Below are 71934 nucleotides of genomic sequence, written 5' to 3'. Positions count from 1 at the left end.
ATTTTTTTTCATACCTACGCATACCAGCAACTATATAGAAAAAACATGACATGCAAGGCTTAGGAGTAGGTCTGGTTTTGGATCAAAATCTGATCCAGAACCGGACCTTGATGGGTCAGCTGAGTGTGCAGTCAGTCCCATATATATATATATATAACTATCGTGGTATAAAACTCATGAGTCATACTATGAAACTTTGGGAGAGGGTGATTGAGTCTAGGTTGAGGAAGGTTGTCATGATATCGGAGAATCAATTTGGTTTTATGCCTGGAAGATCAACTATGGAAGCTATACATCTTCTTAGACAACTTATTGAAAGATATAGAGAGAGGAACAAAGATTTGCATATGGTTTTTATTGATTTAGAGAAGGCATACGATAGAGTACCTAGGGACGTTATCTGGTGGACAATGATGAAGAAAGGTGTTTCTCTCAAGTACATTAGTATAATTAAAGATATGTATGAAGGAGTAGTAACCAATGTCCGCACTTGTGGAGGGGTGACAACCAATTTTCCGATAACGGTTGGGTTACATCAAGGATCTGCTTTAAGCCCTTTCCTATTTGCGATAGTGATGGATGAGCTTACGAGATCAATTCAAGAAAATGTACCGTGGTGTATGTTGTTTGCTGATGATATTGTTTTGATTGATGAGTCTAGAGCTGGGGTTAATGCTAAGTTAGAATTATGGAGACAGACATTGGAAGCTAGAGGTTTTAAGTTGAGTAAGAGTAAGACTGAATATATGGAATGTCGGTTTAGTAAGCAACGAAGTAGTGATGGGAGTGTAGTGAAGCTTGGTGAGCAAGATATACCGGTGAATGATTATTTCAAATATTTGGGATCCATCATTCAAAAGTATGGAGAAATTGATGGAGATGTAAATCATAGGATAAAGGTTGGGTGGATGAAATGGAAAAGTGCTACTGGAGTGCTGTGCGATCGTAGAATGCCATTGCAGTTGAAGGGAAAGTTTTATAGGACGACTATTAGACCCGCTTTACTATATGGTACGGAATGTTGGGCTGCCAAGCGACATCATATTCAAAAAATGAGTGTAGCTGAGATGCGGATGCTTAGATGGATGTGTGGAAATACAATAAAAGATAAGATTCGGAACGAAGAGATACGTAAGAAGGTAGGTGTTGCACCCATTGAAAATAAGATGCGAGAGAATCGTTTACGGTGGTTTGGACATATTCGGCGAAGGCCTAATGATGCTCCAGTTAGAAGGTTGGAGAAATGGGAAAATATATTAGTTAAAAGAGGTCGGGGTAGGCCTAGGAAGACTTGGATGGAGATGATAGGAAAGGATATGAATGCTTTGAACCTCACCGAGGACATGGCGTTGGATAGAAATGATTGGAGGAAAAGGATTCATGTGGAAGACCCAAAATGAATTTCTTTTTTGGTTCATATCGCTGACCCCAATTGTTTTGGGATGAAGGCGTAGTAGTTGTTGTTGTTGTATATATATATATATATATATGTTGGGCCTGTGGCAAGCCTGGTTTGGATCAATCGGCTGGGACGAATTGTCCTAGTTCTATCCAGAATTATTTTTTGTTGTTTTGTTTTGACAGGGACCTGATGCTTCGGGAAGCTACAAGGGCTATACGACTGCTTGACAGTTTGTACTTTGGACAGAATGGCTCCACTTTTGGGTTTGTTTTTATTTTCTCATTGTTCTCAGACTCTATGATTTTAATAAATGAAGTTAATTTGGTTTCGTTGATGATAGTGTAAGATCTTTTGTGGTTGTGGATGTGTTATGACTAGAGGTGGCAAAATCTGACACGACCCGCCAACCCGCTTCTTAGTCAGGTTCGGGTTTGGCGTGAACGGGTTCGTGTCGTAAACAGGTTGACCCTCCTAACCCGTTTATTAAACAGGTCGGGTTCGTGTTAGGGGTATGCCAACCCGCCAACCCGGTTGACCCGTTTAATAAACGGGTTAGGCGGGCGGGTCAACCCGTTTACCCGAACCTGACCCGCCTTCCAACCCGTTTACCTGAACCCGACCCGTCAACCCGTTTACCTGACCCGAGCTGTTTATTAAACGGGTTAACTGTGTCGTGTCGGGTTACCTATTTAATAAATGGGTCGGGTTCGTGTTTGCTACAGCCGACCCGTTTAATAAACGGGTCGGGTTCGTGTTGAGGTATGCTGACCCGCCGACACGACCCGATTGCCACCCCTAGTTATGACTGTAAGACCCCGGGTCTCTGGGATTGTTTCTGCACTAGTTTAAAAAAAAACATTAACGGGGATGAGTTGGGGTTGTTACACACTTGCGGATTTGAACCAACTAACTCAGCAACTCACTTCGAGTGGAGTCCCAACCGAGCGGGGATTTGAATTCCGCTCATTTTTCACCCAAACTCGGTTGGCACTCGGTGTCAACCGCTTTGTTCCAGCACACTCGGCCAAGTTCTGTGTGAATTATAAATTGCTAGGTATGTGATAATCATTATGAGTGGTGTCATGCATTCGTGTGTCATACAATCCTCTCGTATGGTTTTGGCAGGTTCAGGTGCATAAAAAACAAAAAATAAAAAGAATTGAAGGAAAAGTCGCAAGTCATTTAGTCATGGGCTGAAGGCTGAATTTTGGCTGACCTGGTGTGGCAAGAAACTATCTAATACACGCCCAAGTATTACTTTTGGAACTAGGATAGCAACGCGTGAATGGCAAAAATTCACCATGTAAAATATGTATTTATTTGTTTTATACTCTCTTTTTTTTAATATTTTAAAAGTACTTTTTATATTTTAGGAAATTTTATTTTTAAAATATATAAAAAATTAAAAAATCCAAGTTAACTCGCCAAGTCACCCCAAGTTATGAGTTAGACACCAAACGATTTTTTTCCGAATCACTGAGTGGGCCAACTATGCAATAAACCACCTAATGTTCAAATGATTGAAAACATCTAATACATAATTCAGAAGAAACAACACCAAACCTGCATGACTTGTCTCTCGTAGTCACGAAGTTGCTGAGCATATGTCATTTCTTTGTTAGATACTCTGAAGACATATGTAGAAATCCATCCAACAGTCAAACCCAGAACAATCACCAACTGAACAACATTGCCTGCTTGTAAAGGGTTTACTCCAAAAAACTGAGACATCAATAAAATAAACTTAATGAGGGACAGATGAAATGGCCATTATTGACTAAATGACCTAATGATTTAAAAGAGGATTATCAACACACACACACACAAACCCCAATTAATGTTATTCAGAAAATAGTTACAACTAGAACTAGTTTTGCACATGATCACCTCCAATCCACTTTTCAAAGCAACACCAGCAATCGTGACGCCAAGACCTATCAGCAACACATCTTTCCTAGTGTATCCAAAAGGTGTCTGCTCACCAAAACAAAAAATAATTAGTCAATGTATCAACAGTAATATGAATGAAATTTGAAAATTGCTTAGGCAATGTTATTGACAGTAATATGAATGCATTTAAATAGTTTCATGAACATCCACAATAATGATTGAAAAAAAAAAAGTTACAGCATTACAGGGGGAAAATTTAAAAAAAAAAAAGAGCAAAGCAAAAAAGCCTAGTTGAGAACAAAGGATAACTAAGCAGACATATAAAATTTCAAGAAAAATTTAATATTTCCAAGAAATATCAGATTTCTCTTCTATTTTAAATTTTTTTTCTGCAAAGATATCTACCCTTTAGCAGATGCTACAATAGAACAAAGACCAAAGCAACAGCTTTAGATGAGGTGTCCAAACTTAAGAAAGCAAGGTCCATGTTCCAATAGAACAAAGATCAAAGCAACAGCTTCAGATGATGTGACCAAACTTAAGAAAGCAAGGTCCATGGATGTTCCAATAGAACAAAGATCAAAGCAACAGCTTCAGATGAGGTGACCCCAACAAAATATGCATGCAAACCATAAGAAAATGGCGGTGCATCATATTTGGAAAACCAGAAATATAAATAGTGTGACAAAAGAGACCCCTCACACTTATTGCATGTTTACCGTTGTTTGATCAGAAGGATCTTTAGCATCTTCCTGTGTAGTGTCTGATGATTGTGGGTCAGTGTTTCCAGATGTCTTGGTGAATATTTTCCAGGATTTAACATCAGGAGTACCTTTGCTTGAGAAAGCTACAAAGCATGAACTTTTACAAGCTGATGATATACATCGTCTGCCTGCAATTGAATATAATATTGAATACAGGATGTATGTGCTAAGCATGTCAACTAGTTCATCACTATCAGATGCAGGTATGAAAGATATACTCCAGGACAAATGTAAACTGCATTTAAATAGCAATAAAGTTGAGCTTTTCAAAGTTTGCTTTGAGTCTCAATCTCACATTTAATTCAACAGCAGAAAAAATGGCTGCTAGAGATCTTACACATTTTTGTGCATATTCATGCAAAAAAATTTGAAAAAGTGATAATTTTCTATATAATTTGTAATATATTTTCTTTTACTGGCTTGTCTTTCATTTTGATTTTATCTCTTAATGAGACACATACATGCATACACACACTGATACATAGCATGCACAAATACTGTTGTTAATATCCACTTATCATGTCAAAAACTGTTCCAATATATTACCTAGCAGAGCTCCACCGATGCATCTGTCACTGAGATTGACTTCTCAAGAAGCAGTAACACATGCTTGTCAAACTTGGCGATAGATTCACAGCCTTAATAAAATATTTGTTAACTCTTAAGGCAATAATTGAAAGAGATGCTTACAATTCTAGTTTTTTTTTTTTTACGAAAACCACAAATTGTTCACCTCATTATCCTCATTATTTCATTATGAATCTTCAGCTTATATATTTTTGCATACTTAAATTGATTAGCTCATGTTAGTAATTGACTGAATGATATCCAATACAGTAATTTTTCTCCTTTTCTATGACATGGATTTAGGCCAGATTAGGCTGAGAACATAATCATGGAGATTGTTCCCTTCTTTTTATTAAGTCTTTTCTGCATGTCTGCGTGGGTGAAAGCCCAGTGAAAGAGTTGTATGTAGCCCTATTTATGCAGGGACAGAGACCACAAAGAAGGAAAGAGGAAAATACCATTTAGAAGAAAAATAAAAGACATTACTATGATATGCAAGTTCAAATTTAAAAGGTGTGAATTATACGAATCAATTTGCCGTCCACAATTCTCCACGATGCTGATTTTGTTTACCTTCTTGGGTTTTCAATATATGAAGCAAGCCACAAGATCCATTATTCGATTTGCATATTTGTTGATCCAAAAAGTATGGGCTCATAAAAATTATCTGTCACCCATACAGTCTAATTCCAAGTTTCTTGATGCACTGTTACTCCTACACTCTAATAGATGGCATCAAGCTTCCCTTTTTTCTGATAGTGAGAGAATTTTATCCCGATTCATCCAGCCTAAAAACCATCATTAGGGGCCTTATCATTTCATAATAGCAACAATTCTCTTTAGAATTGCATTTTTTTTTTCAAAAAAAAAAAAATCTCTTTAGAATTGCAAACTCTGATCTTCAGGACGATTCGTTCTTATGTCAGCGTGCGCTCGAGTTGGGTATTCAAATTGATTTCATTAGCTTCACATCTTGAGCTCAAGATTGTCTAATAAGAAATGAGCTCAAGATTAACATAGCCATACTAATGATCATCCGCTACTACCCACCTCCCATTTCTAGCTAGTTCCCTCTTCTCTCTCACTAAACACAAGTGTTTTCAGGCCTCAATAAGCATAAAAAAAACACCAAACTGTCTGTAACAACATGATTGACAACAAGAAAAGGAGTATCAGGAAACAACAAGAGTCTTCAACAATACATTCAAAGACTTGAATAGAAAATCACCATTGGGGAAAAGAGACGATGGGTCGATGCTTCTTCCTGCACAGAACCGGCGGCAAGGATGTGAAGAGGAGGAAACTTGAAGAGATAAGCCCAGAACTGCAGCCATGAGGGAGTGAAGATCAAGTTCTACGCATGAAGTGTTTTAGTTGCTTCCAAATTTAGCCACCTCGTTTCTTTGGTTGTGCTCGATCGGTGCTGTTGTGGGAAGCTGGAGCTCGTTCTATCTAGCCATCCCTGGCCTCATCTCTCTCCGGATATTTTCGCGAGAAAGGTGATGCTGACGAAAGTAAGAAATGTTATCCTTGATTAGAAAGTGAGTTTATAAATCAAGTCCTTGCAGTTGGTTGGCCACCGCCACCAAGGTTTCCCTTCTAAAACGTATTTCAACGCTATACAAGGAGCTCTCCCCTTCGTACAGAGAGCTCCATGAGGTGTTGGAACCTGACCTCCCATTTACAGCTTATATGACAATAAGTTGGTGGCGAGACCCATGGGGGCTAAGCTTACCCACCAAAGGGTTTTGGGGCAGCCTAGGCCATTAGGCGGGCGGTCAAGGTAACATTTGTTAGGTGTAAGAAGAAAGGGAGAGAGAATTCAAAGTAGAAACTGGGCTGTTTTGGAAAAGGTGGTTTTGATGAGGTGGAATAGTCTCATATTGCTTGTGCTTGAGTTTTCTGTGGGCTTTATAAGCCACTTGTGAACTCATATACTTATTCCTGAGAACAAGAGAGTGGGATGACCACCACACACAGACGTGCACGGCTGCTCGCCGTGTCGTGCCAGTCTGGGTCATATCCATTCAAGTCAAAGTACATTTTTACCCAACGTTTCTGTGGATTTCCGTAACGGATCTCGATCTTTCGAAGTCCGTTAACGGATCACGTCTCCTCAGAATCCGTAACGGGTGTAAGGGCTGAGACAAACGCATTTCTGAAGCTCTGCGATTTTCTTTTTTCCCTGTTGCTCTCTCTCTCTCTTTCCTGAGTTATCCCGAAAGGGGTGTTCTGCAACATTTGGTTCGTGGAGGTTGTTTTCGAAGGACGATCCGTCGGAGTGCACCGTTCGGTTCGTCGTGGCTATTGTATCCTAGAGGAAGGACGTCGGACTCTGCTTTGCACTGTATGTGGGGGTGAATCTTCTCTAAGGGGAGTACTTTCGTACGCCTTAGCATGTTGCATAATCTAAACATGTTTCTGTTGTTTTCTTTATGTTCTTTGCATATGTTTGTTCGTATGATGTTGTCTGGATTTTGGTTGTTTGCAGAAACCGACATGCCTGCACCCTGTTATTGTTTTTGTCGTCTGTTAATCATGTTGTATAAACTGTTGTATTTCTTGAATTATATCATGTTTTATACCATGATGACGATTGTGAAACTGTGTGATCCGAAAAATGATCCAACAGTCTTAGAGAAGATTCTAAGCATGTCGACCTCTTCCGCTTTTATACCAAAAGTGGACATGTCCGGTATGCCGTAAAGTTTGCCGGTCATAATTTCAAGCGTTGGCAACAACGCATGAAGATCTAGTTCACTACGATAGGGCTGCTGTCGGTTCTGGAAATCGACTGCCCTTCAGTTTCTGATATTGGCCCTGACCCTGCAGCAGTCCAGTGGAAAGAAAAGGACAGTATATGTCGTTGTTGCATATTGTTGGCTCTGTCCAACACTTTGTTCGATGTGTATTGTTCCTCGTCTACCACTGCTAAGGGTCTATGGGATCAACTTGACAAGAAGTATAATACCGAAGACCAAGGTCTTGAAAAGTACTCTGTTGCCAAGTTTCTGAAATATCAGATGGTAGAAGGCAAGTCGGTCACTGAGCAGGCACACGAGTTTCTGCTATTGCTCCATAGTTTGGTTGAGGCTGAAATGAAACTTCCTGAGAAGTTTCAAGTTATAACCACCGTGGAGAAATTTCCTAAGTCTTGGGTAGACTTTGGTATGTCTCTCAAGCACCGTAGAGGGAAGATTTCCTTAGATGATCTTATGGTAGCCATTGCTATTGAAGAGGAGCATAGGAGCCAGAAACAGATCATGATGCCAACTGAACCGCCTAAGGTGAACATGATGACCAGATCTTTTAAGGGCAAGGGACAAAAATCGAAATCTGCAATGAAAAACCAGTTTAAACCTAAGGCCAAAATCCAGAAAAAGGCAAAAAATAAACCGTGCTGGAACTGTGGGCAGATTGGGCACTGGGCTAAGGAATGTCCTTCCAAGAAGGCCAAAGCTCATGGGACCACAAACAGAACGCCTCAAGTCAACATGGTGACTGAGGTCGTTGGGACCAGTGCTGGGTATGTTTCTGTTAACCTGCAAAGCTATCACGTTTATGAGCCAACAGAGTGGCTGGTTGACACTGGGGCTAATGTGCATGTTTGTGTTGATAAGTCTATCTTTGTCTCATACCAGGTTGCTGCAGGCAGATCCGTGACTATGGGCAATTCAACGGTTGCAAAGGTGTTAGGGATTGGACGCGTGGATCTGAAGTTTCTTTCAGAACGAGTTCTATCTTTACACAGAGTGCACCATGTGCCTGTAGTTAGAAGAAACATTCTAAGTGATTCATGTCTTGTTAGAGAGGGTTATGAATTTAACTTTAAATGTAATAAAGTTGTTATTTTACATTCTGGAACTTTTATTGGCAAGGGGTATTTAGATGATGGTTTGTTTAAACTTCGTGTTGAACATGTTTGCAGTGATAAATTAGAAAATGATGTTTCATTTGATTCATTGTCTAATGTTGTATATAACATAGAATCATCTGACTTATGGCATAATAGATTAGGTCATGTGAATTTCAATTCTGTGAAACGCATGATGAACTTGAAAATGATTCATGAGCATTCCATTGATAAAACTAAAAAATGTGAAATTTGTGTGCAAGCAAAACAATGTAGGAAACCATTCCATACAATTGTTAGAGATTCTGAAATATTGGATCTGGTGCATACAGATATCTGTGAGTTTAATGAAGTGTTAACTAGAAATCATAAAAAGTATTTTAGCACTTTTATAGATGATAGCACTAAATACTGTTATGTGTAGATGAAGCTTTTGATAAGTTTCTTATTTTTAAGAATGAAGCAGAAACACAAACTGGTAGAAAACTTAAAAGATTGAGGTCTGATAGAGGAGAAGAATATACCTCTAATAAACTCGATGAATATTGCAAGTCTGTTGGAATAGTTCATGAGTTTACTGCTCCATATTCTCTTCAATCCAATGGGATTACAGAAAGGAAGAATAGAACCCTAACTGACATGATAAATACTCTACTTGGGAGTTCTGGATTACCTACCTATATGTGGGGGGATGCTCTGAATACAACTTGTCATATTCTGAATAGAGTACCTCAAAAGCATAAGGATAGTAGCCCTTTTGAACTCTGAAGAAATAGGAAAGCTAACTTGAAATACCTTAAAGTGTGGAGGTGCCTTGCTAAGGTACTTGTCCTAGAACACAATAGGAAGAAGTTGGGTCCTAAAACAGTAGATGTTGTTTTTTTGGGTTATGTAGAGAACAACTATGCCTACAAGTTCTTAGTAATTAAGTCTGAGATATCTGGCATATATGTTAACTCTATTGTTGAGCTTCGAGAAGCTACATTCTTTGAGGATGTATTTCCCATGAAAGTTTGTGTACCTCAAAATTTGTCTTCTTTAGATATACCTTCAATTCTGGTTCCATTCCCGAACATGTGGAAAAGATGACAGATGTGAGGGTAGAACCATCTTGTTCCCATCCTAGACCCATTGAGTTTGAGGAAGTGGTTGAACCTAGAAGGAGCAAGAGACCAAGGATTACCAAGGATTTGGAAAGTGACTTTATCACTTACCTTATCGAAGATGATCCTCCCACTTTCTGAGATGCAATGGCTTCACCTGAAGCAAAGCATTGGAAAAATGCCATCAAGAGTGAAATGGACTCCATTATCTCTAATGGCACTTGGGAACTGGTTGACCTCCCTCGTGGTAGTTCCACAATTGGGTGCAAATGGATCTTTAAGAAGAAGTTGAAACCAGATGGATCCATTGACAAGTACAAGGCGAGACTGGTTGTCAAGGGGTTCAAACAAAAGGAGGGAATAGACTATTTTGATACATATTCTCTAGTTACCCGGATGACCACTATTAGAGTGCTTATTGCACTGGCTTCCATTTATGATCTCTCGGTCCATCAAATGAATGTGAAGACCACTTTCTTACATGGCGATCTTGAAGAAGGGATCTATATGGATCAACCTAAGGGTTATATGGCTCCTGGTAATGAAGATAAAATTTGTAGACTTGTTAAGTCATTAAATGGACTAAAACAAGCCCATAAACAATGGCATGAAAAGTTTGATAATATTATTTTATCATTTGGCTTTGTTGTCAATGAATCTGATAAGTGTGTTTATTATAAAGTTAAAAGTGATGGTTGTATTATTTTATGCCTGTATGTAGATGATATTCTATTGTTTGGTTCAAATATGGGAATTGTGAATGAGACAAAGTCGTTTCTTAGTAGTAAGTTTGATATGAAGGATATGGGTATTGCAAATGTGATCTTAGGCTTAAAGCTGACTCGTTCAGTTGAAGGGTTAACAATTTCTCAATCTCACTTTGTTGAGAAAGTACTTGTGAAATTTGGCTATAACCAAGGGAGATCTGTAGCAACTCCATATGACCCTTTTATCCCTCTTCATAAAAATATGATGGGAGTTCTTGTTTCTCAATTGAGGTATTCCCAGATTATTGGAAGTTTGATGTATCTTGCAAATTGCACGAGACTAGATATTTCGTTCTCTGTGACAAAATTAAGTAGATACACAAGTTGTCCAAATCGCACTCATTGGAAGGCATTGGACATGGTACTTAGATACCTGAAAGGAACTATTTCCTTGAGTTTGCATTACAAGAGATTCCCTGTAGTTCTTGAGGGATATAGTGATGCGAGCTAGATAGCCATGAACTCTGGAAGTTATGGCGTGACAGGGTATGTATTTACCTTGGGTGGCGGCGCAGTCGCCTGGAGATCAGTAAAGCAGACAATCTTGTCTAGGTCTACTTTTGATGTTGAACTATGTGCTTTAGATGTCACAGGATTGGAAGCTGAATGGCTAAAGGGACTTCTTGAGGAACTTCCTTTAATGTGCAAGCCAATTCCTGTGATATCTGTGCATTGTGACAATATGGTCACTATTGCAAAAATTAAAAGCACAAAATATAACCAAAAGCAGATAAGACATATCCAAGTCAGAATAAAATCTGTAAGGGAACTGGTGTCTCAGTTAGTGGTTGTTGTGGATTATGTTGGATCCAAAGAGAACACAACTGATCCATTAACGAAAGGACTAGATAAGTCTTTAGTCCTGAAATCCAGAGAGGAGATGAGACTGAAACCCATCAGTATGTCATCTGCAGTAGAAACCCAACCTATCTGAGTGGAGATCCCACAAAGTAGGTTCAATGTGGTAATAACAAGCTGTAGGGTGAACTGGATAGCACCTTATTAAATATGATACTTTGTATCTGTGTTTGTTCCCCTGTTTACTCTAAAAAAGTGTTGCAGCTGCAAGTTAAGGAAGAGTTAAAACTCTGAATGGGTTCAAAGCCTTCTAGGCGAGATGTTAGCAGTGCATCTTTGGAGAAGCCCACCTATGTGAGTGTGACTGTGTAGCCGCAGTTTAAGGAATTGGGTTATTCCTGAAGTCACTCATGAAACAGGATTTGGGCGCATGACCTTTAACGCGCCGCCCTTAAAGATTACAACCAGAACCTTTATCATGTTGTTGCTAATGGACACTCCTACACCAAAGGTTCAAGTTCAAGACTTCAGTTCACTTCGTTCCTGTGGGGGGTAAAGTTAGTCAACTAAGGTAGTGGTTCAAACCGGAAGGTACCATTGCTGAAAGCATGATATGTCCTGTTGCAGATTGTCTCATCTTGCATCTTGGTTTCCTCCCGTTTCATTCTTTGAATTTGTGGGGAATGTTAGGTGTAAGAAGGAAGGGAGAGAATTCAAAGGAGAAACTGGGCTGTTTTGAAAAAGGTGGTCTTGATGAGGTGGAATAGTCCCATATTGCTTGTGCTTGAGTTTTCTGTGGGCTTTATAAGCCACTTGTGAACTCATACATTTGTTCTTGAGAACAAGAGAGTGGGATGACCACCACATACATGCGCGCGCGCGCGCCCGCCCACCGTGCCGTGTCGTGTCAAGCCGGGCCGGTCCGGGCCATATCCAATCTAGACAAAGTACCTTTTTACCCAACATTTCTGTGGATTTCCGTAACGGATCTCGATCTTTCGAAGTCCGTTAACGGATTATGTCTCCTTAGAATTCGTAACGGGTGTAAGGATTGGGACAGACGCATTTCTGAAGCTCTGCGATTTTCTCTTTTCCCTGTTGCTCTCTCTCTCTCTTTCCTGAGTTATCCCGAAAGGGGTGTTCTGCAACATTTGGTTCGTGGAGGTTGTTTTCGAAGGACGATCTGCCGGAGTGCACCGTTCGGTTCATCGTGGCTATTGTATCCTGGGGGAAGGACGTGGGACCCTGATTTGCACTGTATGTGAGGGCGAATCTTCTCTAAGGAAAGTACTTTCGTACGCCTTAGCCTGTTACATAATCTAAACATGTTTCTGTTGTTTTTTTTATGTTCTTTGCATATGTTTAATCGTAGAAAAAAGAGAGAAAGTGATGGGAAGGGCGAGAAAATCTATTAGAAAGTGAAAAGAAAAGAAATTGCAAAGCGAGTAGAAAGCATGTTCCTATTATACGTTTGTGATGTGAGCTTTTCCATGCTTTCCCTTTTCAGTGTAGAGCATTCTGCTTTCAAAGCGCGCTCCTCCATTACATAAAGTGCTTCCGGCAACTGTGGCCCACGTTATAACGTATGCAGTAAATGATTTCTTGGGCCAAATGTGAGTTGGATTAAAAGATTATTGCAGCAACGATATTGAAATTTTCTTTCATTGCTCCATGTGTGGACTGGCAGCATAACAGTGTTGGGAGCTTCAAAAGGAACTTGCACAGCTTCAAAAGGCAGCATAACATAGTGGGATCAGTGTTGGGTTCTGTTCCGGCTCAACCTATCCATTCATAACGTAAGGACAACTTTGTGGGGCAGGCGAATGCCCCAGCTTTCACAGTCAGCATTATGAAACCTTCTAGGCCGAGCCGCCAAAGTAGGGGCAACAATGGTCTAATAACGATATCAGGTCTAAACGCTGGATTTGAATCAGGGTCCAGACCCGATAATGGACCTTTGTTTTGGTCCATATCCAACATTCAAGTCAAAAAACAAAACCTGACCACAATAACTAGCATTCATTTCATTCAAGAAGACAAAAAACAACGGTTTAAACTTTAAATCTCGTTTACAACGATTAGTTGCTGTACAAAAAAAATACACACACATGAGTAACGTCCGTAGGCAAAGAAAAAAATATATATTGCCTTAAAGGACAGACACCAGTGCTACGCGACACTGATGGAAAACCTCACACAAAGTCTGCACACCCATGTGAAAGTTAGCTTAAAGATTCAAACACATTAGCATCCTCTCATCCATTGCCACAGGGGATGAAGCTTCTTCCACCATCTGCAACAATAAAATTAGAACTTTAGAAATCAATGTACACACGCAAGGATGATAAGGGATGGGAAGATTATTTTCAGACAACAGTAAGTGATGAAAAAGCACTTACAAATTGGATACCATTAACAGGTGAACTTTTCTTTATATATATATATATATATATATATATATATATATATATATATATATATATATATATGCACTTTTTTGCAAATCCAACCATATAGATGTGTTTGGCATGGCTAGGAATCAACTGTTGGATCATGTATTTTCAACCAAAAAATATGATTTTTGAATGCTCAAATATTTATGAAGAGTATGAGCGGTTGCTTTTAATCTCCAGAAAGGAGAAACACAATGGTGAAGGAACTTGCAATATGATCATATGTCACAGCATTTGTGTGTGAATTCTGATCAAGTTGGCCACGGTGAGAGCATGTGCAATCTGATCATAATGCCGATTATGTTGGATGTTTGCATTTTTACCATATAGGTGAGAGGGCGGCTCCTCCACATCCTTCAATATAGGATTATTTGTCATTCGTTTTTGAAAAAAAAATGTATCGAACTAGTTGCTTGGCTTTTTTTACTATGCTATGAATTATTTCACCTACTTTTGCTATGCTTTGAATCATTTCACCTAGTATTATTTAAATATAGATTTCACTATAATAATATTTATATTTTATTATTTTAAATTAACCGACATTCTCCCAAGAAAAACAATTGTTTTAAATGTCACAATTTTCTCATGCCAAGAAAATCCCAAGAACGAGATCTGTGACTGTTTCACACCAACTCCCACAGTCCTCACCCACGCCACATGGACACTAATACATATATGGAGAGCATGCATCTTTTAAATATTTAACTTTAAAAAAATTATATTTAACCTTTTTTGCATAATTTACCAAGTACAAACACAAAACTAAGGTCTCAACTCAAACTATTAAAAAAACACAGATAAATATCAAAAGAAATAAAATCTGAAAAATGAAGATATGTTTTGTATGACACATGTCATAGTGTGTCACTTGTCATGTCCTCGTGTCATGTTGCTAAAATGCCACACAGCTTAACATGTTCCCATGACATAACTCTACACCAAATATACAAGACTCGATACAACTTAGTAAAGTTGGATGGAACAAAATGGATCCCGAGGCCAAGGTTGTAGGGTTTAGATAAAAGATATTCAAAACTTTCTAGTGCCTTCAAATGGTCAAAACAAAATAATCATTAGGTGATGAAACATTCACGCAAGTACAAGTTGAATAAATAAAAATATATTGGAATTTGTTTAGTATCTAACCTCATAACCAATCTTCTGATAAAGTTCTTGAGCAGACTTGTTATCCACATTAACATGAATAAATATCTTCTTGATACCTAAAAGCAAAGAAAATAAAATGAGAAAACTCCAATTAAAGAACATAAACCAAAAAGGAAAAATAGGTCTATGCTTTACAAAGTATCAAAGAGAAGATACCTGCCAACATTGCAAATTCAGTAGCCAAATACATCATATTTGTTCCAATACCTTGACGCCGAGCATATTTTGCAACACAGAGATTTGCAACATAAGCATACCTTCCCAGGCAACAGGCACCAACAGCAGCAAATGTTGTAGCTCGTCTCAGCTCCTAAAAGGAAAACCATCATTAGGCCATACATTATTTACCTAAAACTGAAGGAAATTCAGAAACGAGTCCAAAAATTTATGCATGGCTGTTTTGAAAAAATAATAGATTCAATAAGTTATTAGATACCCACAAGCCAACTCACCTTTCTATGATGGAAAAAACAAAATTTTGCAGATTACAAATACTATGGAGAAACTGCAAGTGTGTCTGTGGGTGATATGTTAAGAGAAGATTAAAACTTCTTTTAGCAAGTAGATTAAGAATTAGCCCTTCACAAAACTAACCCCAGGGAAGGTCTCCCCTTGCAAAAATGACCGAATGCATACATCGAGAGTCCCAACAATGCTGTTTAACAAAGTCCGTCTAACATTTTTTTCTTGCTTCTTGGCCTGAAATTAAAATAATAATAATTATCAGTACCAATATTATAACAAGAGTAACCTAAGAAGAATAAAAAAAACAAAGATATCTAATGACATTATATGATTGAAACTTATCAAAACCACACCTGCAGATTGCTTGGAAGGTAGTATTCTTCTCTAGTCAACGACCCAAAGTAGGTAAACTCTTAAGGGTATTTTTGGACATCATGGCATGGACAAATCCATTATGTCCAAAAAATACATCATGGTGGAACGAGGATGTCAAAATAGATAGCAGGTGGCATGAGAAAGGTGGCTAAGGAGGTATTGGGTAAGTCTAAAAGCGGTGCACCGCTAGGCAAGGAGATATCATGGTGGAACGAGGATGTCAAATTAGCTATTAAGGTTAAAAGAGAGTGTTATAGAAATCTAAGTAAGAGTCGTGATAATGAGAATTTGGAGAAGTATATGATAGCAAAGAATGAAGCTAAAAAAGTAGTTTGAAACGCGAGGGATAAGGTATATAAGGAGGTTTATGACAAGTTGGATACCAAAGATGACGAGAAGGATATTTATAGGCTTGCTAAGATGAGAGATAAGAAATCGAGGGATCTGGGTATGGTTAGATGTATCAAAGATGAAACGCAAAGGGTTTTAGTCAAAGATGAGAAGATTAAAGAGAGATGGAAAGATTATTTTGATAAGCTATTTAATGGAAGTCATGCTCAGGATCTTGGAGACTTATCAATTCCTTTTCATGAGATGAATCGTAACTTCATGCGCAAGATTCAAAAGAAAGAAATTGCAGAGGCTTTGAAGAAAATGAAATCAAGAAGGGCAGTTGGCCCAAGATTTGTCGGACAAATAAGATGCCTAATGAGTGGAGGAAGAGTACTTTGGTGCCTCTATATAAGAATAAGGGTGATATACAAGATTGCACAAACTATCGTGGTATAAAACTCATGAGTCATACTATGAAACTTTGAGAGAGGGTGATTGAGTCTAGGTTGAGGAGGGTTGTCATGATATCGGAGAATCAATTTGGTTTTATGCTTGGAAGATCAACTATGAAAGCTATACATCTTCTTAGACAACTTATTGAGAGAAATAGAGAGAGGAACAAAGATTTGCATATGGTTTTTATTGATTTGGAGAAGGCATACGATAGAGTACCTAGGAACGTTCTCTGGTGGACAATGATGAAGAAAGGTGTTTCTCTCAAGTACATTAGTATAATTAAAGATATGTATGAAGGAGTAGTAACCAATGTCCGCACTTGTGGAGGGTTGACAACCAATTTTCCTATAACGGTTGGGTTACATCAAGGATCTGCTTTAAGCCCTTTCCTATTTGCTATAGTGATGGATGAGCTTACGAGATCAATTCAAGAAAATGTGTCGTGGTGTATGTTGTTTGCTGATGATATTGTTTTGATTGATGAGTCTAGAGCTGGGGTTAATGCTAAGTTAGAATTATGGAGACAGACATTGCAAGCAAGAGGTTTTAAGTTGACTAAAAGTAAGACAAAATATATGGAATGTCAGTTTAGTACGCAACGAAGTAGTGATGGGAGTGTAGTGAAGCTTGGTGAGCAAGAAATACCGGTGGATGACTATTTCAAATATTTGGGATCTATCATTCAAAAGTACGGAGGAATTTATGGAGATGTAAATCATAAGATAAAGGTTGGGTGAATGAAATGGAAAAGTGCAACTAGAGTGTTGTGCGATCGTAGAATGCCATTGCGGTTGAAGGGAAAGTTTTATAGGACGACTATTAGGCCCGCTTTACTATATGGTACGGAATGTTGGGCTGCCAAGAGACATTGTATTCAAAAAATGAGTGTAGCTGAGATGTGTATGCTTAGATGGATGTGTGGAAATACAATAAAAGATAAGATTTGGAATGAGGAGATACGTAAGAAGGTAGGCGTTGCACCCATTGAAAATAAGATGAGAGAGAATCGTTTACGGTGGTTTGGACATATTCGGCGAAGGCCTAATGATGCTCCAGTTAGAAGGATGGAGAAATGGGAAAATATATTAGTTAAAAGAGGTTGGGGTAGGCCTAGGAAGACTTGGATGGAGATGATAGGAAAGGATATGAATGCTTTGAACCTCACCGAGGACATGGCATTGGATAGAAATGATTGGAGAAGAAGGATTCATGTGGAAGACACAAAATGATTTTCTTTGTTGGTTCATATCGCCGACCCCAATTGTTTTGGGATGAAGGCGTAGTTGTTGTTGTATGGCATGGACAAATAAACAGAACATGCTATCCTTGTCCATGGACATCAAAACATGGATATAACAGCTTCGTGCTGGGTATTATATGAATCTGGAGTGGGAACACAAGTCCACATTGAGCTGAAAGATAACCAAGATCCATGCCAGATTTGAGAATCTGGGTCCAACCTAGTTCAAAAAAGATCCAAGCCAACCTAATCAATAGTACGCTGCCCCCCTCACCATACCCCACAGGCTAGGATTGGTTGCTTCACTGCTATGTTGGGTTCAGATGGAACTTGGTCTCCATCGAGGTTTTCGAGCTGGATTAGTTCTGGTTGGGTTGCATTGGGCTCAGTAGCATACGGCTTGATTTACATTTGAGGTGGGCCCAAGCTGGATTAGGCTGGAACTTTAGATTGAGTTGGATTAGGGTTGTCTTTGGGTTAAGTTGGGTGGACACTAGGTTGGGCTAAGGATTGGTTGCTTCACTGCTATCACTATGTCACATGGGTGCGGGTACGGGTGCAGTACTTTCAAAAAACTTGGGTGCGGGGGTGCGGCAAAAATATAAAAAATTATATATATATAGTCCAAAAGTTGGACATAAATGACCCTGGGTGCGTTGACTGCACCCAGGGTTAGGTTGACCGCATCGGGTGCGGGTGCGACGCGGGTGCGGCACCTAGTTGAAGAGTCCCTGTGACATAGCTGCTATGCTGATTCGGATGGAACTCGATATCCACCAAGGTTTTTGAGTTGTATTAGTTCTGGTGGGTTTGCGTTGGACTCGGTAGCATACAGACTGATTTACATTTGAGGTAGGCCCAAGCTGGATTAGGCTGGAACTTTAGATTGAGTTGGATTAGGATTGTCTTTGGGTTAAGTTAGGTGCACACTAGGTTGGGTTGGTTGTCAGTTCAGGTTTGATTTTGTTGGTTGGGTCTAGCTAGATCAGATTAAGGCAGGTAGGCAGGTTTCACATATGAATGTCCTGGAGGACAAAAACATAAGTATATACAAAGATATCAAAGAAAGGTCTCAAATTTCAGAAGTCAAATACAACACTTATTTTGATTGGTTATGGGTGCCTACAAAATTAAAGGAGTGAAAGAAGTTTCATTAATATGGACATCAATGTCCACAAGAGATCCAGACAGCAAACAACTTATGGTTCCTAGGAGTGGATATCTTCACATGGTCATCCAAATTGTAGGACTCTTTGCCCATTGATTCACCATACCAGCAATATCAAGAGTTCAAGAAAGAAAGGGATACCAAGGCTTGAACCTTTAGCCAATCATTAAAAGCCACTACTTTTCATAGTGCAGTTACCGATAGGCCAAGGCCAAGTTGGTAATGTTTTTATCATCGACAGTTTCAAAAGGTGAAACAATATACATCTTTGGAAATAAATATCTTTTCCCCTTGAAGTTTACACTATTATATTTATATTTATCTTACAAGAATATATACATCACATTTGTTAGGGAAAAAGAATCCAAGTTTCCATCCCAAGGTTTTCGATTATCGTTGATGGAATAAAGAAGGATATGGATATGGATATGGACATAATACAGATTCAACAGTTCTGTGAAATTAGGACATAATGACCACATATGCACGCACAGCACAAACTTTAACACACCAAAATACGAATATGAGTTCAAGAGCGAAAATCATGGATGTGAGTTCTATGGTTGAAGTTAGAGGATTGATTGAAATGAGAGAAAAGCGGTTATTAAACTTTTTAGAAATATATCCTTACATAAAATCTCAAAACATAAGGATGAGAGAGAGTGGGGGGGGGGGGGGGGGAGGGCTTGAAGCAAGTTCTTATGGAGGTATGATGTACTTTTTTGTATAAGCAAGCTGGGAGATAACAACCGTAGGATTTGAAACCATCATGATAGTGCAACCTAACCATCCACATCACATGTTAGACATAATGGTTTCAAAATGAGATAAATTTGGGTGAGGTAAAATACTTTTTGTTAAATAAAAAACAACAAAAGATAAGACAAGCCATCCTCGTACACATGGTTGACTGCATTCTTGGTGTGTTGTATCGAATTTCCACCATCATAGACTGGATTGGGCTCGGTATGGCCCAAAAAGCCATTTAGAAAGTCCTTGACTCGCCAACAGACCGACCTGATTTCCCATCAGGCTCAGGCTGTGCCATGTATTATGATGAAGCTTGGGCCCAAAACCTGGGTCCAGGGAAAAAAACTTGGTTATGCTCCAACTCCGCCTGTGTAGTTATACACTGCCGGTCCCAAGCCCGGATAAAGGAGGAGGGTTGCGGTAGGCCTGTGACAGCCAGCATAAAAACTTTGTCATATCCTATGAAAATGAACCAATATGAGAATTTCGTTGGGGCGTTCCCTACTGAGCGACGCGCTGTACTCTCTAGGCCCGGAGGCAGTGATAAATGTGCAAGGGTTGCTAGGTCGTCGCCCAGAAGCGACGCGTCACACCGGCGCCCGGGTGTGGTGTCAAATAGGCAAGGGTTCCCTCACTTTGTTGGACGGGTGGGGGTAAAGAAGTTAGTCCAAGACCATAAAATTAGGTTAGCCACTTGGAACATAGGGTCTTTAACTGGTAAGTTGGTAGAGTTAGTAGATGTTATGTGTAGGAGAAAGATTGATATTTTATGTCTTCAAGAGACCAAATGGGTAGGTGAGAAAGCTAAAGTGATAGAACCTTGGGGATATAAGATTTGGTATACAGGAATAAATAGGAATAGGAATGGAGTAGGGATTGTTATGAGTCGTCAGTTTATAGATAATGTAGTTGAGGTCCGTAGGAAGGGTGATAGAATTTTACTTATTAAATTAGTATTAGGTACGGATATTATTAATATTATTAGTGTTTATGCACCTCAAGTAGGTTTAGATGATTCCATTAAGCATCAATTTTGGGACGATTTAGATGGAGTAGTACAAGAGACATCTTATGGAGAAAAGCTTTTCATCGGCGGTGACCTTAATGGACATGTAGGCATTAGTAGGGATGGATTTGAGAATATCCATGGAGGCTATGGTATAGGAGAAAGAAATGAAAGTGGAGAAAGGATTTTAGATTTTTGTTTGTCCTATGATATGATCTTAGCAAACACTTGGTTTAGGAAGAGGGAGTCTCACCTAGTAACATTTAAAAGTGGGGTTAATACGAGTCAAATAGATTTTTTCCTACTTAGAAAGAGAGATAGGGGTTGTTGCATCGATTGTAAGGTTATACCAGGAGAAAGTGTAGCTACACAACATAGAGTCTTAATTTTAGATCTTAGAATTAGACAATGCCGCAAAAGGGATAGACATAGGATAGATCCTAGAATTAAGTGGTGGGCACTGAAAGGAGCTAAACAAGGAATGTTTGTAGAGCAGGTAGTTAAGGAAGTTGATTGGTGTCTCGAGGAGGATTCAGAATCAATGTGGAATAAGATAGCGGGTGGTATGAGAAAAGTAGCTAAGGAGGTATTGGGTGAGTCTAAAGGCGGTGCACCACTAGGTAAGGATACATCATGGTGGAACGAGGATGTCAAATTAGCTATTAAGGTTAAAAGAGAGTGTTATAGAAATCTAAGTAAGAGTCGTGATAATGAGAATTTGGAGAAGTATATGATAGCAAAGAAGGAAGCTAAAAAAGTTGTTCGAAACGCGAGGGCTAAGGTATATAAGGAGGTTTATGACAAGTTGGATACCAAAGAAGGCGAGAAGGATATTTATAGGCTTGCAAAGATGAGAGATAGGAAATCGAAGGATTTGGGTATGGTTAGATGTATCAAAGATGAAACGCAAAGGGTTTTAGTCAAAGATGAGGAGATTAAGGAAAGATGGAAAGATTATTTTGATAAGCTATTTAATGATAGTCATGCTCAAGATCTTGGAGACTTCTCCATTCCTTTTCATGAGATAAATCGTGACTTCATGCGCAAGATTCAAAAGAAAGAAATTGCAGAGGCTTTGAAGAAAATGAAATCAAGAAGGGCAGTTGGCCCAGATGGTATACCTATCGAGGCTTGGAAATGCTTGGGAGAGAAAGGTTTAGAATGGTTGACAAATCTTTTTAACTTGATTTGGCGAACAAATAAGATGCCTAATGAGTGGAGGAAGAGTACTTTGGTGCCTTTATATAAGAATAAGGGTGATATACAAGATTGCACAAACTATCGTGGTATAAAACTCATGAGTCATACTATGAAACTTTGGGAGAGGGTGATTGAGTCTAGGTTGAGGAAGGTTGTCATGATATCGGAGAATCAATTTGGTTTTATGCCTGGAAGATCAACTATGGAAGCTATACATCTTCTTAGACAACTTATTGAAAGATATAGAGAGAGGAACAAAGATTTGCATATGGTTTTTATTGATTTAGAGAAGGCATACGATAGAGTACCTAGGGACGTTCTCTGGTGGACAATGATGAAGAAAGGTGTTTCTCTCAAGTACATTAGTATAATTAAAGATATGTATGAAGGAGTAGTAACCAATGTCCGCACTTGTGGAGGGGTGACAACCAATTTTCCGATAACGGTTGGGTTACATCAAGGATCTGCTTTAAGCCCTTTCCTATTTGCGATAGTGATGGATGAGCTTACGAGATCAATCCAAGAAAATGTACCGTGGTGTATGTTGTTTGCTGATGATATTGTTTTGATTGATGAGTCTAGAACTGGGGTTAATGCTAAGTTAGAATTATGGAGACAGACATTGGAAGCTAGAGGTTTTAAGTTGAGTAAGAGTAAGACTGAATATATGGAATGTCGGTTTAGTAAGCAACGAAGTAGTGATGGGAGTGTAGTGAAGCTTGGTGAGCAAGATATACCGGTGAATGATTATTTCAAATATTTGGGATCCATCATTCAAAAGTATGGAGAAATTGATGGAGATGTAAATCATAGGATAAAGGTTGGGTGGATGAAATGGAAAAGTGCTACTGGAGTGCTGTGCGATCGTAGAATGCCATTGCGGTTGAAGGGAAAGTTTTATAGGACGACTATTAGACCCGCTTTACTATATGGTACGGAATGTTGGGCTGCCAAGAGACATCATATTCAAAAAATGAGTGTAGCTGAGATGCGGATGCTTAGATGGATGTGTGGAAATACAATAAAAGATAAGATTCGGAACGAAGAGATACGTAAGAAGGTAGGTGTTGCACCAATTGAAAATAAGATGCGAGAGAATCGTTTACGGTGGTTTGGACATATTCGGCGAAGGCCTAATGATGCTCCAGTTAGAAGGTTGGAGAAATGGGAAAATATATTAGTTAAAAGAGGTCGGGGTAGGCCTAGGAAGACTTGGATGGAGATGATAGGAAAGGATATGAATGCGTTGAACCTCACCGAGGACATGGCGTTGGATAGAAATGATTGGAGGAAAAGGATTCATGTGGAAGACCCAAAATGAATTTCTTTTTTGGTTCATATCGCTGACCCCAATTGTTTTGGGATGAAGGCGTAGTTGTTGTTGTTGTTGTTGTTTGTATGCTCCAACAGAGCCCCATCAAAAAACATACTTACTGTCTGACACAGGCCAGATCCAGGTCTTATCAGATTTAGGCTGCACACAGCTCAGCCCACCCAGGCCATCACATTCTGGGTGGGGTACAGCGGTACCTGACCTGATGCACACCCCAAAAATGACAAAAATGAGAGATGTCTACAAGTAAATGCAGCATCAGTGTCACTTATTAGCATTTGCAATTAACAATCCATGAGAGCATATATCTGAATTTTTTCCCATATATGCACCAAACAATTGTCATCATCACATGTCACTCATACTCACTGTGTATCTCATTTCCATACCCTTATCCTAATAAAACAGTTAACTGTGCATATTAAATTGCAAATAAAACAATAATTGTTAACCAATAAAAAAAGCATCATATGTTCATCACATGAAAAGAAAAAAGAGGAATAGTATGTAATATACGTACTGCAACAATACAATAACACTTGAATGTGCTTCCCGGGCGTTCAGTACATCGCTCCTTCAAAGAATTGAACTCCTACAATACAGAGGGCAAGGTTTGAATAAATTTAGATTTTGGAAGAACAATAAGGAAGAATAGTCAACAGTCTAGCCGAACTCTCAAAAGTAGAAACTACATACTATGATCCATGTAATAGATCCAAACAACACCAGTACCAACAACAACAACAGTATTAGACTATGGGATTTTTGTGCATCCATTTTGATGACCATGTTCTTAACAAAATCTTTTGTCATACAGATTTATAATCACCTCTCTCTCTCTAAATTACATATACAGTTGCTAAAATTATAACCCCCCCCCCCAAAAAAAAAGAGAAAAAACATGTAGAACACATCCTATAGGTCACTGAGCACCAAAGAATCCTAAGCTAGTCTGTAAATAAACAAATGCTTCACAGAAGAAGTATAAAGTGTCATCAGAGACTTGAGCAACATATAACTTAACTATCTACTTTAGTCTGACAATAAAAACAAACCTTTTCTGCGAAGTTCCTTTTGTAAACATCGACATGTCTGTAAAACGAAATGGTGAATATTGGCACGATGCCATGGCAAAGAGTTGGGAGAAAAAAAAGCTTTGAAACAACTAAAATGAACAAAGAAAAGTTGGTGACATATGCTAAAACTCAAATAAGGGGAAGACTGACCGTAAGTATGGCACATTTTCCCAGTGACTCTCAGCCCGGAGCCATGCTGCTGTCTATTATGAAAGAGAAGGAACCATAAGTCAAGAAGGGTGTGCATAAGTAGGTGACACCGAACTCTTCAAGAGTTTCATAATGCAACTAATCTTTCAGACAATAAGAAGATTTACCCAATATTCTTCATCCAGTACAGCAGCCCGTGCAACATATCTATCAAAAAACCTTTTAGGACCATTCTGGCACTCTTCGTCACTAACTTGCAATCTATCAAATGAAAGGTCAGGCAATCTTGAGATGTCACATGAAGGGATTGACGAATTCTGAAGACCTTGAAAACCATCATTGTTCAGTGCTTCAATCCTTTTCCATCTATTGGAGGAGGTAGTTAGCACATCCCTGAGACAGATAAACGTCCGTATCAATCAACTGACTGCAAGCGATAAATGTTCTGTGCATACAACATTCCATGGATGCATAGATGCAGCTGTATCCCTATTCTACGCGGACTCATGGATTGATTGCTTCTACATCCCATTAGGGCATACCGTATGAACACCACAAGCACAATCCATTACCAACAGAGCAAACATGGAAGTAAATGGAAATAATGCATTTCTAGGGCTATTATTTGATAACTAAATATAAAATAAACAGAAACAGTTTCAATCACAAACAACTCCCAAAGCAATTGAGAAAATACAGAAATCTTTCAAATTGATGCACTACTGAAATATTCAGTATTTATCAGATACTGGAAATGAATACCATCCTTATTGTCTGATCTTATGCGGCCGCTCCTCCAGAGATATGGAATAAACTGGACTTTGCAACGTAGAACACATTTTCTCCTAGAATATATCTAGTTTCCTGGATAAGTGGGTCTGTCCAAAAACGCTTTCAAACTCCCTGAAAATGAATTTTGATGCCTCCCAGACCACCAAGTAATATGCATCGTATAGTTGGAAAAAAAACATCCATCCCAGTAAAAGTAAGGATTTGTGTCACCAAATTTGTTCGACGCCATAAACTAAACATTCAAAAGTTCCAATATGCATCATTCCCAGCTATCCTAACTAGGAAAATTCAACATCCAATATATTCAACGATACTAGTGAGCAATTCAACCGAGACAACAAGCAAGCAGAAGTTCGCCGGAACGATCAACGACTGAAAAAAAAAACTAAACCAAGCACAAAATTTCCGAAGCAAACATAACCCAGATATCACGCAATAAAACAACAAGTACTAAAAACAATTTCAAACACAAACCCAATTATTACAAAACAACAATTTCACATAACATCTACGAGCCAATGAAGAAGCAACCTAAAGGAAGAAACCCTAATAGCGCATAGAACGCGATTCCGGCTCGGAAACGCTTTTGGCATGCGAAGCGGGAGCATCGAAACTAGAAATCGATGGAATAAGTTCCCTCTGAGCTCCATCTCCCTCCCTCCCTGTACCATCCAGATTTTCCCTCGTCGATCTCATAATATCAACGTTCAATCGATTTACAGAAATCCATGGCGGAAGAGGAAAAGAAATCGAAAGGGATGGAAGAAACCCTAATCCGACGGCCAGAAAATGAACGGAGAAGGAAAGACGAGATCGAGAGGGAGAAGATTAGGGAACCCTAGATTTTGGGGGCTAGAATCGCGACAGATCGGGGAAAAGGGAGGGAACAAATTGAAAGACGGAAAGACGAGAAACGTCCGCGTCCCTTCGAAGGGAAACCCAGGAAAATGCTTACGTAGGTTTTCCGGTCCGAGACCATCGTGTTCGGGTCGGGTCTGGGTGGAGAACCATGGGACTCGGGGTTATCTCACAAAAATACGGTCATATGGATATGATCCGATACGCAACTCGTGCTCGACACGTGTGTTTCTGGATTTTCTTTTTAAAGGAACACCGACTCTTAAACAAACAATAAAACCCCTTTATTGATGTTTTAATGTATGAGAATATTTTACACTGACCATTTATTAAAACATATTTAAAGTAATAATATTATTAAAATAATGCTAATATGTATCGTAACCGTCTCAACTAAGGGTGGCAAAATCTGACACGACCCGCCAATCCGCCTCTTAGGCGGGTTCGGGTTTGGCTTAAACGGGTTTGTGTGGTAAACGGGTCAACCCGCCTAACTTGTTTATTAAACGGGTCAGGTTCGTGTTAGGCAAACCTGACCCGTTTATTAAACAGGTCAAGTTCGTGTTAGGGGTATGCCAACCCACCAGCCTGGCTGACCCGTTTAATAAATGGGTTAGGCAGGCAGATCAACCTGTTTACTCGAACCCGACCCGTCAACCCTCCCGCCAACATGAACCTGACCCGTCAACCCGCTCGCCAATCCGTTTACCTGACCCGTTTATTAAACGGGTTAACCATGTTGTCTCGGGTTACCCGTTTAATAAATGGGTTGGGTTCGTATTTGCCGCAGCCGACACGTTTAATAAACGGGTCGGGTTCGTGTTGAGGTATGTTGACCCGCTGACACGACCCACCAACCCGACGGGATTGCCACCCCTAGTCTCAACATGACATATCGTGTCTAACTTGCATCACAGTGACACGCACTGCAAATGTGTGTCATTGTGGCATAGACCACGAGTTTTACCAACATTCTACTCAACCTGGTGGACCTTAGGGCATGTTTGATCGTGCATCATGTGGGACACCGTAGTGAACAAACAACAGACCCGCGCGGACCGTGCCCACTTGTTACAATGGGAACAGGACACAAGGAATGGTAAAAAAAATGAGTTGATGCACCCTCTCATTTCTCCACCTCCCGTCCCTCTCTTTATTTCTTGTGCAATGACCGGGCAACAAGAGGTTAGCCGCTGAAGGCTGCGGTCTCTTCTTTTTACTCTTTCTTCCCCTTTATTGTGCATCTTTCTTTCTCACTCTTAGTACTTCTCTTTCTTCTTTTTCTTCCTTTCTTCTATCTAATTAGGGATTTGATTGGGGCTACGAATCAAAACAAAAAAATTTAATAGGACTTTGAATCAAATACCTTTAAATGTCTTTTCTTTGACTTGATCAGGGTTTTTTTTATTTTTTATTATGACTTTGAATCAAAATTCTTTAATTAGGGTTTTTTTATAGTTAATTTGATTAGGGTTATTTTTTCTTGATTATGGTTTAAATTAATATTTTTATATTTAATTTTGTACTTTATATTTTATGATTTATTTTTCTTGTTATTTAGATTTTTTTTATTTATGGTTTATTTTTCTTGTAGGTTAAGGGTTTTGGTTTATTTATGAATTATTTTCTTGTATTTTATGGTTTTATGGTTTAGTTATGTTTTTTACATTTGTATATAAACATATATGAATTCTTATTTTTTTAAATTATCCAAAAATTAAATATTTTTTTGCATTTAGATCCAATCTGAGATCCATATTTGAAGCTAAAATCCATAATTTGTTGATAACATTTCATAATTAGATCAAATATAACACAAATTAAAGTATTTATATATATATATATAATATTAATTCTTTATTTTTTCTTAAATTATCCAAAAATGTAAACATATTTTGTTCTTGGATACAGCTTGATATCCATTTTTATGGCTAAAATCCATATATTTTTTGTGAACTTTCATAACTAGATCCAATATGATATAGATTAAAGCATTTATACATAAAAAAATATATGAATTCTCATTTGTTTCTCAAATTATCCAAAATTTAAACATTTTTTGGTACTTGGATTTAGTTTGAGAACCATATTGGGGTCTAAAAACACATTTTGTTGATAAACTTTCATAATTAGATACAATATGACATCGATTAAAGCATTTATATATCAAACATATTAATTCTTATTTTTTCTCAAATTACCTAAAATTTAAATATTTTTTGGTATCTAAATCTAATATGAGATACATATTTGAGGCTCACATATACAATAAACATGTTAAAACTAACACTACAAGAAAAATATTAATTAGCGACGGAAATTTGCGACCGATTTTTTCCGTCGCAAATTTGTGACAGATTAGCTAGAAAAAACTTTCTTCATGAATTTGTCGCTACGTAGCGATGGATTAGCGATGAAAGTTTTCTCTAGCTAATCTGTCGCTAATTAACGACGGATTAACGACAACAATTATTTTGTCGCTAATTCTCAATACAAGAAAAACATTTTAGCGAAGGATTTAGCGAGGGAATTTTTCCGTCGCTAATTAGCGACAGAAAAATTCCCTCGCTAATTTTCGATTTAAACCGAGCGCGAAATTTTCCCTCTCTCCTCGTTCGAAATTTAAATCGATCGCGCTCGATTTAAACCGACTTCTTCGGAGGACGACGACGTCGGAGAGCGTGTTGGAGAGCATGTACATCAGAGTGGAGGACAGTGACGCCGGAGGACGGTCGGCGATCGCTGGAGGACGTCGACGTCGGTTCACGGAGGACGACGATGTCGATTCATGGAGGACGGCGATGCCGGTTCACGGAGGACGGCGATGTTGGTTCACGGAGGATGACGGCGACGCCGGTTCACGGAAGATGACGGCGCCGGTTCATGGAGGATGGCGACGCCGGAGAGCACCGATTCACGGAGGATGGTTCACGAAGGACGGCGACGCTGGAGGACGGTCGGCGATCGCTGGAGGATGTCGGCGCCGGTTCACGGAGGACGACGACGCCGGTTCACGAAGGACAGCGACGCTGGTTCACGAAGGATGATGGCGACGCCGGTTCACGGAAGATGACGGCGCCGGTTCATGGAGGACGACGACGCCGGAGAGCATCGGTTCACGGAAGACGGCGACGCCGGTTCACGGAGGACGACGACGCCGGTTCATGGAGGACAGCGATGCCAGAGAGCACCGGTTCACGGAGGACGATACAAGTTCGACGACGAGACAGAGCGATCATTTGTGCAATGTCTGTCGGGTGTGGTATAAGTCCAACTTATTGCTACCGAAATACCGCCCGACAGTGATCATTTTTATTTTTATTTTATTTTTTTAAATTTAGCGACGAATTAGCGACAGATAATGTCCGTCGCTAATCTGTCGCAAATTAGCAACAAAATTAACGACAAATAAGTTTTTCCGCTAATTAGCGAGCAAAAATTCGCGATGGCCTCTATCCGTCGTTAATCTGTCGCTAAACAGTTTAGCGACGGATTAACGATGGATATAAGTCGTCGCTAATCCACGATTTTATTGTAGTGTAACACGCAAACTGAGTTATAAAATTCAAAACTAAGTTATCCAACCCATTATCCATGACATAAAGCAAATGTTGAATATAAGGAACACAACTTTTGTGTACAGTCAAAACAAATGTTTGAGAGAGTACAATTGTTACAAAAATACATGTATTGTCTATTTTATTCTATTATTTTGTCTAATATTGAACAAGCCTTCAAGCATACCTTTATTGTCATGATCATGATCGGAAATCTCACTATCGTAAATATGTCACCATCGAAAAATCTCAGTTAATTTGCAAAAAAAATCTTTTTATGGGAAAGCTAGTGGTATAGACAATAAAGTACATATGTATTGTATGCTTGACGCAATATGCCTTCAAGAGCTATTCTCATTTGATAGGGTCTAGTTATGGGTGTCCCCAAGCTAACAAGTTATCACAAATTGAAGTCCACGAGCAGTATTCCATGTAGGCTTGCAGCAAAGACGACCTAAGTGTACTTTTTAATGGACAATAAGAACGTTGGGGCTTTACAAACCAGAGACCTACCAATGTGCAGTAGAAAGAAAGTTGATATAATGTCACAAATCTTCTATCAAGCTGAAGGCCCTAGAATATTAAGTGATGAAATGATTTTAAATGCTTTATGTTCGAAATATTGAAATGAATGACTCATAGGATGTTGTTCCATTGTGTATCACTTGACGATTAATGAATAATATATAAAGTCTTTACCTTTAAATTCTTGATATGTTTTCTTTAAGTTTGAGTTTAGGTTGCTTTAACAGATTTTAGCTAGTCTGACCTCATTTTATGGGGATAGGTAATGCAGGTAAAATATGAAGAGTAGTTGGAGCGAAGGACTGGTCGCATTGTATCCTCAAGGGTCCACTCTTTCCTTGCAATCTTGATAGATATGATCTTTTCATTTTAAGTATTTGATCATGTAGAGACTAAACTATTGTTTTTATACTCTGATTTGAAATGAAATTAAAACTCTTCATATTTCACTCTTATATTGTACATAGTTTGAAATGTGTATATTTCGTACATTTTGATTTGATTGTTATCTTTAATGTAGCCCCACCCAAATTGTTAACCATTTTTAAAAATTATTTTTGCATTATAAGATCTGATTACTTATACTTATAAAAAAAATGGTCTCAAAATTTCAATATTTGAATAATAACTAAGGTTAAAATTTTGAGGGTGTTATAGAAAATCATATAAGCAACATAAAATTTTGCACGCTTTTTGAAGACTGCAAAAAGAAATATTTGCAATTATGAGATTTAAGTGAGGTTTTGCCTTAGCCAACGGGCAAAATAATATATTGTGCGAATTTCATGTAGTTCCCTTGTGTGAAGAGTAAAAAGGTCTTAAAAAGTTTTTTATTTGCGATTTTCGACAACATTCAAACTTCAACAATTTTAAGGCATATGGAGAAACATATCATATTTTTTTATACAATATGGTCTATATATAACACTAGAATATGTTAATTGGAAATATGTGAACTAAAGTATGATCTAGGCATTTTTGACACTTTTTTTGTGAATCTAACCCTCTTGATGCATTTAGCATGGTCCATTTTGTTAGAAATTGACGGTTGGACCATAAATTTTCGATGCAAAATGTGCATTTTTGATGTTTGAATATTTATGAAAATCTTGGGTCATTTTCAAGCCTTAAAAGATCTTTTTATGCATTGTAATCGAATGATCCAAGAGTTTGTTTTTATAAAACCAAGCATCTAGTTTACATCCGGTGAAATTTAAGAAAAAATTTTAAAACCTATGAAAATCTCGGTTCATACTCCAATTTACATATTTTCAGTTAACATATTCCAATGGCCTATATATATATATATAGGGTAACTGGAATATGTTTGCTGGTATGAACCAAGATTTTCATAGTTTTTTTTGATGCTTGGTTTTATACAAACAGACTCTTTGGATCATTTAATTATGATGTATAAGGATCTTTTAAGATATAAAAATCAATGGCTCAAAATTTTTGTAAATATTCAAGCATAAAAAATCACATTTCTTGATTCAATTATGATGATCCAACAATCGATTCCTAGCAAATGGACCACACCGAAGGGTTAGATTCGCAAAATTTCCTATAAAAATCTCGATTTGCTTGTTAACATATTCCAGTTTTCATATACTAGCCTTAGGGATGGCAGTGGACCGGGGGACAACGGGGCTTCGCCCCGCCTTGCACCGTTTGGATCGGGGATGAAGGTTAAAATCTATCCCCGTGCGGCGATGGACTTACACTTTTTCCCGCCCCGCCCCATCCCCATCCCAATCCCCGCCTAGCCCCGCCCCGTCCCCAATCCTTTAAGGTATGACTATAGACTAGGGGGAAACGCCCCCCCCCCCCCCCCCCGCCTCGCCCCCGTTTGGACCGGGGATGTAGGACATGAAACATGGATAGAGGTGGGGGTGGAGGTTCGAATTTTGAAACAGGGCGGGGATGGAGACCTTGTCCCCCGCCCCGGTCCACTGCCATCCCTAACTGGCCTCCTCCCAACCATAACCTGATTATCCACAATTTGAATTATCATGATAACAATACCAAGCCAAGAGTTTCTCCTAATGTGCTTATTATTTGATGGACAATAACAATCATGAGCCTCTTTCTCTAGCAAAAAAGGAAACAAAAAAAGTGCCTCAAAATTTGCAAGGTTACCTGAGTGACGTTGACGCATAGTTTTCTCCCCGTTAATGAGAATTGCAGGTCAGGAGTCGGAATGGGCCTATTTGTAGGATGGCCAAGAGGAAGGTCACTGTGAATTGGAGCCCATATCTTGTGAGATTGGAAGTACAGCAAGTTCTTTAGATCTTCAATGGGAGGCTTATCTGGATAGAGACAAAAAAAAATAGGGGAGATTAAGACCTAGAATATAGTTAATAATTTGGCTTGCAGTCATCCCTTTTTTTTTATAAGCAAGTTAGGGTTAGGCAGACCCCCACTTGTTACACAACCATACCATTGAGTTTTGAACTTGCAAAGTGCCCAAGACAAGGTGACATGCACTAACTGCTCCTACCAGATAAGCAAAGCTCCCCCCCTTCCCGACCAAGGTGCCTGCTGTTTTGGCCTTGTTGCAAGTATGCACATTCTGGTTTATATATATATATATATATATATATATATATATATATATATATATATATATATATATATATATATATATATATATATATATAAAATGAAAACACTCTCAAACCTATCAAATGGAAAAAATTTGATATTTTTTTTTCAAAATTCTGACCATGCAGATGTGTTCAGCATGATTGAATTACTAGCAATTGACACTTGGATCATGAATTTTGGATAGAAAAAATGATATTTGGTGCCTCAAAATTTTGTGAAAATTGTATGTCATTGATTTTTAAAACTTATAAAAACCTATCCATGCATCAAAATCAAATGCTCCAAAAACTGATTCCTATAAAAACAAGCATATATATCAAATATGTATGGTTGGGATTTTGAAAAAATACCAAAAATTCAATAAAAAGTCTATTTGGTAGGTTTGGGAGGATTTTCCGTTGGAGAGGTTTTCATTTCTCTCTCTCTCTATATATATATATGTGTGTGTGTGTGGTAATTAAAATATGTAAATCAGCAGAATGTGTAAATTGCTATGCACTGATATTTTCATATATTTTTTCTAAAATTTCACTGTATGGATGCGATCTAGATGTTTGGTTTTATAGAAATACTTTTAGATAATCCGATTAGGATGTATAAGAAAGATCTCTTAAGGCTTGAAAATCAACAACTTAGAATTTTTTGTAAGTATTCATGCATACAAAATTACATTTCTTGATCTGATTACATTGATCCAATAGTCGATCCTAAGTAAATGGACCACACCGACAGGGTTAGATTTATAAAAAACCTACGAAAATCTCAATTCATACTAGTTTACATATTTTGATGATTTACATTATATATATATATATATACATATCACTCGACATCACATTAACCATAGACGTGAGCTAGCGCGTCCGGTGTAAAACTCCATGAGTAATCCCCCGGACCCATGAGACACATTTCTCATTTGGTTTAGGCTTCAGGTATCAAACTCTCATCCTCCTCCAACTTGAAAGCCTTAAGCTGGCCTACCTGGGCAGGTGTATGGAGCCCTTGTGTGTTCGTGGGTATCAAGATCTTTACGTCATTTGCTTGAATGCCTTAAGTCTGCCCTTGTGGGCAGGCATTTTTTTCGACGATAGAAACCCTCATCCAAGCGAGGAAAACCCTGGGTGCCACCCCCGCCACTCTGCCTTATATGGTCCACCTCTTAAAGCTAAGAACACACCAGTGCACTAACAGGGTTTGATCCGGTGTCTTCATCTCAGCAGCCTCACAACCAACCCCGCTGGCTATGAGGACGACCCGATCAAAGTGCAAATTCCAAGAATCGAAGTAGTGAGAAAAGGAGGGAACTCACACAGTGATCTGTTGATTGATACATCTCCACCCCCTCTTAGAACAGATCACTGTGTTCCCCTGGACCAACGGAAAGAAAGACCTTTGTTAATTACGACATACTCCTTTGACGTTTATTAAACAGTTTTGTCAGGCGATATTTTGTAAATTATCATATGATTTTAACGTTATATTCTTAGAGGCCAAAATATTTCAATATAAAAAGATATTTCAATGGATATTTTACATATAGAAGTGCTTAATGCATGACAAATTTATTTTTAGCTGCCTTGGGTTTCAAATATTTAAGATAAATGCCTCGACAAATTACTCGGGCAATGCCTGAGTTACAATTTTAACTTCAGCTAACCGAGCAGGTGAAAATGTGAACGTTTTATTTAAATATTTTAAACCTGAGACGGTTAAATGCAAATTCGCAATAGTTTAGGCATCTATACGTAACTTATCTTATTTCAAAAACACCTATATATTTTGAAAATATCGTGTTTTATCCCAATATTAACACGATGGGAAAACACTTAAATATTTTGAGTTTTTATATATCATTTTTATTTTATCGTATGTTTTTTCTCGCCAAGACTTATTTTCCCGACCAGAGTTTTGATTAAAATCTACAAATTTTCAATGTAAAAACTATAATAAACATTATTTTACTGTGTATGGGGATTAGGGTTAGGGTTATAGGTCGAGGTGTCAACGGGTCAGGTTTGGTTCAGATCCAGGTGAAATCACACCCAAATTTGATTTGAGTTGATAATACCGGGTCTGAACCCAGGTTTAATGGGACTCACCATATGAACAAGCATACCTGTATCCTGTAAGGATTACATGACGACCATACCCAATAAAATAATATGTTTTTATCATTTTTACATTGAAAAATTGTGGATCTTAATGGGAACTCGGGTCAGGCTCAGTTCTGGTATAAAATTTCACAAACCATACCCGGCTCCATATATTAATCGGATCCTTTGAATCCGATCCGGATTCTAATCGGGAGTTCTGATTTATCACTCGACATAGGGTTTAGTACGGGTCGGGTCCGACTCAAACCCGACCTATTGGCACCCTTAGTCGTCGACCTATTGACACCCTTAGTCGTAGGGTTTATTGAAAAGGAGAGGAAAGGGTTGAAGAAACCTAACCTCTCTCTCTCTCTCTTCTGAAGGATGTTGGACATCAATCTGTTCAGAGAGGACAAGGGGAACGACCCCGAAAGGATCAGAGAGTCGCAGAGACGAAGGTTTGCCAGCGTCGAGATCGTCGACGAGATAATCGGTATCGATAAAGAATGGAGACAGCGTAATCCTCACCTTTCTTCTTGTTCTTGTTCTTCTTTTTTGGCAGATTCGGAGACTGCAATTGATGTTTTTTGACTTGGTTTTCAGGTCAGTTCGAGCTCGAGAACTTGCGGAAGGATTTCAATCGGATCAACAAGGAGGTTGCTCGACTGAAAATCGTACGGTTTCCTCCCTCAGAACTCGTTCGTTTACCTCTATTATTTTCGATTCTGTCATCTGAATTATGGGCGTCTGTTCGAAGTGTTATGGGAATCCGTCTGGTTTCAATTGGGGCGATTTTCTTTTTCTTGGTATTGATTTGTGTTTTGTGTTTTGAAGTCCGGGGGCGATGCGTCGGAGATGATTAAGAGCACGGATGAGAACAAGCAGCTGACCGCGAAGAAGGAAACCGAGGTCCAGGAGGTGAGAGCGGCGTTGTACGCGAAGTTGGAGACGGTCGGAAATCTCGTCCACGACTCGGTCCCTGCCTTCCAGGACGAAGTGGGTGACAGTTTCTTCTGAATCTTTGTTTTTCTTAATCGTGATTTTGCATGCTTTGTAGAGAATGGTGCAACTGTATGCCTCAATACTGTGAAATTATAATTTTTACGCGCGGAACTGTTTTAGAGAATATGTAGGTCTTCCAAATTAGATGTTAGACTTAAAAAATGCTGACAAAAAAAGTGCGACCGATGCCATGTATTCAGGTCCTAACTGATTTTATAGATTGAGGTCCTAACTGATTTTATAGATTGATTAACACAACTTTATTTATGTCGCATATGTCTCTGCTGTAAGTGTAGTAGGTGAGACTGTGTTATTGTTTTTCTTGGTGATTTTGATGAGGCCATGCTCCCTTTGCATTTTTTAAGGAATCTAATCGATCAATGCACCTTTGGTGCATCGGTTTCGTTCCTGCATAAGTTAGCGGGCAGTTTTTATCTGTCCCATAATATGAACAAAATCTTCTTATGGTGGTTGTATTTGTTTATTGTCTCTTCTGTTTGGTATATAAAGGATTTGCTTCTGTTGGATTTAATTTTGACCATCAAACAGATGACATGTTTTAGCGTAGGCCTAGCTTTTGAATATTTTGTTTGTCTAAAATTCTAAATCCAGGAAAACAATCAAGTTGTTCGAACATGGGGAGAAAGAAGGACAGACACAAAGTTTAAAAATCATGTTGAACTTGTTCAGCTACTTGGGATTGCAGATCTTGCTAAAGGTATGTAGGCAACATTTTCCTGTTTCTTAATGTTACATTCTCCGTTCAGACTTATTCGTGGGTGTGTATTTTTTTGTGTTCCTTCTAGAATTTGAGTTAGAAAACAGTTATGTTCGAAAATAACCTTCATTCATTTCTGATGTTCAGATCAAATGCTTGTGGTTGACTGCTTTACTTCAAAATCCTATGGTTTAAGTAGGATATCTTGATTGTTTTCCTGATTGGTTAGGATTATCTTTTCTGATTCGACATGTTGATACTTTTTTAGAACTTTCAGTGGTCCATATTGTTGTTCTGTTTTCTATGCTTATGTGGAACTTCAAATCCAAATTGTCAGTTCATTTTCTATGTTTATTTGAAACATCAAACACATACAATTACCTGAAATTCGAGGAATTGTTAAAGTTGATATGAACAGTGTGCATTGACTGTAAAAATCTGTGGCAGGTTGCATAATTGACCTTTCCTCACTTGGTTAAGTCTATCTATCTACCATAACAATCCCCACATTGGTACAACTCCTATTTCACTTTCTATATTTTGTTTGTGTTCCACTAAAACATCTTATTTTCTGCTCTCTTGCCTAGGCATGGTTTGTTTATGTCGTGCTGGTTGAATACAGACACAGAATGCCAGGCATGTTGTTGCTCAGAAACTAGATACATGAAAATGGCTACACAGATACATGTTGATTACTTGGACATTGAGATGGGTGTGAACACAGGCGCAGAGTGTTGGACTCACTCCTATATACATATACGCATACATGTGCTTATCTGAATATGAATCTTGGTGTCAGACAGTGGCACAGAGTGTTGGGCACACAAATGCTTATAATCTGGATACACATACATACATGTCTGAATATGAATCTTGGTGTCACACAGTGACACAGAGTGTTGGACATACCAATCCTCAGAAGCTGTATGTGTAGTTGATGTGTATTAGCCGTGCGGGTTCTCCGTAATAATTATGTTCCATCCCTTTAGCCAACTTGTTTGACTGTTCATTTGTGTAGTTGCAAATGTTTGAGCTTTAATGTGTAAAAGACTGATGGTGTCAAATGGTAGTTTATTGTATGAGATGAGAAGGCAACAAATATGGCCATCTTATTCAACAGTGTCCAGGGAATGTCATATTTTTGTGCTGGTATGGCCAATTGTTAGATACAGCTACAGCTGGCAGTAGGGATATCTACAAATAGGGCAGCACAATGAGTTGAAATTCTCATGAACTTCAAGCTTGTCTTGCTAAAACTTGGCTTGAGCTTGCTCATATAAATAAATAACAAAAGAAGACAAGCTGAAGCTCATTTAATTAAACTAGCTGATTCGTATCTTGAGCTTCTGCTCATTAGGAGCTTGATAAACTCATTCACGAGGAAGAAGCCATTTAACTAATATATGCAAGCAAAACGTGTTGGCAGTATATGGGAAAAAAAAGAAACCTCATACTTCAACCTTATGAGTTCAAATCCTATAGCCTACTAAAATATAAAAAAAGTTATTATCCATGACTTAACCTAGCCAAGCTCAGCTCAAGCTGAAGTAGGGCTTGTGCCTGGAATCTAATGCATAGAGCTGGGAAGCCCAGGCTCAGGCTTGGCTCAACTTGTGTGCAACCCTATCCATTAACATAGTTTTTAGGGGTTTTCTTTATAATATTATTCCCATCTTTTTACACAAACAGATATCCTTCCTCATATAGTTAATGTTCATTATGTCATTTACCAAAATATTTGTCTTTGCTACCTTTCTTTTATAGAAGATGTCACTCCATCTGAAACAAACATCTGTATTCTTGCGGCAAATTCTTAATGTTGGATCCACTAACCATAATGTGGATGTGTCAATGATTTGGTTTCTTATGTATTTCAACATCTTAAGTTGGATTTTGAATTGTCTGACTAGCCATTTGAAGTTATGAAGTAAAGTAGTGATTAACATTTGTAGCATTACCAAATGTAGTTTGTATCCAACAATCTGGAAAGGACAGAGCTCAGAAATGACTTCATATTTTCAAAAATGTGAAGTCTATGGATCAAATCATGTGGGTTGATTTGAACTCATAACTGAAAATTTTAGGGTTGGGTTCATGTTGGTTACTTTGATTTTAAAGGCTGTAACTTTGGACCTCAATGTTGAAATCTGATGGTGCATATCTAAGATCCCATGGGAAAGTTTTTTCTAGTGAAAATAAATGGGCTGATGATACAAAATAATGGATCCTTGGAATAATATTAGTATTTTAGCCTTTTCTTTTAGATTTCTCTATTAATCTGGAAAACAATAGTATTGACTTTTCATTCATTGATTTGAGAGTTGAAAAGGAAGACAAGGTTTTATATGTTTGGTCTTTTTTCCCCTCGGGTTTGACAAGTAAAGTTATTTCATGAAAGATTGGGTTAACCCTTCTATAGAACACCTAAGACAGACCATGCTTTGACCTGAAGTTCAAGTGCTTCCACTACGGTCCAGGCTTGCCTAGCGGCTAGTGCTCACGAATCATCCAAGGTTTTTGCACTTAGGTATGTATTTCAACTTTCAAGAGCCAAAAAAGCAAAGAGATTATTTGTTCCAGTTAGGACTTAGGACTGTGCGAGTGCTCTTATTTCCAGTTTGACTCAACCATAACAGTTTTAGGCTTTTAGCTTCATGTGCTAGCGTATATGGTGTTTGCAGCAGGCAACGACCAATATGACCGTGGCTTTAACTTATCGACCTCATGTGCACATTTCTTCCAAATTGTGATGTACACAAACAATAAGACTGCACGATAGAAACAAAAACGGTCAGGACATTCATGAGTCCAACATCGTCCAATCAAACTATTATGGCCTGGACTCTATGTATATGGCTGAGTCAGCATCTAGGTTAAAAGTTTTTTATGATAAATAGAAAGTGGGAACATGAAGTCCATTATCAGGAGTTATGCTATTAAAGTTAACCGGCAACTTGTCGCCTTGCTTCCACGATTATCAGTCTTTTTTGTCATCTAAGATCAGCATTCATTGGTTCATCGTCAATTATGTTCACAATTCATTGGGGCTACTTTTCGTCCTTCCCTGCATACATAATGAATAGTAACATTAATATATACATGTACAAGCGGCATGCAAAATCTCACATTACAGATTCCCAACGGTTTATCTGACACATTGTTAAAATTAGCTGGTTTAACATGTGTTCATTTGTGCTGGTTGATCTTGGTTATATGTTTCTAGTCTCGGTGCTTAAATGTCTCGTCCTATGCAGGAACTGATGTAGCTGGAGGAAGAGGCTTCTATTTGAAAGGAGCTGGCGTGCTTCTCAATCAAGCACTAATAAACTTTGGCCTTATGTTTTTGACAAAGCGTGGTTATGAACCCTTGCAGACTCCATTCTTTATGAGAAAAGACATCATGGCTAAATGTGCTCAGCTGGCACAATTTGATGAGGAACTTTACAAGGTACAACTTTTTGACATCCGTTTCTAAACCCTTTCATGTGTTTTTTTTTGTGTGAATAAGATTTCTTTTATTCTTTTCCTATACTTGCATCTAAGAAATTCTCTGAGATCTGAGGTGAAGTGTCACTGATTGGTCAACGTGAACCCTCTAGCGTATAAATACAACACTTATGGGCATATGCTTTTGCAATTCTTTTTGCAAATTTGTATATTGCTAATGAGTTGCTTCATGCATGCAGCAATTTGACAATTTGGTTTATATAAACTCAAAAGTTGTAGTCGATGTAGTTTTCATCAAAAGTGTGGGTTAACCTGCCTCTGGCCTTAGATACATCTCTTCTTGACAAAAAGGGCTTGAAAAGAGGAATAAGAATCTGTTCTGGGTAGAAAAGGAGATGACTGGCATTAATGAATTTTAAAGCTTCTAAATGTGTCTCTTGTTTTATTCTATTGCCTGAATTGAATTGTTGTTGGACCTGCAAAATTATCTTCGGCCAACATTTTGATGATTTATTCTTGCTGATTTGGTATTATCATGTCTTTGTTCACATCTCCATCATGTTAATGGCTGTTGTCTTGGTTAAAACTGTTATCTTATGGTTCAAAACATATTTTAATCCTGGATCACTTGACTCTCATCCTGATCTTGAATGTGTTGTACTGCTGTCAGGTTACCGGAGAAGGGGATGAGAAATACTTGATTGCTACATCTGAGCAACCCTTGTGTGCTTATCATCTTAATGATTGGATTCACCCCTCACAACTTCCACTTAGGTTTCAACCTCTCTTGCTAGAACTGGTCTTATATTTCTGATTCTGTAAATGCATATAAGTTTGTAATAAAAGAATCACATGAAGTTTTAGTTGGATCATTGGCTGTCAGGTTTAGGTAAAGCCTCTTAATTCATGTGGTTTTTGCCTAGGTATGCTGGATATTCTACTTGTTTTCGGAAAGAAGCAGGCTCGCATGGACGAGATACTTTGGGCATTTTCAGAGTACATCAGTTTGAGAAAGTTGAGCAGTTCTGTGTAACCAGCCCTAATGGCAATGATTCGTGGGATATGCATGAAGAAATGCTTAAAAATTCTGAAGATTTTTACAAAGAGGTTTTGCTCTTTGTCCTGAATCTCCCGACTCTCATACCATCTTCTGATGTCCATACTGATTAGTCTTCATTTATTCCAGTTGAACATCCCCTATCAAGTAGTGGCCATTGTATCTGGGGCACTGAATGATGCGGCAGCAAAGAAGTATGACATAGAAGGGTGGTTTCCTGCATCTAAGACATACAGAGAGCTTGTATCCTGTTCAAATTGTACCGATTATCAATCCAGGAGGCTAGAAATTCGCTATGGGCAGAAAAAGGCAAGTTTTAACTCTTAACGGTGCTTCTGGGGCTAAATTTGCAGACGATGAATTGCCTGTTTTCTTTCTAATGCAGCTTATCGCTGCCAACTTGCATCGGTTGTGGTCCTGATAAGTTTGAATTATGAAATTGCTCTAAGTCGTTGCTTTTCTGGTGGTTCAACTCTTAATTGGTCTAAAATCTATAGTGGGATATTGTCCCTTGGGCCTCTACCTAGTTCTAAGTCACAAACCTGTGAAAATATCCTGTCAAGGATGTAGAATATTTTTAACATTTCTGGTGGTTTTGTATTGTTGCAGAGCAATGAGCAAGTTAAGCAGTACGTTCACTTGTTGAACTCCACCCTCACAGCAACAGAAAGGACCATTTGTTGCATTCTTGAGAACTATCAAAAGGAAGATGGCGTGGAGATACCGTCACCTTTGCGCCCGTTCATGGGGACTAGCTTTCTTCCTTTCCAGACCCCCCCATCCACGGAAGCCAAAGAGAAGAAGTCCAAAACCAAGGTATCATGCCCCACTGTTCCCTCTGCATGTAGTCAACGTAGGCAGTTTGCCCGAATATCCTCCCAGACACGGTATTTTTGCCATTTCATAAGGAAGTTATTGCTCAAACTATGAACTAACCTTGAGGTTAGGATTGCGATCTTAGTGAAGAATTACATTCATCATCCAATCTGTGAGAATATGCATCTTTCTCAAATTTACTTTCTGATTTCTCTTCACTTTGTCATTTTGAAATCTATGGCAGGGAGATGGCGGCCACACAAAGCCTTCTTCATGAGCGTTGTGCAGTATAGTTGGGGGATTCTCTTGGATCATACGATGGGCAATGTGTATTTCACCTGTACTGAGAACAGGGAATCTAATTTCATCAGATTTTATTTATAGTTTTGGAATTGCCTGTGTTCCAAGGGCAACTTCCTTTCTGGATTTCTGAAGAATCATTGATTTCGATTAAAATTTTAACGTCCCGGTTGTAAAACCTACATGATAATGGTGCATCCATTGTTCTGCTATTGAAAATTTAAATTATTGGTTGAACTTTTACGTTCTTGAAGCTCAATATTCATAAGCACATGTTCTTTCAAACTTCCATTCTTGGTTTTTTTGATGTCAACATTTGTTCAAGTTGGGAAGCGGTGGATGCAAGCAAATCCATCAGTGGCATACTGGTGATGTTGGGAGGGCGATGAACGAGGCATTTAACACAAACTTTTACAATTTTCCTTCAGTGATCTCTCTCTCTCTCTCTATATATATATATATATATATATTGGTAATGATAAGGTGCTCGGGAGTACCTACTCCCACCTAATAGAAGCTTTAGATTTTCAAATTTCTTAATTTTTTTGTTGATAGATATGATCTATAAGCATTATTTAGTATAAAACAAGTTTTGGATCATGTGATTATAGCATACATGTTTTTTAAGACCTTTAAAAGTCGATGGCTCACAATGTATCAAAATTTCATGACTTAAAAAATCCTATTTTTATGCCCCAAAAAAAACATGATCCAAAGCATGATTCATATCAAATAAACTATGGTTTAATTGAGAACCATGATTTTTATTATAAGAGAGTAGGTACTCTCATAACATCTCATATATTGGTATTTGGGCCTGGCATGGTTTTATTGTGGCTCAAGCTTATGCAATCTGATTTTGAGTGGTATCCTGAAAGCAGTCTGACGGTGCGTGAGACCTCCCCATGTCATCACTCCAATCAAAAGGGGAGCATCTCTGAATCCCGTTCGTTATCTTACCTGGTGGTTGTGATGACTATCATCAGCATTTAGGTGTTGGGTTCAAAAGGACAAAAAGTATGGTGAGATTAGGTATTTCAAGGATACATTGTTCATTTATAGTGTTTGTAATATATTTTAAGAACCCAAGGGTGCCTTTGCATGTCCTGAAAACCCTAGGCCCAAGTACGGCAATGCAAAAACCCATCAGTCTAACTTCTGTTCGTCTCAAGTGCAACTGGTTTTCTCGTTGATGGTCTCATTTCCGAGAAGTTACTACCTATGAACTTTCTGCAGCAGGCCTCTCTAACCATACTAGACCAAGACTTAACTTTGAAGCACAATCTTATATCTTATATCGAAAAAATGATGGTGCAACAAATGTGATGCATTTTCTCAGCCTAAAATTTCTGAAATCTATAAGCTGTACAAAACCATAAATAAGAAACTTTTTAGGACTTTTTTACCTTTTGCGCAAGTGAATCTTATAAAGTTGACACGATATATAGTTCTGCCTGCAGCTAAGACAAAACCTCACTTAAAGTGCATAAAAAAATTTGTTATTTGCACAAGAAAATTCTTTGTTAATGGTAAAATCACAAATACCTTACAAAAATCGTATATTTAATACCTAAGTCACATAAAACTGTGCGAACCTCTCTTCTTCTTTCTTTAACCGTCACTTAAATATATGTTCTCATCTATTTTTTTTGCGGTAAGCACACAAAAATAAGTTTTGTGAATCTCCTTATGATCGTAACTTCGCAAATGATTTAGTAAATTGCTTATTAAAATACCAAAAACATTGGATACCATGCAAACCTTCTTTCTGTATCTCTTACTTAAACACCTTGTTTTTTAAGGTACTCACAAAACACACAAATATAACTTATGTGAACCTCCTTTATTCATAACTTCATAAATAACGGTTAAAGCAAACATACCTTAAGATGAGGTAAGTAAACAATGCAGTAAAGAACAATTTTGTCTAGTTCAACATTGAAAAAGTCAGTGAAACGAGGTTCTTATATGAGATCCCTAGCAAGCTGTTCTCTAATGCATAAATTGCTGCTGGTAGGTCTGATGCAGTTAGTGAACCAAGCAGTGTCCAATCAAAGCACAATCTACCAAGAGTGCCTTGTTTAGCCAAAAGCACAAATGCACATACAACCAACATATCAACACAAAAATAAGAAATATGATTTAATACTAAAATGAAGTTTGGTGGTGAAAGCATATGTTTAGAAGCCTAAACTTACATTTGCTGCCTCACATGCCAGAACAAAGGAGGTGACTATAACTTCTCTCCTGTCGAGGATAATAAAGAACTTAAATACATTATAGGGTTTAAACTAAAACTAGTGCATAGCTAACAGAATATGTTCCCTCAAACAGAGTCTTCTAAAATAAGAATTTCATGAAACTAAGAAACCCCGTTATAGTTTCTATTCCAGATTCTCATAATCGAGTGGAATAATGTGCTAACAGAGGATAAGATAATAGTGAGCATAAAATGCACTGGTTCAGCAAAAGGCTAATATCCATTCTACAACATCCCTGACAAAAATTCTCATTACCAAACAACACGAGGCAATGAGGCACTACAAACACTAAACTTTCATTTTATTATGATATATAAATTAGAATAATTTATCGAGAGCAAAAACAGCAGCACATATTCACAGTTAGCAGAGCTGCTCTTCTTTTAATAACTTTTTTCAAATTGAACAGGATTGCAAGGGGAAAGTGGTTTTGGAATCTGAAGGAAAAAAAAACCTGCAGGCCCAAGAAGCTTACTCGTGATCAGCTTACTCTGGTGTGGGGGATCTTTGAATCTTCCTTCTCGAGCTGCCTTGAAATAGGGCAATGAGACCATCTTCCTCAATTTGAAATATTAGAGGGCTTGCGAGAAATTTGGCTCACGTAGAATTACATAATACTATTAGGTCTTATAGACATGCTATTCTTATTATTTTTTAAGCCCATTATCTCACTTAAGAGATTTGAAGCTTTCCGTTATAGGTATAAAGACTTTTTTTTTGTGTATGATGCATGTTCTGTAAGAGGACCGTGTGTATCTTATGTGCTTCTGGAGTCCGGAGATGGTGTCACGTTAGAACATTCATGTGAATGATGGCTATATTTGATTTTTTTGTACAGAATCTTGTTACTAATACAAGCTTTAAGTAGGTTGGGGTTTATTGAAGTAATCACTATGTTTTTTAGCTTCAACAGTTTAGCTCCCTTTTAGCCACTACGGATTTCTATAAAGAGCCATGGATGATTATTGACGATTTTTTAATTGTATTTGTGTGATGTTACCTTTAATGCCGTTTTTATGAATTTACAACCATATTATCGCAGTATTTTCAAGATAATGCTGATATCTGTGACTATGGATTATAATCCCAGGAAACAGAATTCCCAAAGTTGAGAAACCTACCCTGTAAGCTGTTTATCAGAGTCCATGATTTAAATCCCGACCTACTCGAGTGGGAGTGTAAGGTGTGGAAATCAGCATTTTTTGAAATTATTCGGGAAAGCAAAATTTACGAATATCGAATTAATCAAAATGCAAATTGATGAATTGGCACACATTTTGCGCATAGAAATATCGTTACCAAACCTTTTGCACCGGATCCTTACCGGTCACAGTAATACTGAAACAAGCAAAAATGGCCATCGATCTTGATCACCACATGAACAACAAGCAATCTATGAGTAATTATCGTTCATTGAGATCTATCATTTGCAGAATAACAATAGAATACCAACCAATTTACGCCCAAATAGAACTTAACCTCCAAATCATACCAAATTTCTGGGCATACCTGGTGAAACGTTTTGATAGCAAAGGCTGAGCGCCGTACTGCAAGGTGAACAATACCAGATACAGCGATACTTTCCCCACTAATCCTACTTGTAACCGGTGGCGCCGCTTTCTGCTTCGCCCCCATTCTGTCAGAGCAAGAAATCCAACCAAGAAAATCCCATGAAGAGCTGAACCAACTTGTTTGAACTCGTAATCAAGATACAAATGCCCGACTTCTTGAACCACAGATTGATATCACCCATTACTCCGGCAAAATTAAGCGAAAAAACAGCTAACCATGCAGACATTCCCACATTCACTCGCTCTTAAACTAAACCGCCAAAAAGGAATGCTGCAGAAGACGCCCGCCGCAGCTTTCGTCGGAAAGATCATGCGAGGAGACGTGAGGGTTTTGGACTAAATCTGGTCGCCGGAGACCGTAACTTGATGGGAATTACCGGAATCTTCATCGGAGATGAGGGCGGTGGGAATGCAGAGACAGAGAGAGAGAGAGAGGTTCGTTAAAGAGTTTAAATATGGCGGCCCCTTCTGGCACCGGCCAGGGAGGGCGCACGGAAATCCTCTGGAGATGAACGGTGGCAAGCAATTGGGATCCGTTTTTGCTTCCGACGCCACAGAGGGCTCCTTTTTGCACGCGATATTCTACAGAACGAAATTCCCTATGGAACCATGCATCAAAAGAAAGCCACTCTTAGTCCAAATCATGTAGCCTAAAATGGAATTTGTACTTTAGATATTTGCAACTCAACCTGATGGATTTTCTTCACACAGATTGTGGTTCATACCCAGTAGAGATGTTACGGGCCTTTGAGTCCAGCTATGTCCCAGCTGCCTTAAATACTTCCTAAACGTAGAAGACGTGCATGCTCTCCCCCTCGCAAAAGAATAGACACAACCTGCATATGCAGGCTCTAGATCATCTACACACAATACAACCTATCAAGCACACACAGAGAGTACATAATCCCCATGACGAAACTCGATATACAAGGACAAAACCCTTTACAAGAAATGTAGTTCAGTTCTAATTCTGGCTCAGATTTGCTTTCTGAACAGCTTGGTTAACAATGCTACCGATTCAAGACTTCAGGTATTTTCATATATAGCTTGTCTTCTACAGATACAGGCATTGGTGTTGGTCAAACTGGATTTTAATTGCATAACCATGGATTAGAACATGGTAAGTGGCTCAATAACAGACATTAAAACAATCATAATGGATGTACAGAACTCATACATTGTTCAACAGAATGGATGTCGGCTTCTTGATGGAGATGAGAACATATTTTCAGTCTATTGATAAATGAAACATTGTTTTGATAAAAAAAATCAAAGCACAAGACAGAGAGAAAACAGAAAATACTGGAAGACGAGATTTACGTGGTTCAACACTCAGACTTGCGTCCACGAGTGAAAGGAGACAAAAAATCACTAACAATACGTGAGGAAACACAAAGTTGAGATATAGAGGTCTCAAAACCTTAATCCCCAATGCAACCTAAACTCTCATACCCAACTTTCAAAGGAGGCAGCTATATACATGAAAAAGGGCATAAAACGCTAGCCGGTACAAAAGATTAAATTACAAAACTAATCAGGCTCATACCACAGGGGGTGGATGCATCCCTGAAAGAGAGGTTTGTGGTAGGCTCCGATCTTTGGCCTAACAGATTGATCTGTCTGCCTCATTAAAAATTTTCATTGAATGTTCACCAAAAATACTTTTAGAGTGGGTCCAGAATTGAAGACACCCACAACAAGTTTCTTTTTTTTCACTACACAGAACACATCCTAATATGAGCTTAATGGGACCGCTCTTGCTTGACTAAGCTCCGTAACACACAGCTTTGATGAATGCATATCTCTTATCTTTTCAAACCATGACCCCTACAATAAGGAAAAGAAAAATGCTTAAAGAATTCCTTTGTGCCAACTACAATGTCCGGAAGATAAACACGTCACATCTGACAGAATAATTTCCAACTTTTGAACAGGGCACATTTAGTTTATCCTCCATGTCCATGGTCGAATGGATGAATGTTCTAAAATATAACTTTTTAACTCTTGAATTCCAAACATATGTACTCCCATCTTATTTTAACATCACTTATCTACTGTAAACCAAAAAGCATATGATTGAAAAAAAACATAATTCAAGAAGATAACGGACCCAATATCTGATTGCAATTCAATCCAACCAATAAGCATCAGTGAACCAAAATACATAAGGGAGAGCTACCAAACTGCATTCTGACCTCCAAAACGCTCCGCACCATTTCACACATTCTTGTTCTTCTTCATCTTCGAAGGCGGCCACCTCCCCTTCTTCCTCATCCTCCGCTTGCGAACAAGACGCTTCCTCCTCAACCGTATCTTCTTCGCGAGTCTCATCCTCAACCTAGCTTCAAGCTTCATCTGCAACTTCGATTCCAGTGGAAGATTCTCCACAGAGACTGCCTCTTTTGGGCCGTCTGGAGGCGAACCACCAGCCTCTGAGTCTTTCCCATCAGCCTCTGAAGAAGACTTAACTATCACGGACCATCTGTTCAGAGTCGTAAGAGAACTCGATTTGGCGAATCCACCAACAAGCCCAGATTGCAAAGTGAAGTTTTTCCTTTGAAACCTGGAGGCTAGCAGTAGAGGGCATGATTCACACGGTAAGTTTCAGTGTTTCACCATGAAACTAAAATTAGAAAATGTTAAGCAAACCACAATCGAAACGAAGCAAACCACAAGATAAAGAGAAAAAAAGATACAAGATTTACGTGGTTCAGCATTCAGGCCTACATTCATGGATGAAGGAGAAGAAAAAATAAGAGAAGATACAAGATTTACGTGGTTCGGCACTCAGGCCTACATTCACAGACGAAAGAATGAGCAAAGATGTGAGGAAATACAGAAGCGAGATACAGAGCTCTTAAAACCCACAACAGAAAAGAATGCAAGCCATGGATGGATTGAAGGAGGTAATAAGGAAAACCCAATTGAACAAACAGGCAGAAAGGCAAGTATGATCCCACAAAAGAAAAAAAAGGGTAACAGATACACTGCTAAAATTCTGCTTGAAAGGAAGCCCAGATGAGAAATAACGGAAAAATGGTCCAACTTATTATCAGAAAAAAGATGCAAATCATATTTGAACAAAACCATGGTCCTAAATGCAAAGCCAAGAATGAGAAAGAGACTAATGTAATGATATGAGAGACAAACTAGTCAATGAAATAGCAGTTAAACGTGGGTTGGATGTGGAAACCCTTGGAATTGAAATTTTCAGAAGGCAAATTTTTTGAGAAAAAAAGAGAAATATTGTGATTTTTTGAAATACCCAACAGAATAAAAGGACCAGTGAAAACATGAGCTTGGAAATATGAGGGAAAAGGTGAAAGCTAAAAGGCTGCAGAAGTTCAGAACAAGATGAATGAAGGAACAACCCGAAACCCAAGTGAGCAAAAACTGCAGTTAGCATCATAAGGATGAGAACCAACAAAGTTCTTTCTCCAAATCACTAGAAAAGGAAAATGCAACTGAATCATTAAAGATAAAATGCAAAAGAGAGCAAAATTTTACTGAAAAAAAGATGAAACAGTCTTACCCTTGCCGTTTGTAGTGGGGAATAGAGGAAGTGAAGGAGAAGAAGAAAAAGAGGAAGAAGGAGGATAAGGTGGTGGGTGACGGATGGAGGAAAGAGCTAAGGACGCAAGCATGAGAGCCATCTGCGTTCTGGCTCACGGCATCTGGGACCGGTAGTGAGGTGGATGCGGATAAACCCAACCTTATATGGTGCATAAACTCTCACCTAAACGGGTCGGATCTAGACCGAACCATGACCGGTCCAAGTCCTCTTCCCTGGGGTGGTAGTGTGCAAAAAGGTGTCGGATATGGGACGGAACATGATAGATCCGAATCAGAATCCAAATATTGGGCAGCCGATCCGAATCGTACCCAAATCCCTACTAAAGGTAGTAGAATTGAATACGGATCCAAATTTTAGACAATAATGCCGAATGCAACAAAAGAAGGTTGAGAACACGCGTTATACATGAAAAAAGTGCTAACATGTTAGATTTTTTGAGAGAACCCCGATCATGCAACTCTGAATCTGATCCGATATATGTTATGAAATGTGAAAAACTTGGTATCTTTTATTCATCAACTGTGGCATAAAGTGACCCTTGAAGCAAAGAAATTCTAGAGCTGATAATGATCTCTACATCATACGATTTTCACATCTTAGATTTCCCATCCATCCATCACTGGAGCTCCAATCAACGCTGGCTTCGCACATGCATGACACTGTAAGCATATTATCAACCTAAGGCAGATGCTGCTTGCCATTGTCCACAGCAACTTCAGAATGCACCTCTATAGATGAACAATCATCTTCAAACGTTCCACCAAAAATTGACTGCACATTAAAATGATAAGCCAACGAATTAGTAAGTTATTAACAGGAAGCTACTGGAAAATTGGCAACATGTCAGACCAATGGCCTTTCCAAGCACTGTGGAGACCACCATGTTATGCAACGGAGAATCATTTTGACAAACTAAATACATAAGTTCACCCTCCAGGTATCACACTCTCTAGTAGCCCTATTGATTCAGTTTGAATGTTCTGCATATTTTGATTCTCTAGATGTGGTGTCCCATACTCTTTAGTGGAAGTTATGAATAAGATACTTTGGGGCGTAGGCAGGTCTGGAAAAAGAATCTAAAAATTAGTGGCTCAAAAAACAACAGTAAGATAGATCCAAGTCTTGTTTCTTGTTAAACGAATGATAATGAAACATCTACAAGATCTGATTGGCTAAATAATACCTGCAACTGGATCTAATTGTGTTGATACACAAATTGCTTTTTTTTTGTCCGTTTTTTTGTTTTCTTGTGAATATTTAGTGCATTACAGGTTATCGATTTTTGGTTTCCTTTAGAAATCTGTCTAGTGTCTACACATTAAAATCTCCAAATCTAATGCCTATTCTTCCGAAGAAAAAATATGAACATTGTAAGTCTCTCTCTCTTTATATATATATATATATATATATATATATATATATATATATATATATATATATATATATACATATATACATATATATAGGATAGTAGGATCATAGATTATATAAATCAGTGAAATATGTATACTGGTTGAACCAACAGGAACAGTCCGCCGATCTCAAGATTGGACGGTTCTTGTGTAACCCTGACACATATCCTCTCTTTCTCTCCCTCACCCACATCGGAGGACCACCACCATGGCGGGAGGCTGTCTGGTGGCGGGGAGGCCATCCGGCGATGTTGAGAGAAAGAGAGAGAGGAAAGAGGGGCTGCGGGAGGCCATTCGGCGGTGGGGCGACAGAGTGGTGGGAGGCCGTCCCGTGGGGCGGCGGGAAGGCCAGAGGCGGAGCGGTGGGAGGGTGGTAGAGGTGGTGGGAGGGGAAAAGGAGAAAGAAGAGAAGAAGAAAGAAGCGAAAATATGGGTGTGTTAGGGTTACACAGTTCTTGTTGGTTCAACCAATATACATATTTCACTGGTCAACATTTTCTAGTTATCCTATATATGAAAAAATATATAGTGGTTCTGTAGCATGATACCATATGCTGGTACACACTTTTGTTTGCATAGATCTAACCATCAAATTGTAAATCTAACTGTGCAGATGTGTTTAGCATGATTTATTTAGTATATTAGAAGGTTATATCATGTTTAATACACCATAAGATTCCATTTTTGAGGCAGTGAAAATCAATGGCTCACAATTCATGAAAATAATGGTGGTTTAAAAATGGTATAAAACATCATATCCGATTCAACTTTAACATATGAAAATAATAAATAGAATATGTTATACATGATCCAATAGTTAGCTTTTGTTGGAGTATATATATATATATATATATGAAAATTGGTAGCCACTTAATCTATAGCTGCCTAAAGAAAACACATGTGCTGACAGTCCATCGTGTATATATATATATATATATATATATATATATATATATATATATATATATGTGTGTGTGTGTGTGTGTGTGTGTGTGTGTGTGTGTGTGTGTGAAAATTGGTAGCTGCTTAATCCATAGCTGCCTAAATAAAATGCATGAGCGCTGACCATCCATTGAGCGCGCGTGATGGACGGTCAGCATGCAAAAATGCGCAAAAAATGCAAAAAAGGGGGTTTTATCGGCGCTTCAAAAGCACCGCTAAAATCTCCTGCGAGGATGCACTTGGTATTAAATAAAAGGCTTTTAGCGGCATTTTGAAGCGTCACTAAAGAGCACAATGAAACTAAAGGGCTTTTTGTGTGTTTTTGTACAATAAAAATGCTAAGCGTCCATCACGGTCATCATGAGTGTTTTTATCAAGCATGTATAGATTAAGCAACTCTCTCTCTCTCTCTCTCTATATATATATATATATATATACAACAACAACAACAACAACAACTACGCCTTCATCCCAAAACAATTGGGGTCGGCGATATGAACCAAAAAAGAAAATCATTATGGATCTTCGACATGAATCCTTCTCCTCCAATCATTTCTATCCAATGCCATGTCCTCGGTGAGGTTCAAAGCATTCATATCCTTTCCTATCATCTCCATCCAAGTCTTCTTAGGCCTGCTCCAACCTCTTTTAACTAATATATTTTCTCATTTCTCCATCCTTCTAACTGGAGCATCATTAGGCCTTCGCCGAATATGTCCAAACCACCGTAAACGATTCTCTCTCATCTTATTTTCAATGGATGCAACGCCTACCTTCTTACGTATCTCTTCGTTTCGAAACTTATCTTTTATTGTATTTCCACACATCCATCTAAGCATACGCATCTCAGCTACACTCATTTTTTGAATATGATGTCTCTTGGCAGCCCAACATTCTGTACCATATAGTAAAGTGGGCCTAATTATTGTCCTATAAAACTTTTCCTTCAACCGCAATGACATTCTACGATCGCACAACACTCCAGTTGCACTTTTCCATTTCATCCACCCAACCTTTATCATATGATTTACATCTCCATCAATTTCTTCATACTTTTGAATGATAGATCTCAAATATTTGAAACAGTCATCCACCGGTATTTCTTGCTCACCAAGCTTCACTATACTCTCATCACTACTTCGTTGCTTACTAAACCGGCATTCCATATATTCTGTCTTACTTTTACTCAACTTAAAACCTCTTGCTTCTAATGTCTGTCTCCATAATTCTAACTTAGCATTAACCTCAGCTCTAGACTCATCAATCAAAACAATATTATCAGCAAACAACATACACCACGGCACATTTTCTTGAATTAATCTCGTAAGCTCATCCATCACTATAGCAAATAGGAAAGGGCTTAATGCAGATCCTTGATGTAACCCAACCGTTATAAGAAAATTTGTTGTCACCCCTCCACAAGTGTGGGCATTGGTTACTACTCCTCCGTATATATCTTTAATTATACTAATGTACTTTAGAGAAACACATTTCTTCATCATTGTCCACCAGAGAACGTCCCTAGGTACTCTATCGTATGCCTTCTCCAAATCAATAAAAACCATATGCAAATCTTTGTTCCTTTCTCTATATCTCTCAATAAGTTGTCTAAGAAGATGTATAACTTCCATAGTTGATCTTCCAGGTGTAAAACCAAATTGATTCTCCGATATCATGACAACCTTCCTCAACTTATACTCAATCACCCTCTCCCAAAGTTTCATAGTATGACTCATGAGTTTTATACCACGATAGTTTGTGCAATCTTGTATATCACCCTTATTCTTATATAGAGGCACCAAAGTACTCTTCCTCCACTCATTAGGCATCTTATTTGTCCACCAAATCTTGTTAAAAAGATTTGTCAACCATTCTAAACCTTTCTCACCCAAGCATTTCCAAGCCTCGATAGGTATACCATATGGGCCAACTGCCCTTCTTGATTTCATTTTCTTCAAAGCCTCTGCAATTTCTTTCTTTTGAATCTTGCGCATGAAGTCACGATTCATCTCATAAAAAGGAATAAGGGTGCTTCTATGGTGGTACATACTTGATTTACATAGACCTAAGCTCTAACAAAAATCTATGGGGGTTTATACCATGATACCTTATGGTGGTACACACCCTTGTTTGTATGGATCTAGCCACCAAATGGTAGATCTAACCATATACATGTGTTTAGCAGGGATTATTCAATACGTCAGGAGGTTTTATCATGTTTAATACACCATAAGATTCATTTTTGAGATAGTGAAAATCAATGCCTCACAACTAATAAAAATAGGGGTGGTCTAGAAATGGCATAAAACATCTTATTTGAGTCAACTTTAACACATGAAAATAATAAATAGAACATGCTAAACATCATCCAAAGATTAGATTTTGCTTTTGGAGCTTAGATCTATGTAAATAAAGTGTGTACCCACGTAAGGTATGGTGGTACCGTACCACCATAAAAGCACTATATATATATATATATATATAGAGAGAGAGAGAGAGAGAGAGGGGGGGGGGATGGTGCATCCCTTGTCTTTCCCTTCAAAATCCGTATGTTAGACATATTTTTTGGAAAATCGGATCATATGAATGTGATCTCCATAGTTGAAACATATAAATACTCTTGGATCAAACTTTTTTGGTGTAGATAGAATTTTACAAGGATCCAAAAATCAATGGTTCTAAAATTTTTGATGTTATAAAATCTTACCTATACATCAAAAAACTTTGATCCAAGAATCTAATCACATGTTTTCAACCATGGAAATCAAATGTATATAATCAGATTTGGCAAAAAACATACTTAACATACACATTTTGAAAGGGAGAACAAGGGTTGGACCATCCCCTTTCATATATATATATATATATATATATATATATATATATATATATATATATATATATATATATATATAGAGAGAGAGAGAGAGAGAGAGAGAGAGAGAGAGAGAGAGAGAGAGAGAGAGTATATACATACTCAGACACTTTACCCGCAAATGCTAATGCTCAAAGGCATGTGTAAGGATGCAGTTTCAATATCCGTGTAAGCCAAATGACTGATACAGGAAAAACAAAGATAACAAATAGATGGTTATATCATCATAATTTGAACCAACAGCGTCTGATATTATCCAAGTCCATATGAAATGGATAATGAATTTGATCAAATTTCTGATCAAGGATATGGAAGCTTCATGATTCACTCTTGTGTGTATGTATGTGGAACTAGCTGTTGAAATCTAGGAAAAAAAAAGATTGCTTTTCATTGTGCATCCTATATTGGATTTCTATGTAGGAAAAATATCAGTAAAGTAAACAGGAAAGAGGATAAAAAACAGTGAAGGGCAAGAGACAGACAGTTGGCATACCTCTGTTAGCTCCATCCATCCATCAGTATCCAAGACATTCATGCACACGCTTGTTTCCTTTCTAAGTTGCTCTGTGAGTAGATTCAGTAGAGGACAACCATAAACAGACAATCCCTTACGCTTTAGCATGATATTCTTGGGCAAAGATTGCAATCTTGGACAATCAGATACTTCCATCCGGTTGAGGTTCTGTAACATTTCTTGTCCTAAAGATATCAATTCTTTGCAATAATGAACCTTCAACTCTTCAAGCATATCTAGATTTTCTACTGCAACTGGCAGTGAAATCAGCTCATCAAATCCACTTATGTGTAAGCATCTAAGACTGGAAACATAAGGCAATGAAATTAGCATCTCTTGGCATGTCCAATGCATTTCCAACTTATTCAATGATGGGAGGAAGCGGAAAGGGAACTCACTGTCCTTTAGCATTGGCATATAGCTAATAACCAATTCCTTCAGCAGCGGAATTGGTTCAGCTACTTACCCATTCCTTCAGGTGAGGAAAATTATGGAGAGACAGGGTTTTCAACTTGGGAAATCCACATCCTACCCCAGAATTACCATAGTTTCCATAAAACTCCTTTCTTATGCATCTCACTCCCATTTCACTCATACATAGATTTTCAAGAAAAGGTAGATTTCCAAATGACGGTAGGTCTTCACAATGATCTAACCCGCAAAGCTCTATTTCAACAAGATTTGATGAAGAATGACATGGTAGCCATGATAAGCTCTTTAAGTTGGGGGCACAACTTTAACACTAGATAGAAGCTGCATTGATCCTTCTACTTCCAGCCATTCTTCTAAATCAGGAAAATAACTTACACTAAGAGTCTCCAACATAGGGAAGGCGCTTTCAAGTCCACCATCACCATAAAACTCCTTACCTACACATTTTACTTTATACATGTTCTGCACATCGAGCCGATTAAGAAAGGGTAGCTGACCAAGTAATGGTAGCAATTCACAGTTAACGAATTGAATAAGTCTTACGTCAACTAGCTTGGATAGCCATGGGCATGTCATTCAACTTGGATTTTTTGTACCTATGTAGCTTTCTACTACTAGCTTCTCAAGGTTTTCACAAGGATGGAGATTCTCAAATACACCTTCGATCCTCTTTTTATGCAGTTGAGCCTCTGCTGTATCCTTCACAAATTTATCAGCTGAATCTCTGCTCATAAACAACAACTCCAGAGAATAAGCCCCATCTTTTTGATGAGGTGAGCCCTCTGCCGGTTCAGACTCGTCCTCCACCAAGTCCAAGTTGTGTATACTTGAATCCCCTTGAAGCAAGTCAAGATTCCTCAACTCACCAATTCTACAATCGCCCCCCACTATGAACTTGCTTAGTGTTTCAAGGCTACCCAGTTTGCCAATGTCTGATGGTAAGGATTGCAATCTGCAGGTGCCATTAATCTCAAGATGCTTCAGGCTAATCATTTTGCTCATCTTTTTGGGCAACTTTTCAAGCATGTGAGTCTGTGAGATCTAAAGTCTCTAGATTGCATAAGGAAACAACTGATTCTAGCAATTCTTTAATAGGGTTCCTAGAGAGTAAAAGGTGTCTCAAATGCTTCATATTCTTTATTGACTTTGGCAGTGTCTTGATACAAGCATTGCTCAAATCCAAAGATCTCAAGTGTATCATTTTTTTCAAAAGTTCTGTTGAAGAAGGTATCTCACAAAGAAATTTGAGAGTGCGTACCTGGCAAGCATTGCTGTTCTTATGATGCGGTAATGACACGGCCATGTTTCCATAGTTGGAGTTGCGATTTAGAAATAAATGGCGCGTCATTGGAGGAGTATGAGTTGGTACTGCTATTGTTGCACACTCCTCTCCAGCAACAAATTGAGCAAGATCGTGCACCATTTCATGATTCCGGCACATTTCTCCACTTACTTGAAATAGCCTTCAGCTATCTGAATCATATCGATTTCCCCACATATACTTATGAAACAACTTCTAATCCATAAATTTTTTTAGTTCATTCTTTGGAATTTCACAATGTTAAGAAAATGCAAAACAGCTCTTTAGATGTGAAGGCAAGTAATAATGGCAACAAAGTAGTGACGGAGGGATGCCCTCCTTGAGTTCAGTCAGATCCCATATTTTGTCCTCCAAAACAAGTTTCCATTAGTCTTCTGTTTCCATAGTGCAGAGTGCACCTCCCACAGTTTTCAACAGAAGAGGCACCCCATTACACCTCTTCAGAATCTCCCTTCCAATCCATTTTAATTTATGGGCTCCTTCCCATGAACGGTTTATGACAAAACAATCTCCAACCATCTTCACCAGATAAATGCTTCAGATGGTATATGTTATCGATCCCCAACATTAATGGGACCTCTTCGCAACGGGTTGTGACAATAACCCTGCTACCTTTTAAACCGGTATGAAGGAATTCTGCGAAGAGCTCCCATTTATCACAGTTTTGCCTGAACATATCATCCAAGATTGTATTGCTCACAAATCGGTGATGCTGATACCTCAGTTCATGCATTGCATTCATGCGTATACGTTCTTTTTGTGCAGATTCAATCACTGCTTATGTGATCCTTGTCACATTGAAATCCTCCTTCACTTGTACCCACATCAATACATCAAAGTGTGGGATCTCATCGACAAGATTGTAGGCAAGCCGGGCCAGAGCGGTCTTGCCAACACCACCCGCACCAACTATGGCCATCATGGGAATCCCATCCATGGTATCTTCCAACAGCCACTCTATCACCATTTTCTTTTCACTCTCCCTACCAAAAACCTTTGCCTCATCTGCAATAGAAAAACAAGTCCCCTGCTCTCCAATCTCTATTGTTATCTCTCTCGTACTAAATCCAAACACTTTTGCTTCATTAGCAATACCATCTAGTCTTTTGCCTATCTCCTTGAGCCTATCCCTCAAAAAATGATGGGTGGGTACTCCTATAAACCGAAGTAGCATGATAGAGGCGGATCAGTTAGGTGTGGACTTGGGCAGTGCGAAACCCAGCTCTGTCTGATTTAGCCCCAACATGTTAGAAAAAATTAACATGAATGTGGAATGTGGGCCAACCCCCAGCCATTCCATATGTAGGCTCAGACCGAGTGTAGATGGGCTTTATTACATCATATGAACCTAGTTTGCAAGAGAAACCCAAATGAGCCCAGGCCAGGTTGTTACAATCCACCCAGCCCAACAACTGCGGGTTTGGGTTAGTTTCAAAAACAGGCAGGGCTCAGAACTAAAGTATACTTGGACACTGGGTGCTTGGGAAAGAAAAATCCCACTTAAGACTCTCAAGCCACAATCTGGCCATCTAGGACTGAAACAGGTTGGATTTCTAGTAGCGCGGCAGCTATTTAAGCAGAATCAGATGCCATCAAGGTTGTTGAAATGGTCACAAATCTTGTTCTCAGGATTTCTCAGCAAAAGGAAAATCTCGCCATAAATTGGAATTTTTTTACTTTTGGGAAAGGTCGTCTATTAAAAGTAAGAAAAAAACTAAAAAAAAATGTAACAGTTAAAAAGAAAACTATAAAGAAGCATGACTATTGCAAAATATCAAAATAGGCTATGCTTTTGAACTTTGAAGTTCCCATGGTTTTCAGGTTTTTGTGTCGTGAATTTCTGTAATATAAATGCAAAAAGTAAAAAAATATTGGTGATATTTGTGACTATTATGGTTTACATATACTGGGAAAGATCAGGTAATGGCAAAAGCTACTGAGAAGCACCATGCATGCATTATGCAACAAGGCTATCCGACAAGCCAGGCCAGTTAGCGACATCCAAAGCAAGTCCCCTTGAGTATATGCTCAGATCCAAGTCCATGGTACAATCACCATTCTTCATGAAAAAATCAGCACCTAGTCCACCAGATTTCTTGACTAGGCTCAACTAGGTTTGCCACAGATTAATTTGTAACAACTAGATAAAAGAACACAAATCCCCAACATTCATCACAGTAGGAACATATCACAAACGCATGCATGCATTTAAATTAGTCCTAACTCAATTAGAATATCATTTCTTACAATCAGTTAGTCCGTTCAGAAAAATCATAACGGATTCATTCCACAAGCACACTCAAGTAACATGAATTATATTCAGATGCACCAAATGCTGCATCCCCTTCATCACTCTCATGTCATGGACAATCTCTATATTACACTGAACTAAGAAAAATCTTGGACATCATTATATGAGAACTGCAGCTTGGTCACATTTTACACACAACTAGAACTTAAGCTTGGGCATTACAACAGAGGTGCTCCATCAAAAAAACGCACCAGTGAAACCCAATTAGCTCTGTCTGGGCACCAAAAGTAGGTCATTTTTGCGGAGTCGAAAAAAAATGTCAACTTGGAGAAGAGACATCCAGTTTATCTATGTAATCACGAGATTGGATGCTTCTCAACAGCCCCTTCAAATTGGCCAGCACATGCCGCGGTCCCAAACTTTGAACACCGATAGAATTCAGCATTTGCTCAATATCCTTTTCAGACAAAAAAGGGAGAACAAACATGTCAGACTCATCCATGAGTTCATAGAACAGCAGAAAATGCCTAAGAAGAAATTATCCACAATACTACAAATGGATGAGAATTATATTTGAACTGTCAGTCCGATTTGCACATACACTTCATTATAAGCAAAGTATATGAAAGCACTGTCAAAGCGATTGATCATTTTTGCACATGAATGCACAAGGAGAACTTAAAAAAAAAAAAGGATGGTATCCCCAAGAAAACCATTGTGAAATATCCAACAAAAAGAATGTCTAATAATCGAAGTCAATATCGCAAAAGAGGAGAGAATTCCAGAAGAAAATAGAGCAAATATCTCCAACTGCAACATGGTTGTAGAAATCCATAGAACTGAGTTGTCTGTATCTAAGTTAAATGAAAAGCTCAAATTAGTGTTATTATTTTGTTTTCTCATCATAGTAATTCCAATGCACCCCTTAAATACTCTCTTTTATTACCTCTTGCTACCTAGATCCTATGTTACAAGTAGGGTTGATGATGCAAGTTCCAATAGAACGAGGCTGTAGAGAATATGCTCAAATTAATAATGGCATCTGGGAAAAGTTTCATGCAGATTCTAGTCTATATGACATTTTCCCAATATTTTAAAACAATTTTCCATAACATGCTCACAGAATATTTTTCTAAGTTTCCTCATGCAAAACTACTACTTTTTTCTGAAATAAACATCCATCAGTAGCAAAATTCCCAGCTAGTTTACAAGAAACTTTTCCACTTAACAAATGGAAAGAATGCAAGCTCCTTTGCCTTCGTTTCCCATCAAATGCTCAAGTGAAGACCTCTTGCCATTAACCGGCAAAGTCCAACTTTTCTTTTGTATTCATAAGTTATCAATCCTTCTGCACATTTCCTATTGCTGGTAGTGGAAAAACAATTCATGAATTTAAGACTTCTGACCCAACCCACTAATGTAATATTTATGAATGTCCACGCCATGATACCAATGAGAAGTTCATTGTATTCAAACAAAAGCTACACATTCAGTGAGAAGTTCATCGTTATTCAAACAAAAGTTACACATTCTCCAAAGATAATCCTTCATCCTCACATTCTAATCTTGGTCTTCCATCATATCAAGCATAAGTGAATGCACAGGCTTACAACATCAATTTATTTTGCTTCACTTTCCTCTGATCTTACACCACCTTATTATGCTAATAAAAACAAGAACATTCAGGTGCATTACATGCATACAATGTGAAGAAGGAGATTCTAACATGTCATCAAATCATAATGAAGACTACTTTAGTCACCATATCAAGAATTTTACTTTCTTAGGCTGCTCTTACCATATACTTTGATTTCCAATAAATGTGAATTAAACCTAAAACTTACAATTAAAATTATATTTTCCCTTCACTCTCCCTATGACAGGATCTCTAACAAATGTTAGACATAAGGGAGACTAGGATTAGTTCAAACATTGTCACAGTGCTCAAGTCAGGTTAGAAGAATCAATGATAGATAGAATTTAAAAACTAAATGCTTTAGCATAAAGCAGAAAAACAGAAGCGACCTTGTTTAACAAGAATATAGCATAAGCAGATCTTGTAGTGTCCTGTCCTTCCAAAAAGAGAGGAAATCCTGTAGGCTTCAGACTGGAATAGACTGTTGAAGTTGATGCTGGATCAGAAGACATAAGCTCAACAGAAGGAGCAGGATCAATAATATATGAGCGTGAACCTCCCAACCGCAAAGGATATCGTAGAGGAACATCCAAATATGATGCAATAAGTGATACAGACTGAGAAACCAAGAAAACAACCAAGCAATCAGCCTAAAATGAACATACCCAAGCTACTTATGCAGCAGAAAAACTTCGAACACAACTGTCAAAAAAAGCAATTGGAAATTAGAAAGAAATAGAAAACAATTGAAAATTTGTACACACGTAAGCCATGTAACTGATGTAGAATTATAAACCCACAGTGATAGCATTTGTGACTTTAAGAAGTAAATTTACTTGTGAGAACATTAAAGGAGGGGGGAGTTGATTCTAGTACATGAATAGTCAAGGATAAAGGGACTCACATGTGCAACATAACCGAGAGCAGTTGCAGTCCTCTGAATCTCTTGTTTATCACTGAAAAAGCTTGATTTCCTTAAAGGAGGCACAAGTTGTAGTCCTAATATGGTAACAGATCCGATCCCAGGGTTATTATGTGTCGAAGCATCAGGTGAAGATGAACCAGCACCAACCACTGAAAGAACATTTTATTTTTTTAATCTCATTGGCGATACACATACATGCACATATGTGTGTGCAGATGCATGCACACATACACACACACACACACACACACACACACACACACACACACACACACGTACACGAATATCCAGCCATGAAAGCTTAAAGAATAATATGACACTTCTATGTTGTCAGACCCTCAAAATCACCTGATGCATTTCCATTAGGACATGGTTCATTCATCCCAACATCAGGTGCCCTTCCAGTTGATACCTTCACAGGGTAAAGAGCAGAAACCTGCATAATCATATGCTGGTGTCTTTTTCGTAGCATCTTCTGCAAATCTTTCAAACGCCCATGTCCCATTTCTCCAGCCAGCAACATCTTTGCTTCCTGTAGGTAAGAAAAGGAAATTCTTCAGGGTAGTCACTTTTGGAAAATCAAGTACATCTAAATAAAAAATTATCTAGACCAGTGATAATCATCAAAATTCTTGTCTTTCACAAACAGGAAGACAGAAAAAAGTGCCAGAGAGGATCAGAGCAGCAATAAATCATGCAGTAGCATTCTTATTTCCTATCTCCAAAGACTTCTGATACAGCAGCTATATCTAAGCAATCCAATTAATTGAATCAATACATCAAACTGAAAATGATGTTTGCAAACACACAAGAAGCGAGAGCATCCAGGCTGACTAGACAAGTGCTAGTCTTAAAACTATATCAACCCAGCTGCATGATTCCTCAGGAGCCATTGCGATGAGTTGAAAGAAAATACTCAAATGTAGGGGTGGACATTGGGTCAGGTCGGGCCAACTCGATAAAGGGCCTGCAGGCCTGACAAGCCCGAATGGGTTGCCTGACCCGATTACTATCGGGTCGGGCTCAGCCCAAGACTATCTGGGTCGGGCTATCAATCTGGCAGCCATGACCTGCCTAATAGCCTGACACCCCAAAAAACCCGAATGACCCAAAACCCATTTTTTCTGAAAAAAAAACTTCACCTTTTTTTTTTTCAAAAAAAAGAAGAAAAGGAAGATTAATATCGCAATGGAAGCTTTTTTCTCTCAACTACTAGTGGTTCTAAGATGCAAAGCTTACGACGCGAAGGAGACCACCTACCTATAACCAATCGCTAAGGTCGGTCGGCTGGGATCACTGAATGTTATCGTACAGTTACATCATGCCTGAGAGTTGCCTAATGAGAACTAGGGATGAGGCCTGCTCTGGTGCAAAATTGCCTATACCTGAAGACCAAGACCTTTCTTAAGGAAAGATGAACTCAACCAACACTAGAGCGAAAAATGAAAAAAAAGTAGTGTAGCTTGGTCCTCGCTCTCAACAACTAGTACGCTAAGTCACACGGACTCGACTATAAGGTCAACGCACCCGCATCGACACGCCTTGACACGGGTGCGGCTTCGGACACGGGGCGGACACGGTCAACCAAGTGTCGGACTCGGTCAATGCACCGGGGCCGAGTCCGTCCACATTTTGGACTCAGTCAACTTTGACCGAGTCTATTTTTGTCCATTTTAGGGCAATCAAACTTATATATATATATATATATAACAATAATAAGACGTGTCCCCATGTCCAAAATTTTTGAAATTGCTCCGCACCTGTGTCGTCGCACCTGTACCTGTACCCGCACCCATGTGACATAGCTAGTACGCCCAGCTGAAGAGCAGCTAAACAAGATTTGACCATAGTCAATGTTGTAAATAGTGTATCGGAACCCGTATCACACGAACCTCAAATAGGAGTATATTGTATTGTATCGTACAATACAAGAAAAAACTTGAATTAAAAACCAACAAAATTCTGAAAATTACAAAAAAGTAAAGAAAAATCTTCATATATATATATAATGCAATAGAAAAAAAGAACATAAATATATGCATTATGAGTAACTAAACATAAACATGCACTAGTAAAACATTGGATACGATATTGATAACACTCCTAACAAACATTTAACAAAAGTCACAAGTCACAAGCATGAATGTTTGATATCAAAGTTATATATTACATAACAAAACAAAAGAAGAAGCATCATAATCTATCAATCATAATGGAAATTATATTAAAATATGGATATTTTTCTTTTAAGTTGTTTTCTCCTCCTTCGTCCACATTCATTTTTGGGCCATAATCATTGCAATCATCCACCTGAGTCTCCATCTCAACCTCTCGTTGCCTCCAATCCTCATCATCAACCAAGAGACCAGGCTCTTCTTCTACCCACTCATCTAATATATCTAGGTTGTCAATACTGATGGGATCATAGTTTCTTCTCTAATGTCTTCTCGATTCTTTTTGTATTTATCTGCAATATTCATATATTAATTAGAATACAAGTTGTGTTAAAGTGGATTCACTGACATATATCTTAATGTTACCTTTGCATCAATCTCATGTTGTAGGCGACAAATACAAGATCATTTAATCTAGAGTGCTCAAATCTATTCATTTTCTTTGTGTGAATGCACTAAAAAAACTTCAATTTCTCTCACATCCACTTGCATTGCATCCTTGACTCAATATACATTGTGCAAACCTAGATAATGAAGGAGCATCTCCACCAAACCTATTCCACCATTGATCTAAACCAACAAAAGAAAAATATACCATGAGAGAAATTCTTGCAACACAAAAATACATAATTTAATATAATAATATTGAATTTCAAATGCATACCTGGCCGCAATGAGCTACACAATTCGATTATGTTCCTTCATCCAAAGCCCCCCTCGTTTTGTTCATACTTAGTTAACTCCAAATGAATTTGTCTCTGGAGACTATGATATCTATTAAGTTCATCAATGGAGTTCAAAACGTATGTTTGTAGTACCCTATCATATCCGAATGTAAGGGAGAATTTGATGGTAGAATTGAAGTAAGAGGCAACAACATTAATGTCTTGATGGAGCTGGTGAGTCCATCTCTTATCAACCACCTTCCAAACTAGCATATAATTCCTTTTCTTGTTGCTGAATTTTTCTCTAATATATTCTTTCTCCATGATCATATCATCATACAAGTAGGGCATAGTTGGAGCCTCGTCACTGTCCACTCTCCTCAACACTTTCACGAGTGGCACTGTCATCCTCAAAAACATACTATACACCTCTTCCAAAACTCGATGGAGAAGACTATCTCCACTATTAGTTTTCTGCGCAATCCTCATTGCAAACCGCTCATCTTAAGCAAATATTTATTTTAATTCATTTTGATGAATGACAAGACTTTGTAGAGTCAAAACATTTGTAGCAAACTTTGTCAATACAGGGCGTATCAACTTGGCTTCCTTGGTAAACCTCATCATCAAGTTTAGGATGGTCGAATGATTATAAATTAATTTTGTTACTTTTTTGCACATCTCAATGCACTTAGAAATGCCTTACATCTCACCAATATTTTCAAGCATGAGATCAATGCAATGCGTTGTGCATGGACACCAAACAAAGCATTTATATTCTTATTGCAACATTATTCCAACAACTTTAAAGTTTGTTGCATTATTAATAATGAATTGAACCACATTTTCAGGCTTAACATCCTCCACCACATCTTTAAAAATCACAAACAACTCCTCTGTTGTCTTTTGTCTATTAGACATATCAATGGATTTTTAAAACATGACACTGTTAGGATAAGAAACCAAAAAATTTACCAGATTTCATTGTCGCATGTCTGTCCACCCATCTGCCATGATGGTGCAGCCAGTAGTCTTTTAAGACTCTTAACTCACCACATCATTGCTTCACTTTTGCAACAAACTTGCTTTAAAATTCTGCCCCTCAATGCATGATAGGAGGGCATCTTCTAACCAGATCCTAGCTCCTATATTGGCTATTGCATCAGCCATAGCCTAAAAATGATATGAGTTTGCAACGTTCAATGGTGCACAAGACTCATAAAAAAAACACCCAACAGGTATATTTGCCTGCTCAATCATCTGCTTGGGTGTCATAACAGAACGTATATCTTGTTCGGCTTCAGGGGTCGGCCTAGGTGGGAAATAGGAAACAATCCCTCATCTTGGACTCGTAAATGTCTTATCTCCTCCCTCCTTTTCCCTACTACTACCACTAGGTCCACCACGAGATGATGCACATCCAGTACCACAGTTGCTTGTCCCCACCTCCACATCTCCTTACCCTTCTGTTGTCATAATAACTTCAACTTCTCCTCAGTGGGGTCAATCCAGAGTTGTTAATCAAGAAAGCGACAACGGGAAGCGAAAGCGGGAAGTGAGGCACCTCTAAAATTTTAAGAAGCGAAAAGTGCAGGACTTAGAAGCGAACTGAGAATCATCTCGGAAGCGAGAAAGGAAGCAAACTAGAAGCGAAGAAAAAAACGACCTAGGATTCGAGTGGAAAGCGAATAGGAATCGAGTTTTCCTGATATTGGGCAAAAAAATTGTTAAGGACTCCAAGCCCTCAAAAAAAAGAAAATTCACTTCTTGTTATTGGAAAGCGAGCGAGAAGCGAGTACAAAGCGAAATATGAAGTGTGCTTCCCCATAATGGGAAATGTGCTTTCCATTTAAAAGGGTCGCTTTCCCGAGTGTTTCGGAAGTGATGCGTTTTGGGGAAGCATGCTTTCCCGAGTCCTATAGCGATTCTAGTAACCCTGGATCGTTCATAGTGTCAGTTGCTTCCCCATACATCTCAGGTGGAATTTCAAGATCTTCCCAAGGTTGGGACATATTGTATCCCTCAATTTATGTCACCTCATGGTATTTTTTCTTCCTCTTCTCCGAGATTCCTTCAAAAACTCATGCATCTGTCATTTCACATCTGACATAGTCGAAGAAGTGCATGTGGTTGTATCTTTCCTTGTTCCAGTTAAATGATGTTTCATCCTTGAAATGCCTCAATCGAACTGCCTATTACAATAGTTGCACCGGTTCAACATCGTATTTCCTTCATAAACCTATGTACAATGATCTCATGTCAGGTATCTTAATGTAGTCATGCTCCAAATACATTGAATCAAACCCTCTGGGGTTCAGATTTGCGGGTTAGAGGGCACAAAAATGTGTAGATGGAAATAGGACGATTAGGATAAATCACACCACTAGGTCTCAGACCTAGCAAAAGCCCCAATTTCTAAGATGGGGTAGGATGGAAATGGGTAAGATTTGAGGGATAGAAGCAAAAAAATGTTGGGTAGGAAGAAAATTGGTGAGATTTCAGGCAAATCACACTTCTAGAGCTCAGATCTAGCAAAACCCCCAATTTTTAGGATGGATTTGATCTCAAAATAAGGTGGGTAGGCTTAGAAAAGGGGTTTGGAAAGGGCGAGCATGAAAAAATAGGGTCAAATTTAACCTTGGGCTGAAAGATGGCCCCGTGGCTGGTCACCACTTTTCCGTCACCGGAAAAGTAAAAAAAAAGCAAGAAATGTATCGGTACGATAATCGTACCGAATATGATTTACTACTTAAATCATATAAGTTCCGCCATCGATACTATCATATTGTATCATACGATACGATACCGACAACACCGATCATCGTCACAATAGGCACTTTGAGCGTGTTGTAGTGATGTACGAAGGGAGAGAGGCCTGACGGAAAGGGAAAGTGCTCCCTTTTCAGCCAGAGAGAGAGAGACTAAAATTTACTTTTTCCCATCTTGTATGAACAATATGGTGGTTTGCAATAGAAATTGACATCCAGATGAATGTGTTGGAACATGATGTTTTACTCTTTAAGCCTTAAAAGGCCAACAACAAGACAAAAACCCACTCAAGTGACCAATCACTTGAACTACTAACATAGCATGTTTTATGATGTTCCCCTTGGAAACTCTGCATATTCCATTGATCTGCCACATCATCAGTGAGCAACAAGCACAACTTCAAAAACTGAACCTGATCAGTCCATAAGATTCCATGCATCATTAGGCTGAAAATAAGTTTCTAGAGCTTGGAAAACAATTAGACCAAATTTAGTTCCAGTCATTTTTAAACCTCATTGCAAGAAGGAACTGAAGCTATAACATTACTCCTAAGGTGAAAAATAATCAGCTCCAAACTAAAAAAAATGAAAAAAGAGATATTGTTTGAGACACGATTTCTAAAGGTTAGCCTTTTCTAGCACATTACTTAATTGATGTCCTCAACTGCTCAATGTGCGCATGAACACTTAAATTGTTAAATGAATCAACAGATGAGACGATTCATTCTTGTTATTCAACAGTTTCATGTAACTACTTTCTCTCATTTCCAGTTAATTTATAACTTTGATGGCATATGATAACTTGTATAGTCTTCCTTCAAAACTAGCAACACCTCTGTATAAGATTTTGCAGCTTGATCTGCAACAAAATGCACCTGTTATGTACTTTTGTGTTAATTGTGTCCATTCTCTGAAAGAAGATGATCTGATCAACACAAGGAATGCCAGTTCTAATATAACAGAGCAGATGCAAATGAAAATACAAAATATAAAGGATACCTTTTCACATTTTATGTTAAACAGTTCACCAAGTCTGATATCTACATTTGATTAATAGTCAGAGAGCTCAACTACAGTATCTATACAGAAAGAAGAACCTTTTCAGAATCTGCCACAGTACTGTTAATGCTCCAGTCTCCAACAAAGATAGCATACCAAGGATTTCACTTTTCATCTTTCATACAAAGCATTTTGACTGATCCAAAACCATGTTCATGTAAGATTTCCAGAACTAATAATCAGAGTGTATACCTGAAAATATCAGCCAGATAAGCTTTTGATATCTAACTAACATGTTCAAATGGTTAGTTTTAAGATTTCTAGTTTCTTCTCATCATTTCTTCACTTTTCATGGAAAAAACATTTTCCAATCCTCAGCAATGACAAGGACTGCAGAAACACAGATTTGTCGTATGTGCCAATTGGAACTGAAAAAAATATCCACAATGAAGGGTACACCTTGGCATGCAATAAACAAGTGTAGCAATGGAATAAAAACCTTAACCAAAAAACACAGAATTGTAACAAAACCAAGAGCACAAAAACATTTAATCTGAAAATTCATACAGTATTTTGAGAATGGCTTATATAAATACAACTTACCTGTAATTGCTTTAGAGCTGCAGAATGGGATTTTGCAGCAACTAGAAGTGATCTGACCTCCATGGATAGCTGCTCCTTCCGGAGTTTCAAGTTCTCCTTTGCATTTTTCAAGTTCATCAACAAGTTCCCCATTACCCACTTCCTTGATTCCAATTTCTGCTTCATATCTTGAAGCTCATTTAATCGATGTAAGGACTCCACTCGCACCTGCTCACCACAAGGTGGTGCCACTAACAGATAGCGTAATCAATTAAAGCGCAGAACACCTATTATGCACATACACAAAGTTCAGGCACCATAGTGCTCTACTAGAAAAAAGAATACCTCTAATTTTCTATAGCAAATAAACACAATACTCAAACAATGATCATAAAAAGAAACAGAAACAGTGAAGCATCATAAAACATCAACACAGAAACTTACCAAAACCAAAATACTATATGAGACAGCTAAATGCGGTTAACCTTCTGTGCAACGGAATAGGACTACAAAAGGGGGAGGGGAGCACCCAATTCAAGAGAAATGTAATTTACACCCCCATAAGAGCACTATATTTCAAAATTAAGATGAGACTGATTGACAGATGGAACACTTAAAATTACCATTTCAAGAGAAAAAGATATGCTGTTTTAAAGGGGTGTTTGTGTGTCCTTACTTTTACAGAAATGTGAAATAAGCTGGGATACCTTTTGCACTCCACAATGCAGTTTCTCGGCTGATCCACATTTTCTAGGTAAGTGGAGGGGATTCAAACGCCCCTCAGATATCAAACCTAAGTCTAAAAAAACATCAAGTTATGAACCAGGCACTCAAACTCCAAAATATTCAGCCCTTTGATTTCTTTTTTTTTTTGTCTCGTCTCTAGATGAAAGTTGGGTTCGAACTAAAAGATCCATCGGTTAATAATTAAGATGCCCAAAATTGAAACTGCACAAATACCTAAAAAAACACTAAATTTGGCACAATCGAGCTCGAGTACACCTATGTAGAACATAGACAAAAAGAACAAAACTAAGAGCAACCCATTTCAAACATCGCTAAAATTCGATTATATATCTTTCTAAAAGACTAAAATCCAAAAAGAATAACGCTAAAAAAGATCACGGAAATATGCAAATCAAACACGAAATTCAGAACCCCAAAAGAAGAGAAGGGGAGGAAGACCAACCTGTAGAAGGGGCTCCAGAGTCTGAACGAGAGAGGCCTTCCTCTCTTTAGCCTTGCCGAGCGCCAAAGAGAGGCTCCACAACCTCGCTAGCTCTTGCTGGAACTCCTCCCATTCGATGATCTTCGCATCGGGCTCCAGAGCAGCAACCGTGGGCTTTCTCTCATCCAAATCCGGCGATTTCTTCTCGGAATCCATGAAGGGAACAAGAACAAGATCGGGTTTTCTTCAAAACCCATCAAGGAAATGGCCCAAAGATCGAGATTTGGGGCACAAAAACGGGATCTCGGACGGCCCTCCTCCTCCTCACCATCTCTTACCTATAGAGTGGCAATACCAAAGGGAACAATCATCTCTGATTCTCTCTAAGGGCCTCTGATTGAGGAAGAACGCATGCAAACGAAGAGAGAATTCATGGAGAATGACAAAAAAGTTGGGTGCAATCGACGCGCAGAGAGAGAGAAAGTGAGAGAAGTGTTGAAAGTTCGTTGGGCCAATAACCAAAATCGTGCAGGGCTCCACGGATCGGATTTGGTCCGAATCCATAACCCCTTGCAGTGTTGGGTGGGCAGAAAGAATTCACCAAACCAAGCTCGAGCCTATTCTTTTCCGATCAAGCCAGGCTGAGCTTGAACATGGCAACCAGGCTGGATAAAGGTCCAGGTCCAGGTCCAACAGGGTGTGCTTACAATTGGAAATTGGTCCAGAATAGAGTAGCAGGATTGGGTTATCCCAGCCCAGATGGAGAAATTTCACCCAAAGTTTGTAAAATTTTATACCAGACCCGGGCCCAACCCAAGTTTCGATTAAGACTCACAAATTTTCGATTAAAAATGATAAAAAAATATTATTTTACTGGATATGGATTGAGTCTGGTTAATGTAGTTTTTATCAGGTCCATGTATGGTTTCTCTTATAATAGACTCAATTAGACACGAATCCGAACCCAGTATCATATGGAAAATCTGATTAGGTCTGGTTCCACCAGGATTCGAACCCGACCCGTTGACAACCCCTGCATACCAATGGTTTTTCTTCTTTTATCAACAGACGAAAGAAAGACACATTAAAGTATGGCTATAGGCAAAGTGATAGTGATTGATCCTCCAGGCCATGATATCCAACCCCTATGGGCTACGGCCTATGCAGATCCGTTTTTAAAGCTGAAGGTTTGAGAGGAAAGTGAAATCTTCAAGTCGCCCATAGCATACAACAACAACAACAACTACGCCTTTCATCCCAAAACCATTGGGGTCAGCGATATGAACCAAAAAAGAAATTCATTTGACACGCAGATCAGCAAAAGGTGTAAAAAGCACCTCAATGAAAAAGAGTAAATAACAAACATGAGACACAAATGACACCGGCGTGTAAAAGCTGATTATGACAAGGATCAGTCATCATTTACTGCATAAATGGCACAATTAATGTATGTTTAGAAGTTCATTTAATGAATGAATGCTTAATCTGTTTTTTCAAGTATAATTTAAATTTTAAGGGTTTTATATTTTAATTATTAATTTAAAATTTTATTTAGTTAATGTATGGTTAATTTGTTTTTTTTAAGTATGATTATATTTTAGGTGTTTTGCATTTTAATTATGAATTTTATAATTTATTTAGTGAATGCACACTTAATCTATTTTCCCTTTATATGTGATTTAAAATTTAAGGGTTTTTCATTTTAGTTCTTAATTTTGTAATCAATTAAGTGAAAGTATGTTAAATCTATTTTTTCTTATATATAATTTAGAT

General features: G+C 38.3%; 5 protein-coding genes across 11 annotated transcripts in view; 1 reads left to right on the top strand and 4 right to left on the bottom strand.

Moving 5' to 3' along the window:
* The window catches only part of LOC149819651 (uncharacterized), a 12835-nt gene extending 6720 nt beyond the window's left edge, over positions 1-6115 (bottom strand). For all 4 annotated transcript variants that reach the window (XM_089982407.1, XM_089982405.1, XM_089982406.1 and 1 more), the window contains exons 1-4: positions 5852-6115; positions 4012-4184; positions 3290-3376; positions 2966-3124 (exon numbers count right to left, since the gene is read on the bottom strand). In XM_089982407.1, coding sequence (XP_089838533.1) covers positions 2966-3124; positions 3290-3376; positions 4012-4184; positions 5852-5957 — 525 coding nt within the window. In that variant the 5' untranslated portion in view covers positions 5958-6115. The remainder of the gene's footprint in view (positions 1-2965; positions 3125-3289; positions 3377-4011; positions 4185-5851) is intronic.
* A 7051-nt stretch (positions 6116-13166) lies between these two features.
* On the bottom strand, positions 13167-26040 carry LOC149819650 (GCN5-related N-acetyltransferase 6, chloroplastic-like). 2 transcript variants are annotated; one of them, XM_089983853.1, is made up of 9 exons: positions 25643-26040; positions 24487-24712; positions 24320-24372; positions 24149-24185; positions 23614-23685; positions 15362-15466; positions 14924-15077; positions 14747-14823; positions 13167-13437 (listed from the first exon to the last, which is right to left on the bottom strand). In XM_089983853.1, exons 1-9 carry the CDS (start codon positions 25780-25782, stop codon positions 13372-13374), a joined length of 930 nt encoding a protein of 309 aa, XP_089839979.1. In that variant the 5' UTR covers positions 25783-26040; the 3' UTR covers positions 13167-13371. The 2 variants fall into 2 exon arrangements, with proteins under 2 accessions (XP_089839979.1, XP_089839980.1); XM_089983854.1 differs by lacking the exons at positions 24149-24185; positions 24320-24372 and having other exon boundaries at positions 25643-25932.
* A 9042-nt stretch (positions 26041-35082) lies between these two features.
* On the top strand, positions 35083-42303 carry LOC149819649 (serine--tRNA ligase-like). Its single transcript, XM_089982201.1, has 10 exons — positions 35083-35268; positions 35355-35425; positions 35586-35747; positions 36366-36471; positions 39726-39919; positions 40589-40692; positions 40842-41025; positions 41105-41284; positions 41585-41791; positions 42036-42303. Exons 1-10 carry the CDS (start codon positions 35136-35138, stop codon positions 42066-42068), a joined length of 1374 nt encoding a protein of 457 aa, XP_089838327.1. The 5' UTR covers positions 35083-35135; the 3' UTR covers positions 42069-42303.
* A 5712-nt stretch (positions 42304-48015) lies between these two features.
* LOC149819648 (uncharacterized) lies at positions 48016-49602 on the bottom strand. The gene is made up of 2 exons (XM_089983852.1): positions 49456-49602; positions 48016-48493 (listed from the first exon to the last, which is right to left on the bottom strand). The coding sequence occupies exons 1-2, from the start codon at positions 49574-49576 to the stop codon at positions 48141-48143; spliced, it is 474 nt and encodes a 157-aa protein (XP_089839978.1). The 5' UTR covers positions 49577-49602; the 3' UTR covers positions 48016-48140.
* Positions 49603-50005: 403 nt separating this feature from the next.
* On the bottom strand, positions 50006-70629 carry LOC149819647 (vacuolar protein sorting 38-like). 3 transcript variants are annotated; one of them, XR_016426857.1, is made up of 7 exons: positions 70183-70629; positions 69015-69221; positions 62154-62337; positions 61785-61954; positions 61270-61497; positions 59496-59701; positions 50006-50268 (listed from the first exon to the last, which is right to left on the bottom strand). XR_016426857.1 is itself a non-coding variant. In XM_089983850.1 (6 exons), the coding sequence occupies exons 1-6, from the start codon at positions 70375-70377 to the stop codon at positions 59564-59566; spliced, it is 1122 nt and encodes a 373-aa protein (XP_089839976.1). In that variant the 5' UTR covers positions 70378-70629; the 3' UTR covers positions 59197-59563. The 3 variants fall into 3 exon arrangements, 2 of the variants coding, with proteins under 2 accessions (XP_089839976.1, XP_089839977.1); XM_089983850.1 differs by lacking the exon at positions 50006-50268 and having other exon boundaries at positions 59197-59701; XM_089983851.1 differs by lacking the exons at positions 50006-50268; positions 59496-59701 and having other exon boundaries at positions 61371-61582.
* Between the last annotated feature and the right edge of the window lie 1305 nt (positions 70630-71934).

The sequence above is a fragment of the Nuphar pumila genome, chromosome 12, assembly GCF_984573655.1.
Source record: "Nuphar pumila chromosome 12, dmNupPumi1.hap1.1, whole genome shotgun sequence".
Taxonomy (NCBI): Eukaryota; Viridiplantae; Streptophyta; class Magnoliopsida; order Nymphaeales; family Nymphaeaceae; genus Nuphar; species Nuphar pumila.
The sequence above is the reverse complement of the archived record's forward strand: the minus strand, read 5'-3'. Positions and strand labels throughout refer to the sequence as shown.

Coding starts and splice junctions, on each gene's coding strand:
- LOC149819650 (XM_089983853.1), bottom strand. CDS start 25,782: ATGGTACAGGGAGGGAGGGAGATGGAGCTCAGAGGGAACTTATTCCAT. Junction 24,186..24,319: donor GAAAATGTGCCATACTTACG/GTCAGTCTTCCC, acceptor TTCGTTTTACAG/ACATGTCGATGTTTACAAAA. Junction 13,438..14,746: donor ATCAGAAGATTGGTTATGAG/GTTAGATACTAA, acceptor TTATTGTTGCAG/ATGGTGGAAGAAGCTTCATC.
- LOC149819648 (XM_089983852.1), bottom strand. CDS start 49,576: ATGGCTCTCATGCTTGCGTCCTTAGCTCTTTCCTCCATCCGTCACCCA. Junction 48,494..49,455: donor CCCCACTACAAACGGCAAGG/GTAAGACTGTTT, acceptor CTCTACTGCTAG/CCTCCAGGTTTCAAAGGAAA.
- LOC149819647 (XM_089983850.1), bottom strand. CDS start 70,377: ATGGATTCCGAGAAGAAATCGCCGGATTTGGATGAGAGAAAGCCCACG. Junction 69,222..70,182: donor CTCTGGAGCCCCTTCTACAG/GTTGGTCTTCCT, acceptor TGTGGTGAGCAG/GTGCGAGTGGAGTCCTTACA. Junction 62,338..69,014: donor CAGCTCTAAAGCAATTACAG/GTAAGTTGTATT, acceptor TCTTACCTACAG/GAAGCAAAGATGTTGCTGGC.
- LOC149819649 (XM_089982201.1), top strand. CDS start 35,136: ATGTTGGACATCAATCTGTTCAGAGAGGACAAGGGGAACGACCCCGAA. Junction 35,269..35,354: donor CGATAAAGAATGGAGACAGC/GTAATCCTCACC, acceptor CTTGGTTTTCAG/GTCAGTTCGAGCTCGAGAAC. Junction 36,472..39,725: donor GATTGCAGATCTTGCTAAAG/GTATGTAGGCAA, acceptor CGTCCTATGCAG/GAACTGATGTAGCTGGAGGA.